General features: G+C 38.4%; 2 protein-coding genes, 1 long non-coding RNA gene and 1 pseudogene across 6 annotated transcripts; 1 reads left to right on the top strand and 3 right to left on the bottom strand.

The window, feature by feature from the left end:
* Positions 1-24986: 24986 nt before the first annotated feature.
* On the bottom strand, positions 24987-26415 carry LOC126626467 (uncharacterized). The gene is made up of 3 exons (XR_007624702.1): positions 26282-26415; positions 25264-25368; positions 24987-25172 (listed from the first exon to the last, which is right to left on the bottom strand). It is a non-coding gene; the product is annotated as an uncharacterized LOC126626467 (long non-coding RNA).
* Positions 26416-29409: 2994 nt separating this feature from the next.
* Positions 29410-31012, top strand: LOC126626462 (uncharacterized; annotated as a pseudogene).
* An 8941-nt stretch (positions 31013-39953) lies between these two features.
* LOC126626463 (probable WRKY transcription factor 15) lies at positions 39954-41972 on the bottom strand. 2 transcript variants are annotated; one of them, XM_050295787.1, is made up of 3 exons: positions 40983-41968; positions 40709-40834; positions 39954-40382 (listed from the first exon to the last, which is right to left on the bottom strand). In XM_050295787.1, the coding sequence occupies exons 1-3, from the start codon at positions 41660-41662 to the stop codon at positions 40232-40234; spliced, it is 957 nt and encodes a 318-aa protein (XP_050151744.1). In that variant the 5' UTR covers positions 41663-41968; the 3' UTR covers positions 39954-40231. The 2 variants fall into 2 exon arrangements, with proteins under 2 accessions (XP_050151744.1, XP_050151745.1); XM_050295788.1 differs by having other exon boundaries at positions 40288-40426; positions 40983-41972.
* Positions 41973-43151: 1179 nt separating this feature from the next.
* LOC126626461 (uncharacterized) lies at positions 43152-48660 on the bottom strand. Of its 3 annotated transcripts, none has more exons than XM_050295785.1 (6): positions 48197-48660; positions 46208-46323; positions 45717-45863; positions 45284-45377; positions 44858-45193; positions 43152-44751 (listed from the first exon to the last, which is right to left on the bottom strand). In XM_050295785.1, exons 2-6 carry the CDS (start codon positions 46316-46318, stop codon positions 43466-43468), a joined length of 1974 nt encoding a protein of 657 aa, XP_050151742.1. In that variant the 5' UTR covers positions 46319-46323; positions 48197-48660; the 3' UTR covers positions 43152-43465. The 3 variants fall into 3 exon arrangements, with proteins under 3 accessions (XP_050151742.1, XP_050151741.1, XP_050151743.1); XM_050295784.1 differs by having other exon boundaries at positions 46208-46329; XM_050295786.1 differs by lacking the exon at positions 46208-46323.
* Between the last annotated feature and the right edge of the window lie 23429 nt (positions 48661-72089).

Consider the following 72089-nt stretch of genomic DNA (forward strand, 5'->3'; position numbering starts at 1 on the left):
TAGCATTTGCTCTCCAGGAGGCTATCCCTAAGGGAGAAGAACACTGGCATCTTCTTCTCCCTTAGTCATTCATCTCTTCTTCAAAGCTCATCCTTGGTGTGGAAACATAGAGGTTCCCTTTCTTAAGAAATTGGAGATTCCATTCATCCATCCAACTCCAAGAAATCCATGGAGAAAAGAAGTAAGGAATGAAGTTCCTCTCTTTTGGGTGATTAACATTTGGTTATGCAAAGAGGAATCTTCAAAGGTATAAGAAATCTCATCTTTATTCTCTCTTATTTAATTTGAATCTTGGTTCACAACTACTAGGCTTTGATTTCATGAGCAAAGTTTAGATTTGAGTGCATACAAGCATGATTCCAACTTTTAATTGTTAATTGTATGTGTTAATGTTGCTCAAATAAACATGCTTAATCAAAATTTTCCTTCGCCGAGAGGCTGGCTAAGGCCTAGGGCTTAGACCGCTAAATGGGGTCTAGGCGGGATCCTAAGTGGACTAGGCAAATTTAAGTAAATATATATATATATATGTATAAGTGTCTTCTTATACTTAAAAAAATACATAATTGTATTGAGAGACATAAATTGAAAAATAAAATGACATATAGATTATAAAGTATTAGAACATAATTGAAAACATGGAGAACAAACATATAATGAGTGCTTATCCAAGTATTCAACAAACAAGTCTCTTACATTTTACTAGAAAAAAATAAAATGCAAGCTGAAATTTAGATTTTCTGTCTAAGGGAGAGTAGCGACTTGGCTAGGTTCGGTTTTTTGCCAAAACCGAAACCGAACCGAAATTTTGGTTCGATTCATTTTTTCTCGGTTTTTATTGGTTCAGTTTTTTTTTGGTTCGGTTTTTCCGATTTGGTTTCAGTCTGGTTTCAGATTTTTTTTTCTTTCCTCCAAAAAATGAAAAACAACAATCATAACATAAGATGGAAAATATGACTCAGGATTTTGTCATTTAGATACATATGTCAATGTGTATATGCATGCTTCGCTATCTGCAATGAAAAGATACATATGTCAATCATAACATAACATAAGATTAGATTACATGTTTCCATCTCTCCAGGGATGGGCTCACGATTTTTCAATATTCATAAGGGAAGTTACTAATTAATCTAAAAACATAAAGTCTTATAAAAGTCTCAAAAAATGAAAAATTTAGAGTCTTCAAAATGTCCAAATTTAAACATCACACAATGAAAATAAACATTTAAAGTCCAACTAGAATCATCAATCAAGTTTAAGTCTTCAAAAAGTCCAAATTTAAACATCAAAGTTTAAGTCTTCAAAAAGTCCAAATTTAAACATCACCCAAGTCAAATATACCTTCAAGATTTCATCACTTCATGTCTTGCACAAATAAAATCTTCCAAGTCTTCAAGCTCAAGCTCAACGCTTAGGCGGCTATTTGAACCCAAAATATTGGGTTGGGCCGAGTTTAGAAATTGTTCTCGACCCGGAAGCGTTGCTCATGGGCCGGCTGTGTTGGTTTGGGCCAAGTTTAGAATTGTTCTCGGCCCAGAAGCGTTGCTCAGGGGGCGGCCGTATCCTATAAGGATGGGGTAATTGAATCCTGATACAACAAGGAGTCTCAGTAAGATGAGGATGTTGAAATTTAAGAATAAATACAGCCTGATAAGGGGTTGAATTCAAAATCCTAATAGGAGTAGGACTGACCGAGATAAGATTGGATCGGGGTAAGGAGTCCTAATTTGAGTATAGGTTTGATTCGATCGGAAGCAGGTTTACTACTATAAATAGAGGGAGGGGTGCATCATTCAAGCTCCCTCCAATTCAACACACAAACCGCCCTGCGCAAACCCTCGCTCTATGCAAAACCTCTTAATAACCTTGAGATTTTTAGTTTCTTTTTTGCCAACACACATTCAGTTTGGAAAAATACCACTGTGAAGTCAACCGGCGAACATCTTCAGTTTGGATAGACAACACTATCGCCATAGAATCAACAGATCGCGAAGCGCCTTCAGTTTGGATAAACAGCACTGCGTCGAGGCCGAACGGTTATCTATCCAAGTCTCGGTCGAGAAGGATTTTCGAATCCTTATTGGCAGAGGTCATCTCATTAGCCTTCTCGGCAAAGTGAGGTATTACAATTTACTAGGGCTCAGCACGTCGAACGTCGAGTTGTTTTTTTTATTGGATATTCACAAATAGGCTTTAGATTTCGACATTCTGACGGCTGAATCACATTTACCATCAAGACATATATCTGTTTTCAATATCTACGTTCTTATACTCTGGTGTCGATTCAGCATGCTTGTACTCTTACGAATATAATCACTGTGACCGAATCCAGCGCCGACGATTTTTTAACTTCGCAGAACTAGTAGCCTTGTCTTTAAGCTCTAAAACTCGAAGGTCAAGACGAGTTCCTTCCTCGTCCGGAGTTGTGAGATTCAGAAGTCAACAGCGCACCCAATGCGACATTAACAATTTTTACTCACCGATCGAGCTCGGCCGTCAAGTTGGACGCCCCGCACATAACCGAAGGACGTAGTTAGCTTATTAATTACTCGACATGTGGGCCACATAGGCTTAGTAGTTTTTAGGGTCAAGATTTTGGCACGCCCAATGGGACCTAGTGCTAAAACTACGAAGTTCATGACCATCGAGATACGATTAGTCAAAAAGAAAACAACCATGGGAAAATCAACCACCGATCTGCCAGTTTAGAGTCTTGGACAAGAAGTGTCACATGCGCGATATCCTATCGTTGTTGTGACCCCTGAGGCTGCAAATGTGACACACCGAGAAAAGGAAGTTTGTCTCAGTACCCAGCCTCGAAACTCAGAAGTACCCAACCGAATCGCAGGCGTTTTCATCGAAAGAATAGTGGATGACTGGGACGAAAATGGTGGTGAAGGCTCTGACCTTCCAACTAGGTCGTTTTTTCAAATTTGACTTGACGAGCAATCTCGCTGAGTTGAACAAATAGTTATCCAAAAAATGAACAATTTGCTCGAGGTAATACGAAGTAATGGTGAGACCCACACCAAATTGCTTGAGTTATTGGTTAGTAGAGTCTTCAAAAGGGGACATGTTGATCAAGCTTGACAGTTTCCACTTAAAAGTAATTCACAATAGGCCGAAGTAGCGTCTACTCGGCTTAAAATGATTGACTTGGAAAACAAGGGACGATCGAGTAGAAGGTTAGATGGATCCGACCAGAGAGTGGAAACAGCATTCGTCGATATGACCGAGGTCCAATGGATGATTGATTTGGCCATGAAAAAGGGGCCGAAGTTCCCAAAATTCATCCATCCATATCCAGCTTATGTGGAAAAGTTCAAATATCCTAAAGGCTTCAAGATTCCAGATTTCAGCCTTTTTGCTGGACAGTCGTCCTTATTCTCGTTAGAACATGTGGCCCAGTTCACTGCGCAATGCGAAAATATCAATAGTGATTTCCATAAACTACGAGTGTTCAACTTTTCGTTGAGATGCTCAGCATTCGCATGGTATATCAACCTCCCACCTAATTCCATCCAAAGTTAGGAAGAGTTGGTCGAGAAGTTTCATGAACAGTTCTATCGGCCGGGGATGGAAATGTCAGTTTCTTCATTGGCTAGGATGGCTCAAGCATCTGATGAGTCACCAATGGACTATCTTACAAGGTTTAAATCGGCCAGGAATTGGTGCCGAGTACCTCTGCCCGAAGTCAAATTTGTTGGGCTTGCTCTAAATAGGCTAGACGTAGAGTACAAAAAGAAATTCTTGGGGGCAAACTTCCGAGATATGTACGAATTGGCCCAACATGTCGAGCAATATGATTATTTGCTCTGAGAGGAAAAGATCTCAATGTCCCCATCCCGAGGAATGATTTACAAAAATCCGACGGTCAGCTACGCATTGGCCGAAGGTGAAGATTCCCAATACGTCAGTGTGGACGCAGACGAGATAGTAATAGATAAACCATATGTTTGCAACGCTTTGTCTCAAATTAAGTCCAAGGATGCCAAAACCCACTCGGCCACTGAAGAGACGGTGAAAATGAAAGTTTACACTTTTGATATTACCAAGGCCGATACAATTTTGGACCAGTTGTTGCTAGCAAAGATTATCAAACTTCGGCCAGGACAAAACATTCCCAAGGTCGAAGAATATAAAGGCAAGTTATATTGCAAGTACCATAACTTGAATAAGCATACCACAAACAATTGTGTCGTGTTCCGTGATGATATTCAAAGCTGGATTGATAAAGGCAAGCTAAAGTTTCCTAAAAACCAAATGATGGTTGACATTGATCCATTCCCTTCGGTAACAGTCGGTATGGTAGACGCCCACTTGCCTAATAATAAAGAGAAAGGGAAGGCCGAGTTTGTCCTAATACAACACATCCCAAAGCAGAACTCTCGGCCACAAATCAAAATTGATGTATTTTCCAACGAACCACACACAGAGTTTTCGGGACCGGCCATAGTCGAACCTATGTCAAACTCTAGTACAGAAGAGACCAACGGGCCGACGGTTTTGTGCAGCAATTGCAAGGCACGTGTCGTATTAATCGAACCAAAGGAGAAACCGCCTCAGACTCCAACACCACAACAACCATCTAAGGTCGCGGCAACACCTCTAAAAGAACTTGGTGAAAGCTAACGCCAGAAAGTGTTCGATAGGCTCGGCCCCCAAAAATGGACAGACGGCCTTACCTCGGTCAGACGTCTTCTTGATTTCGACGTGCCTTTTTATACCGAGGATTATTACTCGCTTAATTCCAGCAGCTTAAGTTCATCGACGAATCAAAAAACCTTCAAGCTACCTGAACCACGCGACCAACGTTGGTACAATTACAATTCTCCCACTAACATGTATACTGCCATAAGAGCAAGTATCTGTTGAAGCACACGATGATCAGGCCGAGAATGCTCTAACGCATGATTCTACAATCCCCGATAACACGGAAGATGACAACCAAGATGCAAATGGCCCTTCAGTCCTCAATAATATGGAAATCAGCATGGTCCACGTTTTACCTGTTGAACTTCAGCCGATTGCACACCAACCAAATTTCTTGGATGGCGATGTGGTTGCCGAGGAAGCAACGCAGTCAACTTCGTTGCCACCACCGAAGATGGGCAAGCAAGTAATGACGATAAACTTAAAGTAGCTCTGGCCATATTGTTTCCCCGCTCATCCTCGGTTAATCTTCAACATCTAAAGCCGTTGTATGTCACGACCCACATTGAAGGTTATCCAATCTTTAAAATTTTCATGCCTATGTCTGTCATGAAAGCATTACAACGATCCAACGACGAACTCATCCCATCAGGAATAACCATGAGCAGCTTCGTCGGTGACAAATCCCAAACCAAAGGAGTACTCATTTTAGAGGTAAAGGTCGCAGGTCGCAATCACATGACCGCATTTTTTATCGTTGACTCCAAGACCGAGTATAATGCATTGCTTGGTCGGGATTGGCTTCATCAAACGAATTGCATTCCCTCCTCTTTGTATCAAGTTCTCATCTTTTGGGATGGAAAATCAGTTATGGTTCATCCGGCCGACACTCAACCATTCGAAGCCAATATGATTCAGGCATAATATTATGATGACCATGTTAGTTATATTACCGTACAGGGTTTAAATGAGGAAGGGCTACCGACTCGAATTTTGGTCCAAAAAGTGATCAAGGTAGGCGCTGAAACTGTCCATTAGGATTCGACGAGACTTAGGTTGGTCGATCTAATCGCTGACATTGATGCATGAAGAAGACAAGATAGACGTAGGGCTGTAGTTTCATCTACCATCGAACGACTGCTGACCCGCTAGTAAGCTATTTCCAAACACTCAAATTTGGGCGTCAACTTAGTCGAATTTTTGGCCGAATGAGACAACAGCCCTATACTATCACTAGACAAGGTTCAAGCTGCATCGGCCGAGCTCGAGGATAGTCAACCTCAAGTTAAAGATCCATTGGAAGAAATAAATGTTGGAACGGTCGAAGAGCCACAGCTTTTGTTCATTAGTGCTTTGTTACCCCCAACAGGTAAAAATTGATCTTTGTAATTTGCTTAAAGAATTCAAGGATTGTTTTGCTTGGAGTTACCATAAGATGCCTGGTCTAGATCGCACCCTAGTTGAACATGAATTGCGCATCAAATCTGGATGTAAACCATTCCACCAACCACCTCAACGATTCTCGACCGAAGTGCAGCTTGGCATAAAGAACAAACTCGTCCGACTTTTAAAAGCTGGGTTTATTCGAACAGCTCGATATGTCGAATGGCTAGCGAATATCGTCCCCGTTTTAAAGAAAAATGGTGCATTGCGCATCTCTATTGATTTTCAAAATTTAAACTTGGCAATGCCTAAAGACGAGTATCCAATGCCAATTTCAGATTTGTTAATCGACGTAGCGGCAAACCACAAGAACTTATCCTTTATGGATGGACATGCTGGTTATAACCAAATTTTCATCGTTAAAGCTGATGTCTATAAAACTGTTTTTCATTGCCTGGGGGCACTCGGCACATACGAATAGGTCGCCATGCCATTCGGCCTCAAGAACACCGATGCCACATCGATGATGTTGTAATCAAATCAAAACGTCGGCATACACATTTGGATGACCTTCGTCCGGCTTTTCTGCGTATGCACCGATACAATCTTAAGATGAATCTTGCCAAATGTGCTTTCAGCATATCAGCCGGTAATTTTTTAGGATTCCTTGTACATCATCGTGGTATTGAGGTAGACGAAAACAAGGCTCGCGCAATCATCAACGCTCTATCCCCGACGACTAAGAAACAACTACAGTTGTTACTCGGCAAGATTAACTTTCTTCGTCGATTTATTCGGCCAGGAAAATGAAAGATTTCTCCATTCTTTTGAAACTTAAAGATTCCGATAACTTCGAATAGCGTGACGAACACCAAGAGGCATTTACGCAGATTAAGGTCTCCCTAACAACTCCACTCATCTTGGTCCCAGCACGACATGGCAGACCTCTTAAGCTATATATCTCGGCGGCCGAAGAATCCATCAGATACCTTCTTGCACAGGATAATGACACCGGGTGCGAACATGCCATTTTTTATCTTAGCTGAAACCTCAACCCACTAGAGATTAAACTCTGCCGTCGAAAAGCTTTGTCTCGCCCTATTTTTTGTTGTATCAAAACTCTGACATTACATGCTCCCGTCAGTCACCCAGGTCATCACCCAAACCGATGTAATTTGTTACATGCTCACTCGGCCAATCGTAAAGGGCCGAATTGGCAAGTGGACGATGGCCCTATCTAAGTTCAGCTTGCAATATGTGCCCCATAAAGCTGTCAAAGGCCAAGCGTTGGCCGATTTCTTGGCCAACACCTTTCCCCGTACGAGTTTGGGGGCAGTGACGTTGAAATCGGCATGGTAGAAACACGAGATAATTACTGGATAATGTACTTTGATGGTTCTAGCACTTTGGTCTCGGCTGGCGTTGGGATTGTTATTCAATCCCCAACTCATAGCCGCTGGTATTTTTCTCTCAAGCTCAACTTTGATTGTACAAATAATCAGGCCGAATACGAAGCCTAAGCCATCGGCCTCGATGTCCTACACGATTTGTAGGCAACTCATGTCCTTGTTCTTGGTGACTCCGAACTTATAATTAATCAACTCAACAGGACTTTTCGTTGCATCAGTTGTACTCTGGCGCTCTACCACATGGTTACCAGTTATTTGGCCTAATCTTTCGACGGCGTTACTTTTAAACACATTTCACGAGTTCATAACACTGATGCCAACGAGTTAGCTCATATAGTCTCCGAAGTACAACTCCTGGGGGTAAATTAGACCAAGAAGTACCTGTATCACGACAAGCACATTCGGCCTTGATTAATCAGCAAGTTCTCCAACGTGATTGCATGATCCGTACACAGGTCATGTCCTTGCCTTCGTTGTTAGAATGGAAGGACAATATTAAGGTTTGTGCTGTCGAGGCATTACCAGACAATTGGAGAATGACGATTATGCGATATATTGATAACCCTAACAAAAAACACGACCGACGGACAAGGGTCCATCCTAGAAAATACATAATATACCAAAATGAGTTGTATCGAAAAGGTAAGGATGGGATACTGTTGTTGTGCCTCGACCTGCAGGAAGCTGCTCAAGTAATGCCAGAAGTACATGAAGGAATTTGAGGAGCTCACCAATTTGGATGAAAAATGTGTTGGCTGCTTCGGCGGCATGACTATTTCTAGCTGAGTATTCAAAAGGATTGCATTGAGTACGCAAATGGATGTGTACAATGTCAAATCCATGGGCTTATACAGAGAGTTACGGTCGAATCATTACATTTGGTCACTAAACCATGGCTGTTCTGAGGATGGGCCATGGATGTAATCGATAAAATCACACCGTTTTCTGGTGCGGCCAAACTTGTGTGGATACTCGTTGCAACAAACTACTTCACCAAATGGGTCGAAGCCAAGTCATATGTCGAGTTAACATCTAAAGAAGTTTGTAATTTCGTAGAAGAAAACACTATGACTAGATTCGGCATGCCAAAAACAATCATAACAGATAATGGTATGATCTTTACATCCGACAGGTTTAAGGAATATATGGCAAATCTAAAGATTCCACTCGAGAAATTTACGCCTTATTATTCGCAGGCGAATGGACAAGCCGAAGCAAGTAATAAGTTTTAATCAGTATTCTTGAAAAGATTATAAAAGAAAGGCCAGGTATGTGGCATTTAAAGATAAACGAAGCGTTATGGGCTTATCGAACTTCTCTAGGGGCGACTCCATACGCGTTGACTTATGGACACGACGCAATGTTGCTAGTCGAGCTAAGTATAAACTCATTACAAGTAATTGAACAAAGTAGTTTGTTTAGCGTTGAGTACAGTCGGGCCTTGAGACAAGAGTTAGAAGATTTAGAAGAAGCTCGGCTTGATGCTTATAACTTATTAGTGGCATAAAAGAAGATCGCCGAGCGAGCTTATAATCAACGGGTTAGAAAAAAAACGTTCGACGAAGGAGAGTTGGTTTGGCAAACCGTACTACCCGTAGGAATTAAAAACCCCAAGTTCGGCAAGTGATCACCAAATTGGGAAAGGCCATTCATTATTCATAAAGTTCTCGGTAAGGGAGCATACCATCTTAGGGATGGAATTGGTGAAGTTCATAAGTTGCCAATCAATGGGAGGTTTTTAAAGAAATACTTCCATTAACATAGGAGATGCGAGAATAAAAGTTCATTTCATTAAGTTCGTGAAAATGTGTACAAATAGAATTGGTCGACCAGTTACAATCAAATAATTCTAGGGTGATGAAGGTAGGAGAGATTCAAGAACGGCCTTCAACTCCAACCACCTCACCTCGCCCATCGTGACCTCAGCTTGCCGATTCCTCTTGTCCATCTTTAACTGCTCGACCCGTTTCACGCTAGCCGCATATTCGTTTAAGTAAGATTTGTTGCTCGACTCAAAATTCTTTGCAAGCTCGGAAGCAACTACTAACCTTCAATTTTGGAGATTGGCAATTTGACGGTCGACGTCGGCCAGCATTTCTTTCTTCGCCTTCAAAACTTTAACTTTTGGACGAAGAGCTTCTCGAATGGTGATCGCAGCTTTCAAGTCGTCTTCAGCCCGGAGAGCTTTCTTGAAAATACCAAAGTATTCTCGTGTCCGTTCCAGGGTAGAAAACACTCGAGTGATGGCTTTAATGCTCAAGTGACCGTCAACTGCAAGATTGTTCAAGCATGCACCCACAGAATCGAGACCTTGGCTTTCGAGAACCTGTGAAGCAGATAGAGACAAGAGCTTTTGCAGCTTTACAAGAACATTTGATTCGACCATCGGTACAGAGGACCCGGTTGCAGTTACCGAAGGGCCGGCCATTCCCGAAGTGTTCAAAAGAAGAGCATCGAACTCGACTTCCTATGAAGGCTGCATATGAAAAGAATTTAGGCAAAAGGAGAATGTAAAAGAATATAGTAGAGAGAATTTGTTTTTAGACCTGCTAAGAGGAGATTTCGGTCAGGTCTCCTAGTTCATTGATTAAACCTAGAGAGCTTAATGGCCGAACCCAATGTTTTAGACTGCTTCTTAATTCACGCAGCTGATAAAGGTTATCTACATTTGACGGCCACTGAGGTGGCTAAAAAATATAGATAACGCCCTTCGGCGCATAAAACTTTCAGTGAAATGAATAATTGGGCACCTGACATGTAATATTTTTTCAGTTTAGACTCATTATTTAAAATTAACAAGAGAAAGTGATCGAGTCTTACAAAAGCCGAAGTCGCTTCTTAAAGGGGAACACCGAGGCCTTGATCCTGTGGGTGACTTAGTGTTTCTGTCATCACTTCGGGCTCAACTTGAGGCCTTTTCCACGATCGGCTGCAGGAGGATCGACTTGGTCAGTCGCCTCAACCACAGGGGGAGGCTCAATAGGAGAAGGTGTGGTCAGTCGCCTCGTCATCCTGAAATAAAAGGTTGTTAGAATTTAACGAGAAAATGGATTTATCAACAACATAATCATACCTCTTCTAAGATGATCATTGATTGTTTTGGATTTTTAGGGAGATTTTTCCTGACTCAAAGAGTTACGTCCTCCAAGACGGGTGCAATGGTCAGCCCCGGAGCTATAGGCTTTTCGACCAGCGGTACAATAACTCTTTCAACCATGACCTCAGGGACATTAGGGACGAGTTGAATTTGGGGTGCTGAGCTAGTAAGAGTTGGCTGCTTCTCCGTTGAGACCTGAACAACAAGAGCAGGATGAGAGGTACTAGGAGTGGTCGCTCCAGTGGTCTGGCTGGAGATAACATGAATTTCCCATTCTCCCTTCTTCGCCAATTTCTTGATGCGTTTCTTGGGACAAGGAGCTTCAGCTGCGGTCTTGGTTTCCTGGCAAGGCCGTTTGCTCGGCGGGGTTTGCACAGCAATTTTAGTTGTCTTAGAGGAAGGGGTAATTTTTTCTTGGCCGCAGCAGCGGTGATCACGTCCACTCATTTCAGTACTTGATCGCCTAAAAGAGCGAAGTCAAGTTGGTAAAATAGAGTTAAGTGTTTGAAGACTAAAGGTAAAGATAGCCATATACCTTAGGTTGTCTCTTTGGATTGAGGGGTGGGAGTTTTATGGTGTCGGTTGCCAAGAATTATGTTGACCACATCTTCGACTGAAGCATCGAAGAAGTCATAAGTGTACCCTTCCCACCAGTCGCCGAAAGTGTCAGTGCTGAGAGATTCAGGAATAGCCAATCGGAGGTGAAATTTTCTGCACCGTTCCTGGAACTCTTTCTCGGTATCTCTACACTCTCTTTCTGAAGAACCAGAGAAACGTCATCGGCTTAGGAGAGAGTAGGAAGTGAGTAGAGGTATCGGGCATCCTTGGAGGTAACCGAGTTGTCCAGCAGTGAAGTGGGGGTGGTTCACCTTCCAGCTCGCTCGGCGAGCATCATAGCCAAGGGGAAGGTCGCATGTTATCACAAACGACCCCCAGTTTTGATGAAGAACAGCATCCACATTTTCATCCCATGTTGATGATGAAAGCCTGAGGGAAATATGGTATTCTTGACGGCGACATATCAAAAACTCGTCGTCTTAAAGGACATTTAAGCCGAAGAAGTATTTGAAGACTTCTTCGGCCTGGTGAAGAGGCGCTAGTCGAGAGGCCAACTGAAGGTCTAATGCTACAATAGACTGAAAGTTGGGGATCTTTGGCCGAAGTGTGGAAAAATAGACCTGCAGCCAAAGTTAGAATACCCAGAGAGGTCCGTTCTAGTGCCGATCGATCTTGCTGATGGTCGTCTTGGCCAGACAAAGCAGGAGGTTGGCAAGGATAGCTGGACTTAGCACTATGGAATGGCCACTAGCCAGGGCTTCAACCACCGGCATATTCTAGACCAAGCATTTATTTGACTTAGTACAACAAATAAACTTGTTGTACCAGTAAAATATAAAGGCTTCATGTTTTCCCTTTCGCAGACTCTTCTCCCCTCGACCAGCAAAATGAAGGATGAGGGTGTTGTAGTTGAAGAATTTCTTATGCAACTTCTGAACTTCTTCTTTTAAAGGCTCTTGACCTTCTTGGCTCAGTATCTCGACAGCCCGTTTGTCGAATAGTGCTTTAAAATCAAGATTCGACGAGCACCCAAAAAGAGCGACATCTACTGGGAGGCCCGAGGGAGAGGTCCCAAGGATGGCTAAAATGTCGAGGATGATGGGGGTAATAGGGCCGAAGGGAAGGATCATGGTGTTGGTGGCCGAGCACCAAAAGCTCAGAACTGCCATAAAGAGTTCTTTGTCTATGGCAATTTCCATGGTCGAAAGTTTAATGGCATCGTGGATGCCGAGAGCCTCCCATTCTTTGCCAAAGTACTTTTCCATCCGTTCGACCCAGGTCGCCCATGTCGCGTGGGTTAGAGGCTAAGCTCCTTGAGGCTTCGTAAGACACCACTTCGACTAATCAAACCATTGCAGCAAGGGTGTCAAACAGTGGTCTTTGAAGAGATTAATGATGGATGATGGCACTGCATCCTTGAAAAGTGGTCCTAGGATTTGATGAGTGGCGCTTAAATCACTCTCGAAACGCAGAGTTTTGACAGCGCTTCGGTCAATGAAGTCTTTGCACTTGTTACATTCGTCGGAGAGCTTAGAGATGAAGGAGGTCATTGATGAAGAATCGAAAACTTCTGGGTTGAGAGCTTGGGGTTTTCTGGGTTTCGAAAGCAAAATGGCAAGAAGGTTTTAAGGGTTTCAGAAAGCGTAACGTGCGAATGGAAATGATTCAGGTATTTATAGGCATTTTGGAAGGAAGTTTAAACGTTTGATTTTAAAAATTGGGGATAGAATCAAGTGAGAAAGTTGCTAATCATTGTAGATATTCAGTGAATCCAGACAAAAAGATCGAGGTTTTCGCGGTTTGAGGATGCACGATTGCGTGTTGCGGTAGGTTAGTGTCAAAGAGACATTTCGACTGTTGCACATTTTCGAGGGTCATGATTAAGAGCTGCTAGGTTAACCAAATGACCAACATGTGGCAGGACGGTTGGGAGAATCGAGATCGTGGGATCATGTCTCATAAATACGCATGGTGGTATTTCCTGAGAAGGGTTCAATGTTCATTTTAGGTTGGTTTCGCTTCTTCAAGGTCAAGGCTCGAACCAAGGAGTGTAGGTCGATGACCTCAGAAGCGAGGGGGCAATGTTTGAACCCAAATTATTGGGTTAGGCCGAGTTTAGAAATTGTTATCAGCCTGGAAGCATTGTTTATGGGCCAGCCGTGTTGGTTTAGGCCAAGTTGAGAATTGTTCTCGGCCCGGAAGCGTTGCTCAGGGGCCGGCCGTATCCTATCAGGATGGGGTAATTGAATCCTGATACAACAAAGAGTCTCAGCAGGATGAGGATGCTTAAATTTGGGAATAAATACGGCCTGATAAGGGGTTGAGTTCAAAATCCTAATAGGAGTAGGACTGACTGAGATAAGATTGGATCAGGGTAAGGAGTCCTAATTCAAGTATAGGTTTGATTCGATCGGAAGCAGGTTTGCTACTATAAATAGAGAAAGGGGTGCATAATTCAAGCTCTCTCCAATTCAACACACAAATTGCCTTGTGCAAACCCTCGCTCTACGCGAAACTTCTCAATAACCTTGAGATTTTTAGTTTCTTTTTCACCAACACACCTTCAGTTTGGATAAACAGCATTGTGAAGGCAACCGACAAACATCTTCAGTTTGGATAAGCAGCACTGTCCTCGTAGAATCAGCTGATCGCGAAGCACCTTCAATTTGGATAAACAACACTACGTCGAGGCAAACTGGTTATCTATCCAAGTCTCGGTCGAGAAGGATTTTCGAATCCTTATTGGTAGAGGTCATCTCATTAGCCTTCTCGGCAAAGTAAGGTGTTACAATTTACTAGGGCTCGACACGTCGAATGCCAAGTTGTTTTATGATTGGATATTCACAAGTAGGCTTTAGAGTTTGGCATTCTGACGGTCGAACCACGTTTACCATCAAGACATATATCTGTTTTGAGTATCTGTGTCCCTATACTCTGGTGTCAATTCGGCGTGCTTATACTTTTACGAATATAATCACTGTGACCGAATTTGGCGCCAACGATTTGTGAATTTCGCAGAACTAGTAGCCTTCTCTTCAAGCTCTAGAACTCGAAGGCCGAAATGTGTTCCTTCCTCGGCCGCAGTCGTGAGATTCAGAAGTCAGCAGCACGCCCAACGCGACATCAACAAATTTTACTCATTGACTGAGCTTGGCCGTCAAGTTGGCACGCCTCGCACACAACCAAAAGACGTAGTTAGCTTATTAATTACTTGGCCTGCGCGCCACGTAGGCTTGGTAGTTTTTAGGGTCAACAGCGGCCTAAGAGGCAACATAGCACCTTTCTTTGAGCTTCAACTTGCCATTTCTACATACAAATAAAAAAAAAAAACATGATGTAAAGTAAGCATGCAACATAGCATCTAATTAAAATAGTCTAACAAAACCAAATGCAATAAGTAAAATTACCTTTCTCAACTTCTTCACAAAACTCAATCTCCTCAATGGTTGGCTCATGATGTAACACTACATGAATTTACTTAAGCAAATTTTGTGTACATATCAAATTCTCCACCATTTTTGGACCCAAAGAACTACAATATGGATCAATTATTCATCCACTTGTGCTAAATGAGGATTCCGAAGCAATGGTTGATACAGGAATAGCTAAAATTCTTTTGCAACTCGTGCCAAAATAGGATACTTAGAAAGCCTATTCACCCTTCACCAATTCAAGATATTAAAGTTTGCCTCTTCTTCCCCTTCATTAGGATCCGAAAGATACCTATTCAAATCATTGTGCACAATACGGGCTCTCTATGCTTTTCTCATTTCACTTTTCTCTTTCAACTTTCTTTCAATCTCTGTCATGCTTGATAAAGGATCTCCACTTGTAGTTGCCGATTGAGAACCACCACCATTACTTGTGCTTTGTTGTGCATCAAAAGATAACTCTTCATGAATCTTGTAAAGATCAAACAACAAATCTTTCACCACATTGGTTGTAATTTCAACTTTTTCCTCGTCATCGCCATATAGTATCTCATAATAATCAACCACCTTCTCCAATTTATGGCGAGGATCCAGCACAAGTGCAGGAAAAACATATTGATTCATATCCTTAATTGAACCCCAATATTTGTCATATTTTTCTTGCATCAACATGGAGATCATAGACAAGAATTCATTATCTTTGTTTTCAAGGAGGAGACTTTTGATCTTAAACAAATCACCAAAAGTAGTATGAATTGTTGGAGTATTAGAACAACACACTTTTAAAGTGACTTCATAGAAAGGTCTCAAAAAGGATGCAAATATTCCCGCCTCACTCCAATCATAAGTTGAAGGTGGCCCTTCCCTTATATTATCATGATTTTCATTAGTAAAGTAAGGAAGGTAATGACCATCATCTACTTTCAACCTATCAAAAGCCATATTGAACTTCAAAGCTGATTCCAACATTAAAAATGTAGAATTCCACCTAGTAGGGACATCTAAAATCACAAGCCCTTTGCTTTCTATTCTCACTTTCTCAACACACGTTTTAAAGCTCTCCAACCTTTGAGGGGAAGATCTTACATATCTAACCGCATTACGAATGCTTTGTATGGCGGTATTCAACATCTTTATCCCATCATTCGCCACCAAATTAAGAATATGAGCAACACACCTCATGTGCAAATATTTTCCATCATGCAAAAGAGCATTAGGAATCCCTCACCCACTTATTCGGTGCACCAAATCCCTTAAACCGTAATCATTTGCCGAAGCATTGTCAACCGTAATAGTTAACACCTTCTATATGCCCCACTCCACCAAACACTCCTCCAAAAGTTGAGCAATGAATTCTCCTTTATGATTTGTGGGGAGCCAAAAATAATCAAGAGGCGACATGTGGATTTTTGGGTGAAAATGACAAAATTACCCTCAAGGCACATCGGGATTCCTACGCGCTAGCAGTGGACAATCATCCCTCAATCAAGTCAAAAATGCCCAAAATAGGTAACAAATTCAAAGTTATTTCATCTATCCTCATCCTATATTTTCCACAAGGTAATTATTTCATAACCTTCAAAACATTCCATATAAATTGAGTTAATTGGCTAATTAATGGATTTATTCCTAATTAATCCATTAATTACCAATTAAATCATCCATTTCACACAAAAATACCCCAAAGGGCCGGCCACCTTTTCTAAAAGGGGGACCGGCCATGCTCTATATATTGAACCCCATTTTCTCTAAAAACCTAGGTCCACACTAGCAAAACTACAAAATCTCTCTAAACACTTTTCTCTCTACATTCTAACTTTGGCATCGGAGGTTCTTCGGCCAAAGCCCCCCCCCTAATTCATCGTGGGTGCGTGAGGCTTTTGGCCTTCCCCAAAGGTGTTAATTGTTTTGTAGGTGCAATTTTGTTCAAGATCAAGGAGGAAGAAATTTGCATCCACAAATTGGTGCTTTCATTAAGAACTGAGTCACACACTCGTAGAAGACTCCATCAAAATGTTTTTCTACTTTTTTGTCCATTTGTAGATTTTTCATACGTTCTTATTATTAGAATTTTTTATTTGCAAAGATTATTTGATAAAACGTAAAAGAAAATTACAAGGGCTAGAAATTTAGAAAATTCCACAAGTGACAATTCCCATTTGTAGATTTTTCATACGTTCTTATTTTTAGAATTTTTTTATTTGCAAAGATTCTTTGATAAAACGTAAAAGAGAATTACAATGGCTAGAAATTTAGAAAATTCCACAAGTGAAAATTCCAATATTCAAGAAATTGGACCACGGTGATCCACGAGGCTAAATGTGATCATAGGAGTGGCACTATCGCTACGGGGCTCCACTGCGGTGGCCACCATAGTCACCACTACCCGCAGCGAGGTCTGTGGCTCTGCTACCATGTCCCGAGCCGTGTCATCCAAGCTTGCACTGGCCAAAGCCTAAGCCGTGCCATCCAAGGCCCACGACACCAAAGCCACAGCCCAAGCCATGTCACTCCAAGCCTAACACGAGCCCAACGCGTTGCCAAGTCAAGCCCTAGCCTCGCACCCACGTATGCCATACGCCGAGCAGCCCATTCCTGTGCCCCAGCCTACCCCCGTCAAGCAGCCTATTCCCGTGGCCCAACCTACTCTTGCCGAGCAGCCCACTCTCGTGGCCCAACCTGCTCCTGCGGCCCAGTCTGCTCTCGTGGCCTTCCAAGTAGCCCAAATCAATCCAAGATTAGTTTAACCATCTCGGCTCCAAATTTTCAGACCAACGATCGAACCAAAAGCATTTTCACCATATTTTTCTTCAAATTTGACTTTTCCCAACTCAAATCTCTCTCCCGAAGTCTACCCCACTTCTACTGCTAAAGGAGACGTATTCCTTCCAAGCTATTCCAACCCAAATGGAGAACAACAGTTGTCTCGACAAGTTATAGAGTTGACGAGCACCCTTGCATAACAGACGACCTTGGTGAACCAGCTCTTGCAGCACACTAAGATGCAACGTGCCCCAAATGAGGTGTCCCGAAGTAAGACAAGGGCAGACAAAGAACCTTTTCAGCAGCGTCCTGACAAGCAGCCACTCGACCAACCATGAACCAAGCATTCGGGCAGTATACACACTCGATTGGGCCCCGAGATAACGTATACTCTCGTTTTAACGCGAGGATGAGCGTGCATTCTCGACTAGTCAACATGAGCAATCTTCCAGGCAACATGAGCAATCTTCCAGGCAAAGTGTTCATTTGCAGTTAAGCCCGCAAGAAGCATCATCTATCCCACATCGGAGTAGGCAGCATGACGGACGAAGAGAAGCAGTCACTCAATCCAGCTTAAGTTCAATTGGCAGCCTACGAAGAACTCGCTTGCCTACTAGGGATGCCCACACACACCGCATCCGAGACATAGACGAGCCAAACACATGGAAGAGCAGCCTAAACCAGCAAGTCGAGGCTGGAGGCAGCCGAGAGATCCGCTACCTTAACAAAAAAAAATTCAAGAAGAAGTAGAGAGATTATTGGCCAAACGATTATGTAATTTCTAACGTAACGAGGTCGTCGATGAGGCACTATGACGGAACATGACCAACATAAACAAGTCACCCTTCAAGGACAAGATCGAGCAGGTAGAGCCTCTACGCGAGTTCAACATGCCACATTTCACATCTTTCAAAGGGGATGAAGACCCGGAGAGACACTTAAAGCATTACTGAAGTGCAATGATCCTCTATCAAAACAATGACAATCTCATGTGCAAGATATTCACCACCACTCTACCAGGCGAGGTGCAAGATTGATTCTACACCCTGCCGCCACAATCCATCCGGAGTTTCAACGAACTTTCTTTGGTTTTCACCAAAGAATATTCATCCCATCGCTAGATCAAAAAGAAGTCTGACCATTTGTTTAATGTCAAGAAGAACCGAAATGAGTCGTTTCGCAACTATGTGAAGAGGTTCAAAGCAGAGAAGGCAATGATAGTCGGATGCAATGACTCGATAGCTAAAGCAGCCTTTCAAAAAGGACTTCCAACAGACCACCTGCTATTCGAAAAATTGATCATGAAAGAAGATCTAACTCTGGCAAACTCTTTCGCTCTGGCAGAGAAGTATGCACTTTAAGACGAGGCTTGCCGATACACATTTATGGACTTGAAGAAGTACCTGACATCACCTCTATACTATCCAAACCGGAAGCAATGGATGACTTATTCGCATGTTTGACGGTATCTAAAGCAGCAATAAGCTTTACCATCATGCGATAAGAGCTGGGGGCCCGACTACATGTATTCTACAGTTTAAAAGCTCTCATCGATGCTATTAGAAATTCAAAAGCTAACTTTGGCAATAGTTGTTGTAACCCAGAAACTCAAGTTTTACCTTCAAACGCATGCAGCCATCCTCATGACGCACTATTCTGCCCAATCTAGACACACGACAATAAAGGCGTAAGACCCTGGTGAATGCAAAGTTTTCTGACGAACGAAACAACTCGGCCCAAAAGACACGCCAATGGCAAACGAACATTGGAAGTACACACTCGGAAGCAAGTTTTGTCTTCGTCACCCCAAAAGATTCTACATAGGAGCAACATATACTGGCAGTTGAGCATCTCTTGATGCGTGTAACATGGCCATAGCTCCACGGCTCCCTGCCCCATATTCACGACATAACAGAGCAACCCAATGATGCCCCAGAGGTAGCCGAACACGCCCTAACAGCGCATGCCCCACCCGATGGAGACTTCTGGCATTTGTATGTCTACGGCATATCCAACTACAAAGGTTCGAGAGCAGGCGTAGTCCTTGTCACCCAGACTACCTGGTCAATGGCACATTCCCCAGGAAAATATTGAAGTCTAGGAAGCTTCAAATCAAGGCAACACGCTACTACATGTGAAACTGCATTCTCATCCGAAAATCTTACACCAAACCACATCTCCGCTGCCTAGCGCTTCCCGATAACTTGAAGGTTCTAAGCTCAATCCACAAAAGCATTTGTGGAAATCACTCCAGAGGTCATCCTTAGCACCGAAGGCTCTTAACACAGGCTATTGCTGGCCTACCATGCACCAAGATGCTAAAGAGTTAGTACAAAAGTGCGACCGTTGTCAACGCTACCAAGTTGGTACCATCACTGCCTACCAGCGAGCTACATCTGCAGATGAATCCTTGGCCGTTCATGCAGTGGGCAATCAACCTGGTATGACCTATGCCGCCTATTACTAGGGACAGAGGCATGATGATCGTGGCAAACGACTACTTCACCAAATAGGTAGAAGCAGAGCTCATGGCGACCACGACTCACACGGACATAGAACTCTTTATTTAGAGGAACATCATTTGTCGATTTGGCATCTCTTAACCCATTGTCACCGACAACAGCTAAGATATCCTCAAGGTAATAGGCAGGCCGAAGCATCCAACAAAATGATCCTCGATTGCCTCAAGAAATCCCTCACCAACAAGAAGAGAAAATGGCCAGATTAACTCCCCGGATGCCTATAGGCATATCGCACCACCAAAAGACGAGCAACCAGTAAGACTTCTTCCTCTTTGGCATTTAGCTCAGAAGCAATCATCCATCCCAATGTTATCAAGCCAAGTATCACCGCTCTACTACCAAGTATTGAGCAGAACATTAAGGAGATAGCCACAAGCTTAGATCTGGTAGAGGAGAAGCGCGAGCAGATAATCACCTACATCGCAGCCTACCAGTAACAGCTCATTTCCATCTACAACAAAAGGGTCAAGATCTAACAGTTCCAGCTCGAAGATCTAGTCATAAGAAAAGCCTTCAAGGCTCCAAAAAGTTGGATCACATCTGGGAAGGTCCGTACAAGATAAACAGAGTAGGCGGTAAGAGTAATTACACCCTCACCACCATGAAACGATAAAAAGATCGAAAAATAGTGGAGCACCTACAATCTGATGAAGTACCATGTGTGACCTCCCGCTACATCAAAGCCCGAAGACTCAAGCAGGTCGACGGACACCACCTCATAAGCCGAGGCCTATCCAATTGTTATGCAATTCCTACCTTACAGCTAAGTTCTTGTTCGTTTCACTCTTTTTTCAATGAGGAATTCAGAAGTAATTACAACTTGGCTCGGTTGCATGTTTACAACAACTGATCACTCTTGCACTTCAAAAGAAGACCGCACCCTTCTTAGGGACTTATCGTAGGAAGTGCACCCCCCGAGGGACCAACCATGCTCTCCAGTACGAGAAGGTAAACCAATTTCCCGACACCCATATGGGTCAGCTCTCCAAGACGGGAGGATACACTCTACACTCTGAATATCCAGACGTGGATGAGCCTAGCTGCCCTACTATAACTAGATGCACGATGGCTTGCGCCAGGATTCCTAGAAGTAGCCACAATGGTCTTTTTCAAGGCTTAGCTAATTGAAGGATTTTGGGTCTCTTGGCTAATCCGCTAGGAACCTGGCCCTAGAGACGAAAAGGGCACATTATGCAGTATGCCCTACAGATGGCTACCCTGGAACCCTAAAGTTGTTACAAAGTGCACTAAGGTAGACTACGATTTCTGAAAGACTGCCTACAGCTTGCCTTTCGAGCAGTAAAACCACGCTAGACTTATACAACCACACATTCTTGTGAAAGGTTAAACAAGCTAGCGTGCATATACGAGGCTTTATCCACTAACGACATGCTACGTAGTCGATAAGCTTCACCTTTGCCAAGCACAAAACAACCTACACCAAGTCCTAAAGTGTTGTGATACTTGCTATGCAACCTACGAAATTGGAGATAACCAAGGTTAACAGCCTAGTTATTTCACGGACTTGTCTACTTCTATAAGTAAGGCATCTGACTGCCAACCCTATGGCTAACAACTTTGCAAAGTTCTACCCCAACACATATTGCTGCATAGGCTACACAGGCCTGTCTGCTTATAAAAAAGTAGCATGCATGCCACTGGTCTATAAAGTCTAAAGGTTACAGCATGAACAAAAGAAGTGAAGATGAAGAAAAGCGAATAATACATGTTTATAAACAACTAGCAAAGGTCGAAGGAGTTCAAGCAAAATAAGAGCTACAAGAAACAATAAAGAAAATCCTAAAGGCTACCTAGAAGGCTACACCTCAACAGCTTGGACATCCCACGACTACTCAGTCGCCACACCTTCAGTAGCCACGACGCTCTTAGCAGTGGCATCATTCAGCGCTTTACCCCTGGCTGCCCCAGCCTGGGCACCAACTTCTCCAACTACTTCACCAATGGAAGCCTCAAAAGTAAAAGAAAGCAAGTCTTTTGGAGAAAAAGAGAATATATTGAAACCTCAAGCCCATCCTTCTCACCCTTCAGCTATTCATCCTCCTTGAGTAGACCAACACGGACACGCTACAACTCATCCACTTCTTTCTTCAGACTTTTGTTAATTTTCAGTACACCTTGAAGTTCCAACAATTGGGCTTCAAGCCTATCGATAATTCTCTTGAAGTGGATCGCTTGATTATAAGAAGCAATCAACTCTTCATCCTTTGCATAAAAAGCGAAACGAAGCTCAGAAATTGCAAACTCAAGATCTTGAATCTGAGGTATGTAACATCCAATCTCCTTCTCTGCACTTTCAAAGTTAACTTGGATCGCGTTAAGCTTAGTCTTCAAGTCAACAATATCTTGGCAAGCAGTCTCAAGATATAGAGAAGTGGGGGCAAAAATATTTAACCCCTTCAAAGTAACGAGCTCAGAATCCAACCTCTTGATCTCCTCAGTCGAGGAACAAGCTTTAGTTGCCATAGTCTTCGCCACCTCCTTGGCAACCTTACTATATCTGCATCATAGCAAGCAGAGCAGTCATTCTATATTGGGTCGTATGCTTCACAAAAGAACTTGGGCAAACGAACCTTTCTAAACGCCATCAAAAAACTTGGCACAAGCATCTATTTCTTCATGCAAATCTGGTTTCACGAGCACACAGATCTCCACAGCCTCCCTAGAAGCAGGTTTAGTGGATTTCTCACAGCTGCCCACACGAGCAGTCTCTTCTTCCCCAGCATGTGAATTAATCTCAGCAGCAGAGGGAGTAGGCCTTAGCGCCACTTTAGCAGCAGAGTCCACCTTATCACGCTTCATAATAGCAAGCATTTTTTAAGGAGAACCAGACTTTGCTCCCAATGGACATTTTAGCACAGACTTCAGCACTGGGGGCATGACAAGACCTCTACATTGAGCAATACTATCAACAATCGTACAAGCCATTCTTAACATGGAAGGCGCCACATGCTCAGATCTAGAAGCCTCATTTTTTCTTCCCATTTGAATAAGTCATGTCAATCACATGATTCTCTGCAACAGGCGAACCCTCACAAGCAGCGGAGGAAGTCTTCAGTTTTCTCAACCAGCATCTCTTGAGCAGGCAGAGAAAATCTCTTATTTCCACCTTTATTCATAATAAGCTCCACGACAGCATTCAGATGAGCCAATGCATCCACCTTGATCCTCTTTACCTTCTCTCTCAAGAGCAGCCCACATTTCTCCCCACGAAGAGAACTAAGCAGTCAACGCCATTCACGGTACTCAATAGGGGAGCTCAACCCATATTGGCTTTTCCCTCATTTTTTTCTCTCGGACCAATAGGCATTAGGCCTACATCCCTAACATTCTAGCAGCCCATGAGGCCTGTGACCTTTTCATTTCTCTCAATCGCCAGCTTAGCCTGCTTTAGGACCAAGAACCCAAAAGACAAGAACCATGCGACTCGCCTAGCACTGCACCCCATCGCCTCAATTCGCGGCCCCAACCGCGCAATCTGCCCTTGGCATTAGCCAAGCCAAGTGGCCCAAGCAGTGGTCCCTGCCACAACACCTCTTTGGCCCATGCCGAGCCGACTTCTGGCCCCTACCAGCCGACGTGCCACACCATCTGGACGGCTACCCCGCGACAGCACTATCCAAGAAGAAGACAAGGAAAATTAATTTTTTCTTACTTTGGTGCGGCGCAGAGAAGACGAAGAAAGTAACAAAAGACGGTCCTTTGCACGGGCAAGATGTAGAAGATTGCTAGATGAGGGGGAACAAATATCCTCTAAGTTCTCTCTTTCTTCTTGGGTATAATAAATTGCTCTCCAGAGTTGATTTAATAACCCACTTAAGGTGGACTTAAATAGGCTTTAAGAGAAATTTATTTCCCTTTCCTAGAAGGATCTTATTTCCAATTAAAGAGGGAATTAACATCAAAATAGGAAACAATCTTATGTTTCCTTAAGCAAGACGATCTCTACACCTGCTACCTTTTCCTGCAAGCAACCCAACAGGTGTAGGGGCATTTGTGGAGCCAAAAATAATCAAGAGGCGACACGTGGATTTTTGGGTGAAAAGGACAAAATTACCCTCGAGGCACATCGGGATTCCTACACGTGAGCAATGGACATTCATCCCTCAATCAAGTCAAAAATGCCCAAAATAGGTAACAAATTCAAAGTTATGTCATCCATCCTCATCCTATATTTTCCACAAGGTAATTATTTCATAACCTTCAAAACATTCCATATAAATTGAGTTAATTGGCTAATTAATGGATTTATTCCTAATTAATCCATTAATTACCAATTAAATCACCAATTTCACACAAAAATACCCCAAAGGGCAGGCCACCTTTTCTCAAAAGGGGGACCGGCCATGCTCTATATATTCAACCCCATTTTCTCTAAAAACCTAGGTCCACACTCTTGCAAAACTCCAAAAACACTCTAAACATTTTTCTCTCTAAATTTTAACTTTGGCATTAGAGGTTCTTCAGCCAAAGCCTCCCCCCCATTCATCGTGGGCGTGTGAGGCTTTTGGCCTTAACCAAAGGTGTTATAAATTGTTTTGTAGGTGCAATTTTGTCCAAGATCAAGGAGGAAGAAATTTGCATCCATAATTTGGAATGACACTAAAGTTCAAAATCTTTTTATGTAACATCCAATCATCATCAATAAAATGAGCAGTGATAACCATGTAATTTGTTTGTTGAATAGAAGTCCATGTCGCTGTTGTTAAACACACCCTAAATGTCTTCAACTGACTTTTCAATTTCTCATTTTTAGAGTAAAACAAGCCAAGTACATCTTTAGCTATTGTCTTACGATTAGGTACTCTCCACAAAGGACACGTATGCATGCAAAAATGATGAAAACCCTCTCCCTCGACGAAAGAAAAAGGTAACTCGTCTATAATTATCATCTCAACGCAAGCCTTAGTAACTTCCACTTGAGAAAAACCTATAGCTTCCAACTTATCTTTTATGCCGACAAAGGTTAAGATCTTTTGCCTATTTGCAGCAAATATTTCCTTATTAGGACCGTAACTCCTACATCTAGCTAACTGTTTTCTAATACTAGTTGTACCATTTTTATCCGTGTCAGCCATATACGATTTACTACAATACTTGCACACTCCTTTAACTCTACCTCCCTCAAATGTCCTATCAAAGTGCTCCCAAATTGTAGACCTTTCATGACTTTTTAGTGAATCCAATAGAGTGTCTTCTTTACTTACTTGATCACTTGAGCAACCTTCTTTTGGAGTTGCATCGGAGGATTTTTTTTTGATCCACCATGAGTAAAAGGAGTTTGTTGAGTTGCTACCATGGGGAGTTGAGGTGGAGTTGATTCACCAACAATGTCCTTCAAAAATAATAGAAAGAATCATTACAATTAATTATTAAATAAACTGAGACATAAGAGCCATAGAGAAAGTATAGAGATGACAACTTACTTGTGATGGAGTAGACGTAGATGAATTTATTTTTTCACGGGAGCTATTTGATGATCTCATTGAGTTTGAGCTTGAGCTCGAGGCCTTTGATGCACTTGACTTCATCTAATTAAGATACAAAACATATAATAAGCAAAGGTAGGATGCACATGGAAAAGCTACGGATGCACATAATAAGCAAGGTCTATGACTATAATCCTTCCATATAAAAGCAAGGTCTATGACTGTAATTATCAAAAGATACAAAACATATAAGATGGATTAAACTAGTTATTTACACTCTCAAACACAACAAACTTTAGTCTTTCTGCTGTTGAGTGACAAATAATTAAAAATCAAAATCAAACATATTTTGGTTCTCTTTGAAATTTAGCCGTTGAGCTAGTATTCCTCATCATATTACTCAAAAGTATTGACACCTAAATACTAATTAATTTGACATTTGGAAAGTAATCTGCAACTCATAAGTCATAAAGATGCAATCAGCAATCCTCCTCCGGTAAAACTTGATTATTTATAATATGTTTTTTTTTTTACTTTTGAACAGACAGATACTAATGAAGACTGAAGTGAAGGCCACGAGCAAGAACATACAAATTCCATAACTTATTATTTACTGGTTAATTACATGTTGCTTAACTGAGAATGAGGAGAACCCTAATATAATTGAGGAAGCTACCCCTTAAGCTACTCCAATAACCTACATCGACACTCCCCACTCTCTCCATGGACTCGAAAAGGCTCACATTATCCTAAGAAAACCCTAGAGTGAAAGCTGCTTAACCAAATCCAGCAGCATACCTAAAACAAATTAATCAAACCCTATGTACTCTCACAAATTAATCAAACCTCAACTAATAGTCTAATAGTGTTCAAAAATGAAGTTACCTAATCAAATCCAGCATACCCAAAACAAATTGCAAAACCATGAAATTGAAAAGCTACAGATTAGATTCATCAGAACCAACGAAATTGAAAAAAAAAATCTACAAAACGCATCAGGGGGTGAGAGACTAACCTTGCAAAGGAGGGAATTTGTGGGTCGAGACTCGAGACTCGAAACGGCGAGAGGAAGTCGTGCCTCATGGGTCGCAGGTCACTGGTCATGGGGGTGAGAGACTAAGAATGAGACGGCGACGGTGAGATGTGAGACAGGTCATAGGTCGCTGGAAAGGAAGAAGACGAAGTGGAAGACAGCGGAGCTGGGAATGAGATGGTTCAAAATGAGAGTATGTACAGAGGAGAGGGATAAAAGAAAGGGAATGGGTTTGGTTCTGTTTAGGGTTTCAGACTAAAGAAGGGGCCTCTACAAATTGGACTGAATGACGCCGTTCAAGGGAAAAAATAATATTTATTTATAATTAAATATGAAAAGACGTCGTTTTGCCTATACTTCGGTTCAGTTCAGTTTTTTTGGGTTTTCAGTTTTTCGAACCCATACCTATGCCTAGGTAGGCTAGAAGTCTAGGCTAGGCTGGATTTTCATAACAATGTCAACGAAACTCAAGCGGCCATTGCTGAATCAATAGCTGGCTCTAATACATCTGCTGCATTGGGCTGTCCGATTACTAAGATCTATGTGGTGTGCTCACAGCTAAAGATAGAACGACATTGTCTCAACCTCTATAGATAAGGCAAAGACTAATGTCAATTCGCCGACCGTGCCCTCGAGGGGAGACGGAGAACTCCCAACTGGGAAGAAGGTCAAAGTGCAGGGGATTTGTATAGGCTTGGCCTCCGACCAGATTACCCCGCTTGTCGCAAAATTGAATTGTGGTTGATTACAGACCACTCCATCTACGAGCGAGCCTAAAAGTCACCAACTTATTGACTCAAACATGGGTGTCATGATCCATACCAATTGCCACCTGCTCACCCCTTCATGGAAGAAGCTCTCCCCCAAGATGCAAGAGGAGATGAGGAAAGAGATTTTGATAAGTATGGAATTTTTTTTTTTTTTTTGCTTTTACTTATTTTGTGTAGTCCATATGTCACCATTTCATTGAATCAATATCAGGGACCATTTGCGATAAAAATCGTTATTTTGTGTAATCATGCGTCACCATTTCATTGAATTTATAGGGTAGTAAGTGTCAAGGACGACATTGATTGTCTTATGCCCCCCCCCCCCGAAACAGCAGTTAAAAGACTTGAGTCGAAAAACTATATGGAAGAAGCAAGCCTCAAGACTTATTAAAATGAATGCCCAAAAGGTAAGATCAAGGTGAAATAGTTCACAAGTTGCTAGGGTGCAGTACCATTCAAAACATTACATCCAGGGATTCAAAGGCTGAGATCGCATATCACATTAGTAGAAAAGATGAAAAGGTGGACCTGTTTTGTCTAGGTAGCTTGGTAATGTAGGATAGATATTTGAATGTCGCTAGGGTTAGCGGGGGGTCTGCTAGATAGACATTATCGAATAGCACATTTTGATGAGAGATATGAACAAGTGGCTTTGACAAAACTAGTGTTTTCTGAATTATATGAAGCCAGTAAGCAAACAGTGAATCCATAGGTATTTGAACCTGAGTATCCAGGAAAATGTAGAATATTTGATAGAAGAATAGAATATCCTTTTGAACAACCTGATTTAATAGGAAAGCTTTATATCTTGAAATTAATTCATCAAGTTGATAATAAAATATGTGGACGTTCCAGTGGACATTATGCACTTGTTACACAACAACCCCTTATAGGAAGGGCCAAGCAAGGGGCACAACGGGGTAAAGTTTGAAATTTATTAATTCTATGATTTATGATTCAATTTTTTTTTTTTTTAAGATACTAAAGAATAAAAATCTGAAAGCTTTTCTTTGTGGTTATAATGCCAAAAAATCAAGTCGGCTCATTCGTCTATATATTGATTGTTACAGGCCTCTTGAATTTGAAAGTGAATGACCAAAATGATGAGTTTGATCAATTTCAGGGACCATGAGTAATAAAAACCCTTAAATGTATTTTTTTAAACTAATACACTTGTTTTGTGGTCTATTTCAAACCAACTTCTCTATCGACATGCAGCACCTAGGTACGAAGGAGTATACAATTTAGGTGTGGACTAAGCTCCTACCGATCCACCCCTAAAGTTTGCAAAGATGATTGACTAGTGAGAATGGTTATGCAGTTATTTTTAGAAATTGGAATTTTTTATAAGCTTTTTTTTTAATTTAATTCTATTGTTTTGTTTTTCTATTTAAGTTTTTTTTTTTAAATTAATTTATTTTTATAATTTACGGTAGAAATCGATAGCAAATAAGGTTAACGGGGAAGATAAGTCGTACCTTCATCGCTCTGGTTCTTGGCCCTTCACTTCCCGAGTTGAAGAACAGCGTGATGAGGGTTCGCTTTTCCCAAAAGTCGAGGCATAGGAGCATACGTATGTCAATTATGGCAACCAAGTGGCAGTCAACATTTATGTATGTATTTTGTTCAAAATTTTAATTTTTACACAAAATTTAGAATTATGATCGACAATCTTAATTGGTTTTTTTTAGGCTTCTATGTTGCAGAAAAAGGATGAGTACCTCACCAACCTCTCCTAGCAGCAACCGGACACGCCAATGGAGGAGCTGGCACCTGATCCAGGGTTTTTTTTTTATAGGCTTCTATAGTTGTTGATGGACAAGGTTGGATGACGAAAAGGCAAATAACTCTGCGACCTAGAAGCGGGGGGGGGGGGAGGGGGGGATCTTCTTCATCTAGTATCAACCTTGACGCAGAAAGTTTTTCAGACTCCAACAGTTAGAGATTGAGCTAGCAGACCTATGACAACGAGAAAAAGAAGCTTGGAAAGAAGTGTGCTAGTGAGAAAAGGGCCTTCTGCAGTACATTGTTAGGATGAAGAAATGGAAACCCCAGGCATTGCCTTCCTAGTCCTCTGAGCAACCTTTAGCCACCATCCCACTAGCCAGCTCACCAACGACCCAATAGTCGTAGTTGGTTTAGGATTTTTTGTATATGAATATTTTATTTTTAATATAATTAACTATTTTATCATATTGTGATTATTTAGGTTAACATAATTTAAGTTACAATTAAAAATAATAAAATTAAAAGGTCTGCCTGACAACTACTTTCATGTGGCAAAATATTTTAATTTTTTTATTTTATGGAAACCCAATGAAATAATTGCGTAGGCCAAGATTCATTTGTCGGGCGAACTTGGTTATGTTAGGATGCCAGATGGTATCATGTTATGGTGTTTAGTTACTAGTTTTAGAGTTAGTGATTACTACAAACAATATCTTGTATAAGAAGATAGGCAATTAATGAAATATAGTATAAGCCAGTTTTCGTTCCTCTCAATCCTTCTCCATTGTATGACGAGCAAAACATCGCGCAAAACCATGGAATCGCGAGTTTCCAATCTAGAAACTGTGTTCGACGAATTTAAGAACAAAATCAAGATTACCCAAGGCTTCATTCTTCTTCAATTGCAGTCCCTAGTGGCGAAGTGTAATGAAGGTTCTCTTAGGGAATCTTCGGAAGCTACTCTTGGTGATCCACATCTCCAAGAGGCGATAAACCCTAATTTCGGCCCCGATTCTCAGCGTTACGATTTAGTACCAAATTTGTGGCGACCATTCATCAAAATGGTGTTCTCTGTTCTGAAATCGAATAAAAATGTTCTCATGCTTCAATCCTTCCACGAAAGATTCAAGCCCGAGAGAAAGCATATGAGCTCTTTCTAAATTTCGTCCAAGATACAAGCCCAAGACTTATCCTTGTTTAAGACTCGTATTAAAGAAATTCAAGAAGGTTCGAAACTACGTCAAACAACACAACGATGGTTCTGCAACGTTTCGTTCCAATCCCAAATTTCAAGAAAGTTTTGGGTATTTTCTTAATGATTTGGATAGGCAAAATGAAAGGTTTTTTTTTATTTAATTGACAAGAAAGCTGAAGATTTTGTGATAGTTTCTCCAGTTCTTCATTTTGATGGCATGGAATACAAGGTTCAAGCTATCGTTTTTGGGTTCTGCATTTCCTAACAGCTTGGCTACTGCTTTTGGAGATAAATTCAATCTGTTTTGGACAACGCCTTTGTTTATTTGTGAATCTAATTGTAAGAATGAATTGGCCCAGGATTTCGTTTTCAAAATTTCTGTTTTTGATGTTGGGTTCATGAAAAAGGATTCATCTACACTCCAAGTGTTTGATGAAAGGTCGTACTCAACAAATGATTATGATCTTCAATTAGGCTATCATATGCCAATTTCCGACACTGGGGGTACAAATATTTGTGGGCGTGGTTTGTTTCGAAATTTTAGAAAAGTGACGAATTTGAGATAATCACATGGGGTTTTGTGGGTTTCTATCAGTTTATGCAAGCACAACCCTCAATTGTTGAGAATGAATGCCAGAAAGACCTGGATGGAATGTATGCCCACAATGTGTTTGTTAGAATGCAGCAAACAACAGACATTGTTTCTTTGAAGCTTGGGTTCCATGTGTCCATTTGTGATAAAGGCGGAAGAACAACTATTCAAGGGCTCTTTAATTCGAAATCTACAAGGGAAGTTGAAACCATTTCGATGTTACAAATGCTTCTGCTTAACTAGTTGATGAAATGTGGTTTTTTAGTGGGTTTTATAATGATGTAATTGTTGCTGTTGGTTTTGAGTTCAACTACCTTATGGAAATTCAGCACAAGGGTGGAGGGTCTCAATTAGATCTGAGTATAAGATGTTATAAAGAACTTATCCAAGGAAAATGAAATATTTCAACTTAATGAACATGATTTTAAGTCTGCATGTGTAGAAAATAAAGGATATAAAGATGTTAGTGAGTCTGCAGTTGCAAAATAACAGCTGATATTAAAGAACATTATCGGGAAAGGCATCTAAAGTACAACTTCCATGTCTTGGTTATTAACAGATGGAAGAATGATGACAATGAGAGACCCTCATATTCTTTACCATCTTAGTAGAGAATATATTGGCCAGAGAAAATGGGATCCTGACTTCAATGGTGCAAAAATGATGCTTGAGTTAGTAGATGGGTATAATGTTTCAACTGCAAAACATTGTCAGCATCTGTTTTTACTTCATATTGATGTTTGCTTAAAGTGATGGGGACGAAGGCAACAAATATTTAGAAAGGGAGTTTGAATTATTTTGAAAGGACGTCAGAATGTGAGGAAGCAAGCAACGAAATTTTAAGATTACTCTACAGTAAATATCATTGCTCATTTTTTTGGAGGGTGTAATGTGGAGTTATTTTTCAACAGTAAGCGACTCTAGATAGGAGAATGATCAAGAAGGACAATGATGTTGCTACTCAAAGTGTGAGTCCAATGGCAGAACCATTCCAAGGATGATGTTACTTGGGAGTTGTATCATGATTTGAAGCTCAAGTTTCCAGAAATTGTTAATCATTGAGCTGTTATGTTTTCATTGTGTAGTTTCGTACTTGGCTTTTATTTCCTTAAGTTCTGTTTTAAGAGGGGGTATTATTAGGATGTCAAATGACATCATCTTGTGGTGACAAATGTACAATGGATATTAATAGTTAGTTACTAGTTGTGTCATGATGAAGATGTCTATCCTTTAGGTAAATAAGCAATTTAGTTTTAGGTAGTACAAAAGAGGCTCAGAAGACAATACAGACTCATGCCATTGTTCACTTACCAGACTTAAGAGTACCTCCTCAAGATCATGAACAGTTTTCTCATAGTATTCAAGAGGTCAATACATTTTCAGTTACAGATAACAGTGCAAATTTAGTTTCAAGTATCAGTAGTCTAGAATCTCCTACTAATGGTGTTCTCAGTTCTTCATCAACAATGTTGACTTCAAGGCCTTCACATCATCACTCTCTCATACATCATCACTCTGGTACATCTCCAATGTAGCTTGTCCATCCACACAACCAGATTCAAATTCATGCAATAATTCATCATCTCATCATTTAGAAAGGCAGCTACTATGTCACATTGAAAAATGGCAATGCAAGAGGAATATAATTCACTCAGGGCTCAAGGAACATGGATTTTAGTGCCACCTCCAGACGATAGAGCCATTGTTGGAAGTAAGTGGGTATACAAGGTTAAAAAAAAACTCAAATGAAGTGTATTAAGATAAAAAGCCAAACTAGTGGCTTAAGGTTTTTCTCATGAGCATGGTATTGATTATCTGGATACTTTTAGTCTTGTGGTAAGACGTACAATAGTTAGGATGGTATAAGCCTTGATTGTTGTTAATCATTGGGATCTTAGGTAATTAGACCTTAAAAATGCCTCATGCATGGTGATTTACAGGAAGAGATGTATATGAAACAACCTCAGGGCTTTGTTGATGCTACTTATCCCACATATGTATGCAAATTGATCAAGTCATTATATGGTTTAAAGTAGGCCCTAAGAGCATGGATCTCAAAGTTTACAAAGTTACCTAGCAACTTTGAATTTCATTGTTTCTTCTTCTTCTTATACAAGTCTATTTGTGAAGAATGATGGTTCATATATGGTTATTCTGTTACTATATGTGGATGATATCACCATTACTGGTTCTATCCCATCAAAAGTACAATTGGTTATTCAAGAACTCTCTGAAGTGTTTAAACTCAAGAATATGGGTAAGCTGACCTATTTCCTAGGATTACAGATCAATTATAAGTCAAATGGTGATATGTCAGTAAATCAATCTAAATACATTTAAGGCTTGATTCACGAAGCAGGAATGGATTCATGTGAGTCTGTAGCTATACCTTATTAACCTTATATTAGTTATTTGATGCAGAAGGTACCTTATTGACAGATTCAATAGTATACAAAAGTTTGGTTAGTTCATTGCAGTATTTGACTTCACTAGGCCCTACAATGCTTTTGCAGTAAATTCAGTATGCCAATTCATGACTGCACCCACTGAATTGCATTATGGAGCTGTCAAAAGAATTCTTAGATATCTCCAAGGTACAATTACCATGGGATTACATATTCTGCAGACACATTAGTTTAGTTTACTGCATTTTCAAACTTAGATTGGGCTGCTAATCTTAATACCAAAAGATCAATGACTGGTTATGTGGTGTTTTTGGGATCCAATCTCATGGCAATCAAAGAAGCAAAGCTCAGTGTCTAGAAGTTCAACTGAAGCTAAATACAAAGCTCTATGACATACTGCATCTGACATTACTTGGGTGAGAAATATTTTGAAAGATTTAGTTGTTGCTTTGTCTAATCCTCCAGTGATTCAAATATGTTGCAATTGCATTAAGTGTAAATCCTGTATTTCATTCAAGAATAAAGCACTTAGACACAAACTACCATTATGTAAGGGAGAGAGTTTAGAAGAGAGATTTGGAAGTGGTGTATATTCCAACAGATGAACAAAGAAGTGGTGTATATACTAACAGATGAACAAATTGCAGATGTATTGACTAAAGGACTTCACAATCCAGCTTTTGTTAGACACTATTACAATCTTCAACTTGGAAGCCCCAGTTGAGATTGAGGGGGGATGTTGAAGATAAAACCATATCAGCTAAATGCCACATCAGCAGAAGAGTGCCACCGCAGCTAAAGTTTGTCAGAGAAACTTTAGACTGTTAGTAGTTGTTAGAGTCTGTTAAGACTGTTAGCTATAGCTTAAGACATAAGAAGGCTCATGAGAGTGGACCTGAGGATTAGAAATGCAGAGCTCTTATCAAGAATCCAATGAGTCTGCGAAATCCAAATTGCACCAGATATGTGGATCAAATTAATATTAATTGGAATTAGGGTTCCAATATGCTTTAGCCTTGAGCTCCAAAATGAGGTTATTTCAGCAAAACTTAAAGATTAACATGCACCAAAAAGATCAACGAGAACAGACATGTCATAATGCGACGTAGAAATTTCCGATAAAAACTTTCGACAGACTTTCGACAACCAAGTTGCACATATAAGACGTATCTCCCACAGATTTTTTTTTCTCTTCGTAATTCAATGGTTCTGGTGGAAGTCCGTCAGTTTCATAGGACTTGTGACCTAGCTATATTATATATCTTATATTATGTATATGTCCTCTTGTCTATGATGGCGAGGAGAAAGGAAGCGGATTGGCTAAAAGGAGATAAGTATGGTGACAAATGTGCTTCCTTTTTGGCCAAAAAGATTTGAGGGAAATACTATTGACTTTTTATGAGGACAAATTTTTCTACCAAATGATGGAAGATTGAACACAAGGATCCCTTTCACGTCTATTGAAAAATGATTGTTTTTAGAAAGTTGCTAACTTGTACAGTTTTACTAGATGGTTGGTCGATTTTCTCATACAACAATTTATCATATTCACAAAACAAATTAATATAGGACTACTTGTAAGTTGTATACACGAGTTACCTCGCAAGGGCAATTTTATAACAACAAAGTTGATCCTTAAGCCACTTTTAGCTTGTTAAATGTGTACGTTCACAAGTGTTTGCGTGTTTAATATAAAGGAGGAAATTTTCCTTTTAGACATAGATTTTACCAAATTAATCCTCTCATGGATGAGATATATATATATAATGTTTATGAAATATTCTTCAAGTTTATATACATTATTCACCTATCTTTTAATGGTTCAAGTTTTAGTAACATTTAGTAAGAGTATTTTCTCCCGGTGAATTTGGTTAAGTGTTGGATATGATAATCAAATTGTCAGTAACCTCTCGACAGTGTTTAAACATCTTCCATTTTGCTCTCATTAGAGCGTCGTCGAATCGGTAACATTCTAGAGAAGACCTAAATTGAGGACTTGCTTGTTGAATCACATGAAAAATATAAAATCCTCAACTTATGTCGACATCAATCAATCTTTCCAAGTTACTCACTTTTTCCCAAGGTGGAATCATTCCTTGTGATGTGAGTTTCAACTATCTATACATTTATCCAAGACTCAGTAATCATAAATTCTGCTTTTGATGATAATATTCGAGAAGAAAAGGAAGCATGCAGATGCAGGTTCAAAGGGACAAATCATGCAAAACGATTGACTGCAATAACCTTCAAACTTGATTTCTACATCAACCATAATTCGATGGATTTTCATGCGGCTTATGCTTATTATTATGATATTGGACCTCCCACTTCAGCAGATTAAGCATAACTAATGGTTGAGAATGGATAACATAGGATGGTGCCCAACTTTATATAACACCTTCTGCTGCTGGCACTCATCAGCCATCACTCGTTCATGCATATGCATCAATCTACACCCATCATTCAATAAGCGTTCGAGCTAGCACACTTTTGATGAAAATAAATAAATAAAACATCATATTTCTTAAAGGACCTTAATGATTCAATATCAATGATATATATTTCGAGTAATGCTAGGGAGATCAAATTTTTTTAAACTAAATTTACAAACCAAATGATGTGGTTATAGATGATTAGATTGTTAATGAAATGTCGATTAACATGCTTGTTTATTATTTGGGACACGTAATTTGATTTTAAAATTTGGTCTTTCTAGCATTTATCCATTTCTAAAAGAATGTATACTATTGAAATGAAACATCAAAATCATACATCCTTCAGAAAGGAGAATCCAATGTCGAGAAAGTGTAATCAAATGCAACTTGTAGGGAAAAAAAACCATAATTAGAAATATGAAAAGTCAAAATGAGTGAGGGAAATTTACTTATGTAGAACTTCTTATAAATGTTCAATGAAAAATAATTTTTTTTCCTCTAAAACAGGCAATAAAGATGAACTTAATGGACACTAAAGAGACACTAAAATGACTTATAACTTAGGTGGTTAAACATATTCAATCTTTACCTAAGGTCTCGAGAATAAGCTGAAGTGATGCGATACATAATGAAACAAAATGAAATACTTTAACGATACAAGAGGAGAATTTTGATTCCCACATCCTCCGATATCTCTTCTAGAGAAAAATGGGACACTATTATTGACTATGTAGTGTCTTTTAGTGAAAGTTCTAATATACGTTGAAGATTTGTTAAGAGATGAACCAATCCATTTATATTTCCAAATAAGTAGTAAAGGGAACTAAAAGCTTGTGTGTATTGGAATTAGAATTTGTTAAGGCGAATTTGAACCACATCATTATGAGCTTATTGTGAAGCCAAATTCATCCCTCCCTCTTAATGTAGATAATATCGTTTGTTCAAAAAAAAAAAGGGTCAATACACGGTGTTTGGTGTGCTTGAATTAATGATGGTTTGTCTTATGCCTAAGACAGAATGTTATTTACATATCTCTGTCAAGCCTGTGAGATCTTCTGGCTAGAAACTACTTCAGACAAATTGGTGGGCCTTTAGGATTTGTTTGCAAAGGATATGTGGGGGAAATTAGCCGTATCGAATTGAGCCGAAGCTTGAGAGCCAGGCACATAATTATAATATAATGTAAAATATTGGTTAATCTAATTACTTGGTAGGGCATGCTAGGGAATCGCTAGTCTCAATTTTTTTTTTTAGAAACCAGTCTCAAAAAGCTTAAACGCCCATATTGTAGAAGAGCGAGACAAACATGTAAGTGAAGCCTCACCAAGAGCTTTGTAAATCAATAAAGATGTGGGGAATGAAGATCAAACTCAGGAACACTTGTAAACAAGATTCTGATACGATATCAAACATCTTTTAAGAGGATTCACGGCATGTTAAATCATGTTAAGGTTCTTTGCTATGCATCGGAGTAAACCACATGCTCCACCGCTGCTACAGTCCTCCTCAGTTCTTTGAGTTTCATTCTTCCACATTGTACTCCAGAAATAAATATAGAAACAAATATATAGAAGAAGAAAATAGTTTTATGAAAACTATTTTGATCAAAATTAAAAGGGAACTTTCATGAAAAGGGCTTGGGCTAAATTTATTTTAACAAAAAACCATGCTATAACTTTATTAAATAAAGATTCGACGTAAACTAGGAGTGCTGGCTGTCAACTACCTGACGCCCTCCCCCTCCTCCTTTATCCGGGCTTGGGATCGGCAATGTAAGATAAACTTACACAGACGGAGTTTATAACTTTATTAAATGAAAAAAAAAATTAAATTTTAATGAAAAACCCTTAAATTTTAATAAAAATGACAAAAAATATAAATTTTAATGAAAATGACACAATTATAAAAAAATAAAATAATAATAATAATAATAAAAACTGACACACGGGACATGTACACTGTTTATGAAACTGAACACTATTTATGAAACTGAACGGTACTATACTATTTATTGGTCAAATTTCATAAATAATGCCTAGTTTTTTGTCCACTTTCATAAATAGTGTCTAGTTCTTGGTCATATTTCGTAAATAATGCCTAGTTATTGGGCCCAGTTTCATTAATAGTGTCTCTTTCTTGGTTCAATTTCATAAATAGTGTCTAGTTATTGGTCTACTTTCATAAATAGTGCCTAACTCTTGGTCAGGTTTTTATAACTATTGTCTAATTCTTACTCCAGTTTCATAAATAGTTTCCACCTATCGGTTTAGTTTTGGAAATAATGCATAATTCTTGTTTTCGTTTTTGTTTGGGCCCAAAATAATTGTTTGGGCCGAGTATAGAATCATTCTCGGCCCGGAAGGCCTTGCGATAAGAATGCCATGGATCGTTCAGCACGTGGGCCTCTAAACCTAGGTCGGCTAGGTCACAACACAAGACAAGTCGAGTCCTAGTGCAATAGGGAGTCTCGGTAGGATTAATAACCCGGAAGCGAATCCGGCTTGATTAAGGACTAGGTTCACAATCCTAGTGAAAATAGGACTGGCCGAGTTGGTGCTGATCAGGAGAAGAAGACCTAGTCCGAGTAGGGTTTTAACTCGACCTTGGGTGGAACCGTTGCTATAAATAGAAGAGGCTGTGCATCATTCAAGCCCCCTGCAAATCAATACAAAACTGCCCTGCGCAAACTCTCAACAACTTGAGATTTTTTCTTTCTTTTTCGCTGACACATCTTCCGTTGGCATCAACAGCACTGTGGAAGCAACCGATGATATCTTAAGTCGGCATAGATAGCTCTATCACCGTAGAATCAGTCGATCTCGCAGCATCTTCCGTTGGCATCAACAGCACTGCGGCGAGAACGGTTGGTTACCTATCCAAGTCTCGGTCGAGGAGGATTTCCGGGTCCTTATTGATTGAGGTCATCTCATTAGCCTTCTCGGCGAAGTGAGGTGTTACGGTATATCGAGCTCGGCGCATTGCACGCCGAGTTGTTTTATGATTGGATACTCCCAAGTAGGATTTAGAGTTCGGCATTCGGACGGCCGAACCACGTTCACCATCAAGACTTATATCTGTTTTGAGTATTTATGCCCTTACACTTTGGTGTCGATTCGGAGAGAGTTTACTCTGACGAATAACATCACTGTGACCGAGTCCGACGACGACGATTCGTGAACTTCGTAAAGAATAGTAACCTTGTCTTCAGGTTCGAGAACCCAAGAGGCCGAGACGTGTTCCTTCCTCGGTCGCAATCACAAGATGTAGAAGTCAACCGCGCACCCAACGCAACACCAACAAATTTACTCCTTGGCCAAGCTCGGTCGACGAGTTGGCACGCCCCGCATTCATCGAAGAACGTAGTTAGCCTGTAGATTACTCGGCCTGCGCGCCACGTAGGCTTGGTAGTTTCTAGGGTCAACAGTTTTATAAATAGTGTCAACTTATTGGTCCAGTTTCATAAATAGTCTCTACTTATTGGTCTAGTTTCATGAATAGTGTCTACTTATTGGTCAAGTTTTATAAATAGTGTTTAATTCTTGGTTCAATTTCATAAGGTTTGAAACTTAGACCATTTTTGGTTCTGTAAAAGCACCCATTGCGCAGAAAACGATGAACACAAAAGTGATCTTTTAGATCAAAACCTTGCAAAGATTATGTTCTTAGTAATTATATTTAAAAAGCTATTTTCAATTACCAAATTAAAATTTCCTCACATTTTTTACATACCTACAATAATAAATATAGCTCTCCATACAATTTCTTGAGCTTGGGTATCATCTTGGAGAAATTTTTCCTTGTGCCCATAATACAAAATGGTATACCATGTATTAATATGTAAGTGGTGGAAAATTTTATTTTTTATGTTATTAATCTTTTAACACAAGAATCTCATAACTTGTATAAAGACAAGTGGTGTACTATCCCGTGTTCCGAGCATATTGAAAAAAATTTCATCATCATGAAGACTACTATTGAAAAACAACACCACAAAAATAAAGCTAGAGAATGTAATTCAATTTGAAGTATTTTAAGCAAAAAAAAAAAAAATATATATATATATATATATATATATTAATTAGCTGACAATGAGAGAAAAAAGTGGAATGTGGAGGGGGGGGGGAGGGAGGTGACGCGCCCAACACAAGTTAGGTTATATATATATATATATATTGTTCTTATTATTAAATAAATAAATAAAGTTGATGAATGATTTTTAAGTAAAATGTAAAGATTTAAAAAAAAAATTATTAGTTTTCCTAAATTATAAAAGCATTCTACTTGTCCTCACAATTGGTCACGACCAGCCACACATCGTGGTCTTTCAAATTTGAGCCCATCTAATTAAATAAAAGTTGGGAGCCCACTTGGGTCATTTAGGGTTTGCAATAAGGAAAGGCCATTGCATATCCTGCACCTGCACTACATCGTCATTCATTCTTTCTCTCAACAACGTTAGCCTGCTTGTTTTTGCTTTATTTTCAGCTTGCCATCTCACACATGGCAATTTTCACTGACCAAATTGTGGCGTCAACAAAGCTGAGAATCTGGTGCATTTTTAACTTGGTTTCTTCACAACCATAAGACCATAAGGGATGTAATTCAAATACAACTTTTCACATGTAAATATGTACAATGATCTGATCTGAGTAAAAACATTATTAAAGACAAAAATTGGGACGGAGGAGTAGATCACACTTCAAAGTTACACTTTTAACAGTTTCAGGATTTGAGCAGAAGAGAAGCTTACAATGTAAAACCAGGTCAAGCTGTGAAATGTCGGCCTATTTTGATTCATTTGGTGAACTTAAATCGCAACAGAGGGTGCCTGAAATGTAAACCTCGGGTGTTGATGATTGCCTTCATATGTAACAACCAACATGTTAGGATCCTCCAAGCATCGTTCGACATGCTTTCGTGCAGGACATCCTCGCACACAGCTGCATTTGTAATAACTCCTTTGAAACCAAAAGCATGATTGGACAGACATATCAGCTAAACCCTTGGCAATGGTTAAGCATAACATTCAGATTTTGTACTTAATTGACCATTAGTTGGTGATTAAACATCGAATCTATGCTTTACTAGCAGGACAATGACAAGATATGCACGCATACATGATAGAAGCGTATGCATGATAGAATTAAACATATATATACACATCAAATAATCTTAACGCTGAGATTGGAAACCGGTGCAGCTTAATGGTTAGTGGTTAACTTGTATGCAGTTTAGGAGACTTTTCGAAATCTATATGGAAATGAAAATAATAACATAGAAATACCTAGGATATGGAGACCCTTTGATAGGCTTCTGCCCATACTTCCTCCAAGAATAGTCATCAGGAGGTATATCAGCTAGCTTATTGCTCACAGCCGGAACTCGTATTCTTCTCTTTATTCTCAGTTTCCTGTGAGGAGATGAACAAACATAAGAGATTAGTAACCTTTAGCAAGCAACAAGAAAACAGCAAACAAAAAAAACCAATTATAAAATTGTATAAAAAACAACAAAAAGCAGTCATGTATAGGATTGTATTTTAATTAGGACTGAAATACCTTCTCTTTGAGCAATGACATCCACCGGTAGAGGCTAAACATCTTGTACTGGCTTCTTCACACTTCTTTTTAGAAGAAAACATAGAGTCGCTATCTCGAGAAGCGAAGAGTTCAGACGAAGAATAGTGAATCATCCACGTCTGCGTGTTAATGCTACTTCCGTCCATACTGATCAAAGAAGTACTAGGCTTCTGTGAGAATTGGTTCAAACCCATGATCAAATTATTAGGAAGAACCACACTGGTTTCACAGTGGCCTTGTTGCAATGCCAGGCTCGGTTTTCGCTCTCTACCCATGCTAAAGCCATTACTGCGGATCACATTTGCAGCTACATGATCACTCTGATGAGTATTACTAAACAACTGTCTAAACCCTAAGCAAGGGTGATGGGATTCCAACAGTTCAACCTGGTTTATGCCATGGGATTCGGGCAGTGGACCCCTTCTGATCCTCTTCTGATTTGATAAGATTGATCCATCAAGGAGAGTAAGCAGTTTGCGGAATTCGTTTACTGCATCTTGAGCAAACAGGCTTACTTCTTGAGCACTTCTCTTATGCTTTTTCTCAGAGATGCAACCAAAGAGGCGATGGGCATGCTTCAAACTGCTTTGAGCAACCTCATGAATTGTGAAATCCATTCCTGGGTTCCTTGAAAGACAGACACCTGATTCCCTTTCCATGATTCAATTGCAGATTAATATTCATGCAAATTATGCAATCGCAACCTCAATATTCGGGCATATCAATGTGACTCTGTGATAAGGGTAAAAGCAACGTGGCAGAAACCACCCAATGTAGTGTGATGCTTTAGTGGATAAAATATTCATCATCCACTTCATCAGATCTTTGGTTATATTTTGAAATAAACAAGAGCTTGCTGCCCAGATAGTCAATGGTGCCTTAAGTTTCACAACCCACTAAGTCACTAACCAATACAATATCTGACAAATCTTACATTGATTGAGAGAGAGAGAGTGGAGTACAGGGAAGAATGATAAATTGCATGCTTCATCTGTTTAAAAATCATAAATTTTAATAATAAATTGCATGCTTCATCTATTTAAAAATCATAAATCTCAATAGGATGTTGAAAAAAGTATATACTAATACTTCGTCTTTACAGTGATGACGTGCTAATCATAAATGGGGGAACAAGTAAGTTCACACATGAAAGAATGCAATCATTTTTCATCTATAAGATCATAACTTAGTGTCGCTTAAAGTATCGCCTTTTAAAAATCTAAAATTGACTAACAAAATAAAATGTTGTTTAATCCATTTTCAATATCTGGCTGCTAGAAAAAATAGGAAAATGATTTTCTCACTTTTTTTTCTTCCATATGTAATCTGCACACTCCTATTTATTTCTTTCGCTTGATTCTTCTTTGATTAATTCAACTCAAACGCAAAAATAACCATAAGTATGCAAGGAAACAAAATAAGTGATAAAAAAATCAAGAAACAAATTAAGTAATCAAAATTCATTTGTACATGGAGGAAACCGAAGTTTGAACTTATTCTAAAATCTTAACTCATTACGCTACTCTCTCCGTCCCTTATAACCACAAAGGCTTCAATTCTTTCCACACTCTCTCCCCTCTTTTATCAGTCCTTAATTCCAAACAAAATTAATCAACAAAAAGTATCTGGAGGAAAACTATTACAAAGTTTGTTTTCAAAATTTGCATATGAATTCAATGTTATTATCTCATAATTTGCATTTGTGAATTGTGGGGCATGTAGCAAAGAAGACGACGAATAAGGATTCGATGACTTGAGTGAAGAGTTTGGTTTTATGTAGCATTATTCGACTTACCCATCAATCTATTCCCACTAATTAACTAGCTTGAAGCATGCTTGCTCCCAAAGGGTGGCAACTAGTCGCTTTGCCTCCACTCATCACTTTACTGCATCGTTTATTAATTTCACAGGATTCTGTATACTCAAATTTTGGGGATTTTTTTGTATACATATTCGTTGGATTGACTGTACATTCAATCATTCATCACTTTGACGCATCTCCTACACTCGAGCATAGTAAAATTTTCGAATTATTGTATCCATAGAACTCATTTGGTTGGGCTAAATCTTCGGCCGAGTATGCAACTACGAATTCTACCAACTTGAATGCTCAAACAAAACAATCGCAAAATCAAAGCGAACAAAAGCTGCAGAAACATGTTTCATAAGTCTACATCTAAGTTCTTTTCTTCCAAAATCTGTTCATTACATCGTCAATTGTGTGGCCTAAAGTGCTCCTGAAGAATCAGAAAATTCTGTCTCTTCATAGGGAAAGCAATCGTTCTAGAAACCTTCTTTGGCTCTTGTAAGCTCATCAAGCACGAGAAAAAACTATAAATGATAACAAATTCTGAATCATTATTTTTGAATTTCTGCGTGAGCACTTATCCGGTTACCAATACTAATACTAAGATCAGTACATGAATCAGACCACAGTCTCTGTCCTTCCCAACTTAAGCTTCTCATAAATTTCTTTTCCTCCGCGGAACATAGTTGAGTCGCGAACGTTTGTTTTTGACAGGAGTACACCAGCTCTGATAATCAGCCACCTTGCCTCTTAGCTTTTTGTACTCTCTTGATCTTAAAACTGTCTCCATAATGTTAATATCTTCACGAATTTCGTGTCTGGAAAGAGATGCCAGACCTGGAAGAATGTCCCTCTGAAAATCTTTCATTCTCCTCCCTCTTCTCAACTTAACCCCAAATTCCTTACTGTCATTGTAATTCACCTCAGAAGGCTTTAATGACACGCAATAGTCATCTTCAGTGCTCTCTATTAGATTTAGTGTGAGTAACTCATAAGAATCAGAAGAACACTGCGGTTGTTCACTCCCCTTCGTTTCCATCTTATTTGCACCTCCTACTTCGTAAGTGCAATCATGACAACATGATGAACTCTCCAATGAGATTCTGACAAGTGCTTCAGCTGCTCTGATCAAAACATTCAGTTCAGCTGAATCCCCTCCCTTGTCAAGGTCTTTGTGTTTTAATTCACTGTTGTCAGAAGATCTTCGGTCCTGCTCACCCATTAAGGTTTCTGAAACTTGAGACCCTACATGTGTTCCTGAAAACTGATCAACGGAAAAGGGATTTGAGGTTCCATATTCAATTTCAGACTGCATAGTCTTTACGCTTCTGGAATCATCTTCCCCAATGCAGCATGGTTTACATGAAGCAGAAGAAATATTGCCATGTCCATCTGGATCAACTTTTCGACAATGATCAGTATATGAAAATACAGGGTCTTCTACTTTGTTGTTCTCACAATTTACTTGTCTAGCAGAAGTGCACGAACTACTTCGACTGTTTAGGAGCTTTATGACAAACCCGTTGTTTCCATTACTGGAGTCATTACTGTGGAAACCAACTGCTTCCTGGAGGTCTATCTTCGATCTAGGCGCAGCCTCCAAGCTTACATTGCCCATTCCACTTATGCTTGATCCATCAACTTTGACGTTTCCAGCATTGTATTTTTGAAACCTTTCCAAAGTTTCAATTGAGCCATTATTATTTAGTTTTTTCCCAGTTTCGTAACAATGAGTGCCCTCCTCTACCTTGCTAACTAATCCGCGTAAATGTGAAGAGCTAGCTGTTGAAAAATGGGCTACTGTATGATCATTTGAGAGACAAGATGAATCATCATTCTGAATTTTGTTAAGGTCCAGTAGCCCTGTTTCATATGAACCGAAATGCTGCCTTGTGGTGGATGAATTGTTAATTGCAATGCCACCAGAACGCTTTTCTAATCCTGAAAAAAGAGACCAACACAAATTCTAAAGTGTGCACAAGACTGAACCTTCAGAAACAACTCAATGCCACGTAAATAGTTGTGCACAGAATAACTGAACCCATACCTTGATTGAAAGGATTCCACTCACTGCCATCTAAATGAGGGTTACTCTCAGCAGCATGAAAGAATATATTTTTCTTCACACTACTCGAGATGATCGGATCAAAGAGGACAGAAACTTCTGAATTGTTTGTGCCCCTGGCGCTTGTTATTGGAGCAGTACTGCTGAAGGAAGGTGACTGTTCCAAGCCCTCATTTGATGTCCTTTCAATCGGTTCTTCTAAATCAATCATGTGTTGCGAGCAGGAATGAGTTTCTAAATCAAACCAAATCCTCTTAGTACCTCCCTCTTTCCTATTGTCCTCTTGAATGCTCAGGGAAAGCTTCAGCTCCGCTGGATCTGCGACATTATCACAACAAAGAGATCACCTAAGTTCCAGAGTTACTTTCAAGTGATACCTTGTATTATTATCCTTGGGGAGATTCTTACCGATATAGCTAATGCATTGATCTGTGTGAAGTTTAAGCTCAGGATTCCTCGGCTGAATCTTATCATCTACACCCTTGCACCGTTCTAACAAGTCCTGAAATATAGATTGTGTAAAGCGAACTTCAAAGACAAGCACCAAATCACCACACTAACACCATAAATAACAAGTAATATACAATGAAACTAGGTTACTTATCGACCCATCTCTAAAGACTAGATACTTCATTTATCTCTGCCTCAGGATAGATCTTGACCAAATTAGTTGATAAGTTTGTTACAAAGGCGAGACCAAATTTCGGTCCATATATTCTGCCTTAGACCTACTGCTATCAGTCTGAAAATACCACATACACTGCAACGAAACAAACAAGGGCCGAGTGGGAGCACAAACTGTGGCTGCTTCCACTCCCCTTCATCATAAAACCACACTTACCATATGTTCGTCTCTTCCATAATTTCTCCGAGGTAAAAGATTGAAGTCAGCACCAGCTATGCTATGATTGTATCTACCAAACTCCATCCTGCCAAGGTTCTGCATCAGTGTCTTCTGTATCCTATATAGATGATGGAGTTCATGAACCTGAAGGAAAATCAGTAGTAAAAATTAAATAGAGTGGAATCCATTTTTTTCGCATTTTCCCCCATTTGTATCTTAAACACGTGTAAGGCAACTTCAGTGCAGCCTACTTTGAGTAAACCCAAAATTTCCAATCTGCCAAAATTAAGCAGTAAAAGTCTCACATGTGCAATTGATACAAATGTTGTTTTTTTTTCAAGCCTTACATGACGTCAATCAACGACAAGGTTTTCCCAATGCAAATTATTTTATACGATAGCCAATCATACACAAACACAAGATCTGTGGTCCTAAATTATTTCAGTCCATGTCTAACTTTTATCCTGGGATTTAGAGTATCCTAATACCTGTTTTTTAAACATAATCTCCTGGCTGAGCATAGTCTTCCTCACAACATCGTCTAGAGAACCAGTGTATGCTCGCATTGAATTCAGATCAAGATCTCCCCGCATCAACATTTTTTCTGTTTCTGAAATTGCATCAAATCAGATTTTACATCTTTGAACATAACAGTATTTATAACCAATTTCCACAACGTACTTCATGCCTAGTCCCTACAAAACTCTGTTTAACTAATTGCAAGTAATAAGAAGTGGTTTCTACACTGGCAACCAAAACTTTGTTCTTTGCCGTTTCAAGGAAGAGTTTGCAAAATATCTGCTGTAGTCTCTCTCACTTGCTATTTTGCTATGATCTCACCCCCACCAACTGAATTTTTCTAGCGATAATCTGTTCTCCGCCAACTATCCTTCCCTGTCCTCTCCTCTCCAGTACTCTCCTCTCCTCCATAGTTTGACCAACACTAATTATTGCAATTAAAAATTATGTCACCGTAACCAATCCAAACGCAACTAATTATGATTGCACTAATTATAATTAATGCCTAAATTGCCAGCTGCACAGTGATTGACAAGTAAGTTTAAAAATGTAAAACAAAAGGAAGGGTGTATAAACATCCATTGAACCCGAGTAAACAATTAATGAGACCTCTGTCATCCTAATTGCAACTGTCGTAACCTGTCTAATTCTCTTCTACGCTTGTGTGGAATTCGTTCCCCACAAAGACACAAGGTTTACGAAAGTATCACTCTTACGGATGGACAAGTATCCATTGGTTATAGGTAACCGCGGTTACCCACCTATTTAAATTAAACGGTTACGGTTATGGGTGACCATTTAGATAAATAAACGATTATGGGTATAACCGTTTACCCGCGAAATTTAAATGAACGGTTATGGGTATTAACCACGGTTATAAACGGGTAACCGTTTACCCATTTATTTTATATATGTAAAATTAACACAAACCATGTTCTCGATCCAATAATACTTAGCACCCAATAAATTAGCAAGGAATTCATCTGTCATTCTCTCAATAACACTACTACAAGAATGATGATTTTCATCGTCAAGGAATTGGCCAAATTAATTTAAATTCCTTGCGGGTAACCGTGAAATTGACAGAAATGCTTTGACAGAAATGTCTTCTAAATGATTTTTGTAACCCAATAATATTTAGCAAATATTATATTTACCTTCATTTGTAACAATTAAAAATATCATCTGTAAACTATTATTTCAATTATTGAAATGGTATAAGGACTTAAAAAATTAAAATTTGGAAATGTATGATGAATGTACCTATAACGGTGTTTAATTGTCAAAAAAAAAATTATGATAATTTTTTTTTAATTTTCAAGTTGTTAAAAAACATATAGACGGATGAAAAAATGGTAATGGTAAAAAAAAGAAGATAAACGGGTTAAAAATGATAAATGGGTAAATGGGTATTAAACGGTTACGATTAAATGGGTATGCAATTATGAGTATGAGTATAACCGTTTAGGCAATTACCCAACGTTTAGTAAACGGTTATGCGGGTATGAGTATAAACGGTTATGGGTAAATTAACCGCGATTACCCGTCCACATAACCATTGCCCATCCCTAATCACTCTTGATGAGACAATACCCTAAGTTGTGAGACAAGTTAATATGATGTTCTTTTTTTCATTTCTGGTATTTGGGGAAATCTAGGAAATAGTTTTGTGAATAATTACTAACATGGGCCATGGAAGTTGTTTTACAACCAAACTACTTCAAAGTAAAGGAAGTATTACTATTAATGCATCAAACTGTTAGTTTCCTGTAATTAAAAAGAAAACCCAAAAGGTCATTACTTTTACTCAACACATTCATTCAACACCCAACCACTACAAAATAATTCAAGCAACAGAAATCCCATATTGCAAATTGTCTATATATGACAACCGAAATTCCAAAAAACACATCTTCCTGCAAATTTTGGAAATGTAGAGAAAGAAAGAGAGAGAGTACCAAGGTGAAGAAATATCTGCTTCTGCTTCTTCTTCTCCTTCTCCTTCTCCTTCACTAAATTCTCATTTTCTCCAACATATCTAAGGGACTGTAATCCAGAAACAATGCTGCCTGCCAATGATTCAACATGTGAAGGGGGGGAGAGAGAGAGAGAGGAGAGAGAATCGGATCACACTGGGGTCATCAAAGGACTGAAGGAGGGAAAGATACTTCTGTCCACAGAGATAGGAGAGAGAGAGAGTAGCGAGTAGCAAGCGCAGGAAGGGCGTGTACGGGATCACGTATCCGTTATTCCCACAACCCAAATCATCCTCTCCTTTCTCCTCTCTCTCTCGGTCGTTGGGATTCCTTTCTTCTTTCTCTTATTTTTCTCTCTCTCTACGTCTCTCTCTGGAGTCTGGACTTAGATTTCTCTTTTAAGGAGGAGCTGTCACTTGTCAGACGAGCTTCTGCTGGGACAGTTTCAACGACAAAAGTTCTGATGACACTTGTGCATCTTCCTCATTACTTGTTTTACCTTCTTATCCCTCATACTATGTCCCAGATTACACTTTTGTCCTTGCTTCATAATGGATTTTTTTATTTTATACGTTGTATTTAGGGTGGGAGATCTGAAACCAATTGACGGAGTATAGCTTAATGTTTCTCACATGCAACTATAAAAGCATTATTAGACTGTAGCATTGAGGAGGTGTTTGATAATGGAAATGATGTATACCTTACATGCCAATTTGTGATAAGTGAGCATGTCATAAGACTATGATTGGGTTTTCTACTATTCTGAATACACTTTGGGGGATTTGAGTAGCCAATCAATCAACACAATGTAACCAATTAACCAACTATTCACATCTCGTAAATTTTTTATAATATTTGTTGTGCAATAAAGAATTTTGGGTAAATTACATAAAACTACTTTAACTTTTAGGTCAGTCACAGTTTCATACCTCGTCTTTAAAAATTTCAATGTCATACCTTATCTTTGAATTTGTTGCACTGTCATACCTTCCGTCAGTTGTTTGTCAATTCCTCTGTTAAATGCTAACGTGGCTTGAGGCAGGGCCCACTTTGTCACATCTCGACTCTGCCGTAGCACGATATTGTTCGCTTTGGGCCAAGCCCTCACGGATTTGTTCCTAGGCAAGAGAACCTCACTACCCAAAATGCGTCATGCTAGGAAAAGAGGGTCATGTACATATAAGGCCAGGGACCAACCCCCACCCCGCTTATGTGGGATACTATAATACACCCCTTTAAGGAGACCAAAGTCCTCGTCAACACATCTGAACGGACGGTGAGTCTAGCTCTGATACCAAATTGTCACATTCCGACTCCGCCGTAGCACGATATTGTCTACTTTGAGCCAAGCCCTCACGAATTTGTTCCTGGGCAAGAGAACCTCACTACCCAAAACACGTCATGCTAGGAAGAGAGGGGCATGTACATATAAAGCCAGGGACCAACCCCCACCCTGCCGATGTGGGATACTACATACTTTCTATTAAAAAATTAATAAAATATTAAAAAAATAATAATTTACCCTTAAAAAAATAAAAAAATAAACACCCAAATATCCATCTTCCCCGACCCCTTGCCATTCCCTGCAACCCAAATCCAAAACCACTCCCACCCATGCCAAACCCTAAAACCTAAACCCCAAACCCTAAACCCTAAATAATTACCCTTAAAAAAATAAAAAATAAAAACCCAAACACCCATTTTCCCCGACCTTTTCCCCTTCCCTGCAACCCAAATCCAAAACCACCCCAAACCCAGATCCCACCCACGCCAACATCTCCCCCCAGACCCACATCCTCATTCTTTGCCGCTGCCACGTCATCCTCCTCCTCCTTCTCCTATCCAACCCCCAAACCCAAATCCTCAAACCCTAATTGCACCGTCTGCTGCAAGCACACGCTGTCGCCCACCCTTGACCTCCTCATCCTCATTCTCCTCATTTTCTCAGGGACCTTCCTCATCACCTCCTACTTTTCCTACATCTTCAACTCCCCTTCGACCTCCTCATCCTCATTCTTGTCCTCTTCATGCCGTCTTGCTGTTTTGGAAGCAATGCGGATGCTCGGTGGCCAAGCTTGAAAGCTTGGGGGTTGGATAGGAGGAGGATGACGATGATGTGGCAACAACAGAGAATGAGGAGGTGGGTCAAGGGAGGGGGGGATATGTTGGCGTGGGTGGGAGTGGTTTTGGATTTGGGTTGCAGGGAAGGGGAAAGGGTTGGGGAAGATGGGTGTTTGGGTGTTTTTTTTTTAAGGGTAAATTATTATATTTTAGTAGTTTATTAATTTTTTAATAGAAAGTGAGCCCCGACTCAAGCCATATCAGCATTAAACAGAAGAATTGACAGACAACTGACGGAAGATAAGGTATGACATTGCAACAAACTCGAAGATAAGGTATGACATTGAAAATTTTTAAAGATGGGGAATGAAGCTGTGACTGACCCAATAGTTGAGGTAGTTTTATGTAATTTACCCAAAATTTGTTTACATCATAATTAGGTAATATTTTGTTTGAAGATTTTTTTTATAATCAGTCGATCAAATGTGTGTGAGTGATTTCCTTAACTTTAATTAATAAATAAGACATTTTAACTCACCAAAATATTTTTGGGTAAATTATGGTTGGGCAAGTAAGATTAGAAATTTAGCACCTTCTTTAACAAAAAATTATAAAAAAAAGTTACCTGTTTCTTAACAAAAATTAGCCATTGCAGATAAGAGTACCAGTAAGTTGAAGTTTGAGAATAGTGGTAGTATAGTAATTAAGTTGAAGTTTAGTGACATCAACAACTATTTTTTCACAAAACCAACAAAATTGTCACTGTACTTGCATCTTGCCACATGCACAATATGGTTAGTGTGGTGTAATTAAAGTAACAGCACGCAATGTAAGTCATAATGAATTATTGAAGAGGAAAGTCATAATGAATTGTGTTATCTTTCCGATATGGATATTCATGTATTCTTCAACATAAATTAAATGCAAAGGAAAAACGTTATTCCATCCAATTCACTACGCTTAACCGCTTAGGTTGTTTCAAAAGTGGAATTGACAAGAATAACTGTCATAACCCATCCGAATTATTATTATCGGTGATGTAAAATGACGGTTTTATCCTTGGATATTGAAATTTTAGTGTGTGTGAGACTTATTTTGGAGACTTAGATGTTTATTTTCTTGGTTAGGTGGTGACCACATGGAGCTCACACACAACACACACACCCTCTCTCTTCTCTCCTGTGCTCTCTCGTCTCTCGGACTCTCTCTCTTTCCCTCACGTACGGACAAGCAACAAAGCTTACACTCATGCACGGATCGACGTTCTAAAGGTGAGATTCTCGTTCCTTGCAAGCCCCTAAGTACATCTATACTATTCTTAGGACTTGAAACCGTGAAAAATCCGAGAAACCCTAACCCCGATTTTGTGCACTGTTCATGCACACGTAAAACCTTGTGTTTCAGGGAATTTTAAGGACATAGGAAGCTTTAGGACGTCCTTGTGAGGCTCGGAGAAGAAAAATGGAATGAATTGGACGTCGGAGGACTGAGATCGAAGCACTACAAGTTTGGTCGGAATTATTGAGCTTACTCAAGCGTGATTCAGTGGGTTTCGAGGCTTCAAACAGGTATAATGTCGTTCCTCTCATCTCCAGCTTTCCAATGGTTCAAGTTTCATGAAAAATGGTGAAGAAACGAAGGAGAATAAGCGTTTTAAAGTTTTACCCAATTTCCGGCGCTGGCGACGGTAGCTAGATGTTCAAGATTAGGGATGACGGAATATTCCGTCAAGTTTGACGGAATATTCCACGGCATCAGTTAAATTTAACAGATTCCGTTAGTATTTGATGGAATATTCCTGACGGCGTTGACTGATGCTGTCAGTATGCCTGTCACGTGGCCGCGCATGGGGGCGCGTATTGCCGGGCCTTGGCCGGCGCATGACGGGGCGTGGGTGGTCAAAAAATTATTCTAAAAATATGGGGATGTTCGTGGAGTTGTGTAGGTCACTGTGGAATATTCAAATACCAAAAGTGAGCATTGTATGAGAAGTTATTAGCTAGTTTTGCCTATGTGCTTTAAATAACGTTTTTATAGTTAATTCGCATATAGGTGAGACTTATCCCGAGGACGAGCGTGTTCAAGGACGACTCGGGGGCTACGACACTTCGACATACCAGTGAGTGGGCTTTTGGTTTTCAGTATATATTTATATACTTGATATTTTCCCAGAAATATGTGTTGAAATGAAAATATGCCGTAAATGCCATGCATATAAGTATAATTCGTATATGAATTGGTATATGATGCTTTATATATATATATATATATATATATGTGGTGCTGTGGACGCTCAGGGTTGTTTTGTCGCTCAATAAGCACAACAATTTGAATAAAAAAGTCAAAGACAAAGATTTATACCTTTGTTTTCTGAGATTTGTGCTAAGATCCTTGCCAATATTAGATGCATGCACATAAATATCGAAGTCTATAAGAACATGAAACAAAGAAATGAGATGCACAAGGAGAAATAAAATACAAAGTAACAACTTCAATCTGAACAATCGAGATGGTGAATTTTCGGTCGCATCTGTTGTCCTTGCTCAGAAGATCTGCAACAAAAGCCAAAATGCATCATTTTAGATGCTAATTCCGCTCAATCGAGAGAAGAAAAAAGAGTAGAAAGATCGCAGAGACAGAGAGAGATTGAAAACAATTGCTTAACTTTGGCTTTTTTTTTGCCAATGGTGAAAACTCCAGGTCCCTTTCTCATCTTTGCAGAAGAGAGACATAGTGACAAATTTTGGGAGAGGGAGTGACAAAATCATACCATTTTGCATGTCGGAGATCCCTTGCAATTTTGATAGAGATGGAGACGGCTCAAAATTAAGTTTGGGGCTCAGATATGTGGTTTTTTCATAGTGGCAAAGACAGAGATGAAGCTGCGATTAGGGATGGGCAATGGTTATGGCGGGCGGGTAACCACGGTTATTTATCCATAACCGTTTATTCTCATACCGTATAACCGTTTACCTATTGGGTAATTGCCTAAACGGTTATACCCATACCCATAACCATTTATAAATGGTTAACCATACCCATAACCGTGTACCCATTTAACCGTAACCGTTTAGTACCCGTTTACCCATTTATCATTTTTAACTCGTTTATCTTTTCTTTTTGACAATTTACTCATTTTTCATCTGTCTATGTGTTTTTTTTAACAACTTGAAAATTAAAAAAGAAAAATTTGTCATAATTTTCTTTTTCTAACAATTAAACATCGTTATAGGTACATTCATCATACATTTCCGCATTTTAATTTTTTAAGTCCTTATACCATTCCAATCATTGAAATAATAGTTTACAGATGATATTTTTAATTGTTAACAATTAAGGTAATATAAAATTTGCTAAGTATTCTTGAGTTTCGAAAATTGTTAAAAAACAGTATTCTTGGGTTATTTAACTCGGAATGTAAAGTATTAACATAATATATATATATATATATATATATAATGGACCATGGAATTCAAAGTGGTTAAGGAAAACTATATTACATTAGCTATAGAAATCATGCATTATAGTCAATAGCATTGATCAAACCTTCCATTTTTCTTTCTAAACGAAAGGTTTTGAATGGGCGGTTACCCGTTTATAACCGCGGTTAATACTCATAACCGCCCATTTAAATTTCCCATAACCATTTATTTATCTAAACGGTTACCCATAATCGTAACCGTGAAATTTAAATGGACGGGTAACCGCGGTTACCCATAACCGATGGGTATTTTCCCATCCCTAGCTGCGATGTGAGATTAGAAAGAAAAATGGAAGGTTTTGAATGCCAGGGAGAAGGGTTTAGGAGCTGCGATGCGCGATAGAAAGAAAAATGGAATGTCTTGAATGCCAGGAAGAAATGGGGGAGAAAGAGAATAGCAGAGAGATCCATAAATGAAGGGAGATATTAGACGGACGTAGGCTTTGCCGTCAGGGACAAAATCGGAAAGTCAATATTTGGGCCATTTTAATTGGATTGATTTAACGTTGGGCCTTATCCTAACCATTAAATAAAGTAACTACATGGTTTTTTTTGTTAACATTCAAAGTTTTCAAATCTTTTTCATTATTTAAAAAAAAAAAATAGTTTATTAAAAAAATCTGGAACATCAAATGTGTTTGATAAAAAAATAAAAAATAAAAAGAAGTGTTTTTTAAGAATAATTTTTTTTTTCTATCAATGATAGTAGAAAAACATTGAAAGTAGAAGCAGGGTCTACCATGCTTCTAAAAAAATGTTTTTTTTTCAAAGCATAGTAATCCTTTCTCATTTAATGAAATTTTCAAATGATACAAAATTACTCATTACACCTACATTATTCTTTTTAACAATTATTATATCACATTAAATATCATATTATTTTTAGTCATTTAACATATTTACATTAATTTATATAAAAGTTTACCAAACACTCAGACATTTTTACAAAAAAAAATGTTTACCAAACACTTAACAACTTTATTTTACTGTTGTTTATTTTCACAATACAACATAAGCAATTTTTCAAAAAAGTGCAGCAATACCAAACTAGCTTTATGTAAGTTGTTTTACCTTCAAATGCATGAATTATTTATTTCTTATATTATTTACAAGGCGTCGTTATATGAAACAAAAGCCCCTTTTGGATGTCCATGGTTCTGAAATTATTTTCGTATATATAGCTGGAGGATGGACTTTGCTCTTGGAATCATGCTAGAAGAGGACACGTATCGTGGTCAACAGTCTCAAGCTAAAAGCAAGTAATCAAATGTCGTACCCAGTGCACAAGGCTCCCGCTTTAAGCAGGGTCTGGAAGAGGTGAATGTCGGCTAGCCTTACCCCCATTTATGGAGAGGCTGCTCCCAAGTCTCGAACCCGAGACTTACCGCTCATGGGCGAAGGCACTTGCCATTGCACCAAGTGCGACCTCTTTGCAAAGTTAGAGGATAAAATTTGTTTTATCAACTAATTGCGTAATTGCCTCAAACTTTCTCTATTCTTTTAGTCTAGCTAAAAGTAATAATATATATAATTATAATTAAAAAAGAAACCTCAACCATTCAACAAATTTGAATAATTAACTTATAACTAAATATTTTGTTTTTAACTTGCCACTTAGTACTATGGTTTAATGGTATTCATTTTTACTTATAAATAAGAGGTATTAGGTCCGATTCTTGTCAAAGACAATTTTGAACCACATTATTGTTACCTCATTGTAAAGCTTAACCCACATCATTTTTTTTAGCATAAATAATATCGTTTGTTAAAAAAAATTATTTTTAATTTGAAAATAGTGGTTCATCAGATGTGAATGGATGACTTTTTCCAGCAAAACAAAGGCAGAGAATGCTGATTGTTACTGTGACCAACCTAGACTAACCCACAATAACCCTATATTTTCTGTCACACTGTACATTCATCTACTTCTTTTAGAAGAAAAAAAGTGCATTTATATTCTTTTTTTCTTCCTCTTTAAAAAGATACAAAGGTTGGCAAGCTATAAATCCACCCTTTTTAGGCCTTAAGAGGCTATGGGAAATTTTACTATGCCCGTCGTCATAGTCAAACAGACTCACCAACTTGGAATATCGAACCTGGAAGCTCCCACATTTTCTATGTCTTTTTGAGGAATTGTAGTCTGCGTTTTTATTATTGGGCCACTTACTGTGGTCAAAAATACATTTATATTCACAAAAATAAAATTAAAAAAATTCAGCACGTGCCACACATTTAGTATAGGCAATTATTGTGACGCAATTTTATTTTTCTTTGTTATAAAAAGGCAGCTAACTTTGTTCAAAAAACAAAAGGCCGCTAACTGATTCTTTAACCCAATAGATGTGAATAACCAAGTGAGGTCAATGATTACGATTCATATAGCCTAACAACTTGGACAACAATCTGATTTTTTTTTTTTAAATTTTACTATTATTAAGAGGGAGAAAGAGTTCAAAAATATTAGTTACAATAATTTAGGGAAGTGAGAAATTTTGAACCTGCGATACATGGATAGAAACTCAATACCTTTTTTTAAATGTGTGGTCTTACATCCCCTACCTTCTTAAACTAGGAAGATCCTAAGTTTAGATATGCTTGGTCATTTTTTTGACCACACCAATCCAAGACATTACGGATTTGAAAATGTTATTCTTGTAAATGTCGTTTTGCAAACATTCAAATGGCTGAGTGTAACAAAATTGGTTAGAATAGTATAACTCTTTTAATATTTAAATTATGCTGAAGAATACAAGAATTTCAATATTAAAAAGTTAACAAAATTAATTATGATTTATATTAAGTGCTTGCAATATTTCTTTTAAAATGTTATTGACACACCCCGACCGAGATCAAGGCATGTTGGCCGTCACGTGAGGGTGACGTAGCCATGTGCACAGTGCGGAAGCAATGAAGATAAGAATTATATGAATAGTTAAAAACCGAAACTACTAGAGTGCACTACTAAACAGAAAGTGTTAGGAGTAAGATACAAAAGTAAATACTCATAATCAGAGCATATAAAGTCTAGGTGCAGTCCAGTAGGACAAGTACTAATTATACAATACCATAAGATGTCCTACAATTATTTAGATAGGTCAGAACTGCTGAAGTCCTCGCACCCAGCAACTGCAAACTTACCTAAAACCTGGAGGGGCGCAAAACAGAAAATGTGAGTGGGCAAAAACAAATGTTTTACAAAACCATTTCATTATCAACATATCTAACCCCTCGCTGTAAAACATGTATAATTTTTCCCATAATCAAGATATATGCATATACATAAATATATATGAAATTATATCAATTCAAATCATGCTTCACATAATCATAATCATATGTATGCCATGCCAAGATATAACAGAGTAAGCAATTCATGTAATAATAATTTCATATAAATATAACATGTTAGCTGGAACCCCTGTAGTAGTCTGTACGGCTGAATTCATAACTCAAAGTCAATCTAGTCAGAGTCACTACAATGACCTATACGACAACATACTGCACAAGAGTCGGAACCAAAGGAAAATGTATGTACGACAATAATGGGTGTGATATAATTATGCTCAATACTACTCTCACATAATAGTTAGGCGATAAATCGCTAGTCACCTACGAGTCGGAACCATAAATAAGGTCTGTATGACAAGACTGTGCACCTAAATGGATCAAATATGAGCATATGGTGCGGGAGGTGACATAATAAACAGGCATGTGTCATAACTCTAGCTAAATCACAATCACCCTAGGTGTAGTCTTATGAGCTCAACATTATTCAATCACATATCACATAATTGACAATTCACATAACCAAACATAACTCACCTGAGCTTATTGAGTGACAAAACAACCAATTTTTGATATATTTGTATGTATAGTTTATGAATTGGGCATGAAAATTTATTTGGGTGAATTTGAATTCTGCATATAAATTGTTTGTTTAGATTAATTTGTTGTCCGGAGCTGAAACTTACCTTGCCGCGATTTATCTATTTCTATTGACCTTTCGCTTTTGCGAAAATATAAATGATAGTATTCATTTAATTACCTTGCCGTGATTTAGTTGTACCTCTAAAGACCTATCTGCCTGATGGAGATATTGATTTGATTGCTTTGGGTGGTATGAATGTTGAGGAGGCACTGGGCAATGACATCTGCACTGTCCTTGAAATGGAATATCAAAATATGGTTGCTGAGTTTATGGTGAAAGATATCCAATGGATTCGGGCAGAGGTTTTTAGCTTTTGCCTCTTAATTTTATTAGATTGATGATAGTTATTAGTCACAATTTAGTGTTAATGCTACCATCTATGTCTAGTAAAGTTTTTGTGTTGAGTTTATGTTGTGTAACTTGCATTTCCCTTGAATTAAATTATTACGTGCGTGTCTATGTCATTAGTCATTATTTTGATTCTATCTCAAAAAACTTTTGATTTTCCTCTGTAAAGACTATTTGTTTTTGTTGTGGCAAGTCAAGCTTGTAAAGTTGCCTTGTGCAAAATATTTGGGTCGATATTTCCTTCAATCAGTTAGGAGAGCTATGTACGCTGTGCTTCCATGCGCAGGTAGTCATTCACACAGGGCTAAATTGAAAATGAAGTTCAATTTGTCACATATGAATTGAATGATTTACCAGATTTCATTCATATAATCGGATTCTTTTATGGAAGCTCTGAGTTGTCCAATGAAACTTGTTTTTCAAGTCTTTTGTTGAAAGTATATGCTGACTTATGCCTTTTCAATTAGTAGTACTTTGTGGAGTGGTGACTCCACCCACTTTTGTCCTTTTTAAGTCATAGTTTTACTTTGATCTTATGGTATGCTTTTGGTGATCTGAGTGGTTTGTGATTTTTTGGAATTTATGTCCCTTGTTATTTGGCTTCCCTAAACATATCCATGGTGCTTCTTATTGCATGGGTTGATCACCTCATTGGCAAAGATCATCTTTTCAAACGCAGTAGCATACTAATTAAGGCAAAGTGCTATTATGGGAGTCGAATTCTTGGTGCCATCATGTTTTGATTTCAACATATGCTTTGGAGACTTTGATTTTGTATATTTTCCATCTCTTCCATTCATCTTAGAATGGTCCTCTAGCGGTCAGTGCTTTAATGCTTTATCACTAGTAAACTAAACCGAATCAAATTTGTTTGTTTTTTATTTTTCTGCTTGGTTGATGAGAGATGATGAAAAAGTTGGTACTGAAATTTGTGTGAATTAGTGTATTTTGATTGGCACTTTGATGGAATTTGATCTGACAATACATGTTGCAGTGGAGCGGGCCCAGGATGTGGTGGACCTGGTTGTAACATCCCACATCGCCCAGGGGAGTGATCCTTAAATGTATATTCTCATCCACCTAGCACAAGGCTTTTTGGGAGCTCATTAGCTTCGGTTCCGTAGGAACTCCAAAGTTAAGCGAGAAGGTGGCCAGAACACTTCCATGATGGGTGACCCACTGGGAAGTTGCTCGTGAGTTCCCAGAAACAAAACAGTGAGGGAATGGTAAACCCAAAGCGGACAATATCGTGCTACGGTGGTGGACCCGGGTCGAGATGTGACAAATGGTATCAGAGCCTATCCTTGGCCGGAAGTGTGCCGACGAGGACATCGGGCTCCTAAAGGGGGTGGATTGTAACATCCCACATCGCCCAAGGGAATGATCTTTAAATGTATATTTTCATCCCTACCTAGCACGAGGCTTTTTGGGAGCTCACTGGCTTCGGGTTCCTTAGGAACTCCAAAGTTAAGCGAGAAGGTCGCCAGAGCACTTCCATGATGGGTGACCCATTGAGAAGTTGCTCGTGAGTTCTCAGAAACAAAACCGTGAGGGAATCGTAAGCCCAAAGCGGACAATATCGTGCTACGGTGGTGGAACATGCCAGGGGTGTGGTGGACCCAGGCCGGGATGTGACACACACTATTTCTGAAAACTAAACCAAAATAACTCATATTATTTCTGGAAGGGAACAAAATAAATATTATTTCTGGAACTATAACAAGATAACCACTTTTTATGAAACTGAACCAAAATAATTGATATTATTTATGGAAGGGAACAAAATAAACATTAGTTCTGGAACTACAGCAAAATAACCACAGTATTTATGAAACTGAATCAAAATAACCCACATTATTTCTTGAACTACTGTAAAATAACCCACACTATTTATGGAACTTTAGCAAAATAATCCACACTATTTCTGAAACTGAACAAAAATAACACACATTATTTCTGGAACTACTGTAAAATAACCCACACTATTTCTGAATCTACAGCAAAATAACACATTATTTCTAAAACTGAATCAAAATAACTCACACTGTTTATGGAAGTGAACAAAATAAACATTATTCAAGAACTACATAAATATACCCAACACTATTTCTGAAATTGAACCAAAATAACTCAAGTTGTTTCTGGAAGGGAACAAAATAAACATTATTTTTAAAATTACAGCAAAATATCCAACACAATTTTTTGAAACTACAATACTAATACTACTAGTATTCAGTTTGAGAAATAGTCATTGTTCAGTTATAAGAATAGTCAGTGTTTATTTCTAGAAATAGTGATAGTGTCAGTGCTCAATTTTAAAAATAATGTTAATGTTCAGTTCTAGAAATAATGTTCAGTTTGAAGATTTTACATTTTGGAGATTTTTCATGTGTTTATAATGGTATCAAAGATCTCTGCTTGTAGGAATCTAGAAATATATAATGTAATAATGATCCTTATAATTAACAATGTTTGACCTTAATTAATCATACCTATACAATGATCACACAAGGGTTTCATAAGTTGATAATGAGGAGCCTAAAATAATTCCAAAAATCTTAGAGGCGACACGTGAACTTTTGCTCAAGAATGACAAGATTGCCCTCAATAAATAGGCAAGTGTCTCGGATGCTCCCTTGCCCAGCTCACACCCCTGAAGGTCCCAACAGCTGAATACGACTGCCCACAACACACCTACCCTTGGCAACGAAAAGTCAAGGCATTAAATATCATGATTAATTACCCAAATCCTATCTTTAATAGATTCCCAATTGAAGATTGACTCCAATCAAATAAGTAATCCCAATTTAAATCAATTAAGGATAATTACTCCATTATCTCAAGATATTATTTCCTATTTAATATCTTGAGAATATTTATCCATAAACCTTGGCCAATAGGATGTTGCCACGTGTAGGGTAAAACCCTAACATCATGCCAGACCCTATCCCTATAAATACATTATATTCTGCCAATTTGCAGAAGCTTTTGATACCCCCTAAATAGCCCTAAACATTTTACTCTCTTAGAGAAACTGACTTAGGCATCAGAGTTCCATTGGCCTAAACCCCCCCCCCCCCACCTCAACCACCTTGTGGGCGCATGAGGCTTAGGTCTTTGATCAAAAGTGTTGATTGTTTTGTAGGTACATTTTGTTGGAAATGTGCCCTAAAACCAATCATGTGATGATACTTTACGGACATTTCACATGTTAAACTAATCTAGTTTAATATAAAGGGCAAAGATTATTGTTTGAGCCGTCTCATATAAATGTTATATGCTTAAACGATAAAGTCCAAGGAATATGTGATTGGGAGAATGCAATCTAATGAAGTTAGATTCATGAGACCATTCTTTCGTAGACACATCCTAAATGTTCCTGATCATAGGATTGTCAACTGGGCATTGACAGTCCGTCAAGATCGGTACGTGCTATGTCTTCTCTCAGGGAGAGTGACTAGTCTCGAGTCATTGGTGTGTGTGACATCAAGACAAGTACGTAGGTGCTCAGTAGAGAATGAGTTCACTGAACGTGATCAAACGAAGAGTTCTCATACTCATGTCACATGAGAACTCATGTCACATGAGAACTCATGTCACATGAGAACTCATGTTTGGGATAATGCAAATTAGTCATTTGACCTGAGGCATCACAGTTGTCTTGTGGTTAAGTCCTTGATCTTTGATTATGTCAAAGTCACCCCATCGGGGTGTCCACGACATCGTTGGGGTTAAGCCACTTAGCCATGGAGGCAAGTGAATGCGCAACAAGGGATCTCTAACCTTCAAACTGTTTGAGGGAGAATACTCTATGATATGATTTAGAATCTCTGGCCAGAGTATGAATGAGATTTGGGAATGCGTTCCGAATCACATTCAAGGAAATCATATAAGCACACGAATCACATTGGATAGTAGACATGAATAAATAAACTATCAAACCAAACAATGTGGTCAAGAGTATTGTATTAGAGAAAGACCGTACTGCATTTGTAATCCCAAACTGAATAGGTTTTCTCTACCTCTTCTGATTAGCTTGGGTAACCATGATATGCTGCAAGGTGTCACTCATGGTTTGTGGAAGCCCTAAATGTGTATAATCACTAAAGGGAGAATTGAAAGTAAGTTTCAATTCACAATCGATTTGAAATGGTTTTAATCGCCCACTGCCTTGCTAAAAGGAACCTAATGGATCGCACACCATAAGAGGTGGAGATTGGAGATTAAATGGAGATGAATAAGAATGATTAAATGGTTTAATCATTTATTTATGGCAAGGATTAATTAATATGTTAATTAATCAAACGAATAAGTTCGTTAAAGACCTCGGGATAGTTTTGGACGTTTAGGCCCAATGGGCTTCGAACGTCAAGCCCATTGACTTAGGTTGTATGACAACTTAATGAATAAAGATTCACAAGGGCATAATAGCCCAATAATATCCCAATGGCCGGCCATGGTGTTTAGGGTAGTGAACTTGGACTTATTTACAAGTTTGCCACTCAAATGAATAAAGGTATAAATATGACTTTATAGCCAAAATTCATTTAAGGGTTTCTTTTAGAGAAAATTGGTGAGAACTTGTCTCTCCATTTTTCTCTCTAGGAGGCCGGCCACCTTGGGGGGTGCTTCTTGCAATCCCACTACTCAAAGGTCACTCATTTCTTCTCCAATCTAACCTTGGTGAAGAGACTTAGAGGTTCCCTATTTTGGGAACTTGGAGAAACCTATTCATCCATCCAAATCCATAGATTTATTATGCAAGGAATGAAGGCCCTCTCTTTGGGTGATTAACCTTTGCTTATGCAAAGAGGAATCTACAAAGGTACAATTTCAACTCACTTTGTTTTGAGTTGAGTTTTGGTTCACCAATCTACTAGGCTTTGAATTTCTTGGTTAATGTTTTGTTTTTAAGTGCAGGCAAGCATGATTCCGCCTTTAATTGTTAATTGCATGCTTATAGATGTTGCTTAAATGAACATGTTTTCACAAAATAATCCTTCAATTGGTATCAGAGCCTAGGTCTAGTAGTTGGTGAATCCTTTTGGGTTTTGTAGTTCATAGTTTGTGATTTAAAAGTTGTAATATGTTACAAGCTTTATTCTTGTTTCTTTGAATGTAAATTTTGTTAGAAAATTTGCCATCTCAAATGTTGTAGATGTAGTTCATATGAGAATGAATATTGGAGCTAAAATTTGGTGCCATGACTTTGGGGATTTTCGGCCAAATCCAAAGGGTGGAATTTTGGGTTCTTGTTTGACTTGTTAAAAGTGTTTTAAGGTGACTTTTGGAACCCCTATGTACCCTAGTTTGGTTGGATGTTATTTCCCTAAAGTTTGAATGGTTTTGGAATGTTTTTGGGTGAAAAATGTTCATGGAAAAATTTTGGGGTTTTCATGAGTGTTCTTCATTGTTCTTGACATTTTTGCCAAGAACAAAAAGGTTTGTGTTTTGATTCAAAGTTTTGAATTATTTCATAAAGTTTATGTTTTATGCATTTTCAAATGTTTAAATGTTTTAGATATTTGTTGAAATGGTGATAGAAATAATGGTGGGTGTGAAAGGATTAATTCCCTTTCACACACACCACTTGTGCACTTGCATGCTTTATGTCAAAACTCACAAATCAACACACACATCACTCATATCCTCTTCCAAAACCGGCCACCCCCTAGTGGGGGTACTTTTGGGTCTTTTATGCAATTACATAAAGTTTTGATACTTTTGTGTATTTGCACTTTGGCCCAAAAGTTTACGTTTTTACGTTTAGGTCCAAAAACGCTAAAGGACAAATTGTTTTGCTCCTTTAATGAAGTTTTTGCATTGATTAAATTTTGGGTTCTAATGTAATTACATGAAGTAGTCGACTTTTGTGTCTTTACAAAGTGACCCCAAAAGTTTTGCAATATAGCCCAAAAGTTGAGGTTAATTGCTTTATGGCCCAAAAGTTGTGGTTATTGCATATTGGCCCAAATTAAGTAGAGAACAAAATTGTTTTGTCTCTTTAAATGAGAATTGGATTTTCATTTTGTTTAGCTCCATTTAAATCAATTTTATGGATACAAAAACCAAATGAAAATGTTGCATTCAATTTAATTAGTTAAAATGTTAATTAATTAAAGGGTGATTATGAACCTAAGCCTAATATAATTGAGCTATGTGAAAGGCCGTTTCAAATTTGTTTGAACCATGGGAATGTGTAGATTAGATTTTGGTTGTAATTTGATTTGATCAAATGTTGTAAAAGGGCTTAAGCTCTTCTTTACTTTAAAGTAATTTGTTATATGCAAATGTTGTAATGAGCATAAGCTCACCTTTACTTTGAAGTACTTCTTTCTTGCTTTATTTGATATGCATGAAAATGAAGTAGTTGGGTCCAACGCCCCTAAGACAACACGCCATAATGTGATTAAACGTGTAACTAAAATCAATCTCCATCCCTAGACCGAGATTCAACACAAGGCTCGTGTTGAATCTAAACAAAGGTTCATAGTCATCCTAAGGCCCTAAGGCAACTATATAGTCCATTAAATGAATGCAAAGTTTATGTTAGTAGTATCATATACTCTTGCTTTAAAAACCGTTTTAAAAGCATAGTGGGAGTATTATATACAACTAAAACAATGAGATGGACCAATAGTTGTAATAGGACCAAAATTGTTTTAATAGAGATTAAAATGTATATTTATATGTGATGAGACCTAAAACCCTCAACCAAACCATTATTAAGTTGATAAGCGTGAGAGTGCTTAGAACACTCTTTCGTGGCCTTCCACCGTGGTAGGCTCCGATCGTATGTGACTCGTACACCGGCTTCGCCCTATAATGGGGGAGTACAAAGTGCGTGCTTACACTCAGGAGGAGTACTATATACATACATGATGAAGTGAGGTAGGCAACGAGTTTAGCCAACATGATATAATTCTGAGGCTATGCTTGAACCCCTACACGAACTAGGCATGGTGGGAATGACTTAACTAAGTGCAATGACGCCAACATGATATAATTCTGAGGCATCATTCTCTAGAGGCCAAATTAGATGGGTACTTGCATTAGTTGCAAATGAGTAAGCGTACTCTCACATTATTATTAACGCTAGCCAACATGATATAATTCTGAGGTGGGCTTGGTAATAGTGAGCCTCCCATAACCTACTAGGAGTTTCATCCAAAACTCTCGAATTCCTTTGAGGGATATGGAATTTGCCAAAAATAGTGGGTGGTGCTATTTGATTTAAAGACCCGGATCAAATGGCTTAAAATCAATCAATTTATATTCATTATGTATTTGTTTACCAATATATTTGCAAACGCTATCCAACACTTGACAAATAAAACCGAATGTTTTAGTTTCCGGACTTGGTACCACAGTCCCAAAGAATGTCTTAAATGGATTGTATATGTACCTAAGTAGTCTCATCCTCACAATCTTCCTAATGATAATGTATCATTGGAAGAACATGTTAGAAAGATCTATCATGAAGAGGACAACACAAACAACCAATGCTTAATCCTTTGTTAAATGAACAAAGGAACTTACGAAGATTAGCATAATGACAAGGACACTTTTAGTGTTATTAGTTCTTCACTTACAAATCGTTGTATGAAGAAATAATAGTTGCTTTGAACAACCCTTAGTCAATGCAAACACTAGTGCTTGTTTCTTTGTTAAATGAACAAAGAACTTGAGAAGAAAGCACAAAGGCATGGACACTTTATGTGCCATGTTTCTTCACTTACAAATTGTTGTATGAAGAAATGAGAGTTGCCTTGTACAACTCTTGAAGGTTTGTAATTATGTTTAGAACATAATGGTTGGTTGACAAAAATAGTCCATTAACATGGACTTATAATGATTTTGAATCATTAAGTGTTGAAGTGATAAACCACTTAATGAGACGGAAACTAGGCAAGGACTTCACCTTTGTTTCCCTACACTAATGGTTCACTAAGTTTATTGTAAACTATGTAGTGAACAATAACCACATGCTCTCCAAAATGTTTGATGTGTACAACACAATTGAAATAAGTTTCAAGAGAGATAGTGGGAGTTTAGGGACCATGACTAATGTAGTCAAAGGTAAAGTCAAATGAAGAAGATAAGAATTAACTCCAAGGGAACAAACTTTCTTTATGAAAGGATGGACATTGGAAGGGGTATTTGCAAGAAATGTCTTGCAAGTGTCAAGAACACACCTTTCGAAGGTGTTGTAAATTGTTCTTGAAAAGTTCAAAACAGTTGGTTCTTCTACTTGAATGCTTGATTCCGTATTAGTAACTGTGTTTTACAATCGTTGTAAAAGTGTGGCTAATAAGAAGTAAAAGATTAATGAGAGAAGAGAAAGTACTTCACATTCGAAACGTGAATCAAATGTAGATCTCTGCGAAAGCAGATGGTACTTACTTCCTCATATGAACTACCAAAGAAATTGGAAAAACATAGATTGTCTTTATATTCCAATTTTAAGGAACTAAATTCCGTCACTATGTGAAATGGATAAATGTTTTGTTTGACAAAACAATGTTCTTTATTAATCAATGATTGGATTATGGTAATCTAATTAATTATCTCTATAGTAGAGATAATATGGTAGTGTTAACTGTTTAGAAAATAATGATGCTTAAAACCCAAAAGGTTGCAAGGTAGTGACTAATCCCAACTAAAGTTGTGATACCTCTAAAACATAAATTACGAGTTGGTCATAGATGGACGCTTTGGATTGTTAGATCCGGATCCAATACCTTCTTGTTAAAATTGTATAGAGGCAAAATGTTTGAATCTTCATTCTTTTGGAAAGAATAAAGAATCACAAAGTTGTTGAGGTTAATTCACTTAGATGTTAGTGGCACTTGTCCACAAACATAATACTACTCATGTTGGATAACATTCACCGAAGATCACTCTCGGTTGGACTATAGTTTATTTTGAATAAACACAAGCCCGAATACTTTGCAAAATGTTTCAAAGAATTCAAGAAATGTAAGTTGATGAGTAAGACATCTAAAGTATTTACATCCTTAGATTTGATCCAAGGAATGGTAACACTTTAGAATAGTTTTCTTGAAAGATATCAAGGAAAATAGCATCATAAGATAATGAATTTCTCCTTTAGGAGAAGAACGAACTCGAATAAGATTTAGTTCGTTAGATGTTATCTATTACCCATATATAGGATATATACTTCTAAAACAATATGATTGTAAATTAGAAGATCTTCCAATATTTTCATGACTCCATAAGATGTAGTTGGAAAGAAAGACAAAATCTTAAAACATGTTAAGATTTGGGGTTGTGTGCTTATAAGCAATATTTGTTTGATAACAATCTTGTGGGATATCCTTAAATTAACTTTTGGATATCACTTCTATAAACCAACTAACAAATGTTGTTTTGTTGGGTAGTTCATTGTAATCATACAATGTGATTTGCCTAAAAGCAAATAAACGAGAGATAGAACTCAAAGAATGGGTTCTTTGAGAGACAAGAAAGTAATCAACAAATATAAACAACCTAGTTCCTATACCAAAAGCTCCAAGGTAGTCGATAAGGATTTATAAACCGTCTCAGTTGAATGGTTTGAACTTTATGACTATGTCATAGAGTTGCACCTCTTAATTCGAAAGAAATAAGAATGTAAATCCTTATAGAAGTTTGCAACAATGTTGTTTGGATGGGAAAGTTCATTTATGAACTCTCTATTCGGTTCCAACCAGAAAGTGTATGACACTAATGGGGCGATAGATCAAGCCAAGGAATCAAGGTCTCATCAAGGTCCGAACTCAAATGAGAGACTGAACCACATGATTGAGAATCATGTATAATGGTGACGTCGATATTCTCAAGGTTGCTTCTATGGATAACATATAGATATCCATTGTCTAGGCCTACTATTCAGCCATTTATGAAATGACTACAGAAGAGGTATCATCACTGATGACCAAGCTGATTGGCTCTAGTGCAAGTGGGAGATTGTTGGAAATGTGCCCTAAAACCAATCATGTGATGATACTTTACGGACATTTCACATGTGAAACTAATCTAGTTTAATATAAAGGGCAAATATTATTGTTTGAGCCATCTCATATAAATGTTATATGCTTAAACGATAAAGTCCAAGGAATATGTGATTGGGAGAATGCAATCTAATGAAGTTAGATTCATGAGACCATTCTTTCGTAGACACATCCTAAATGTTACTGATCATAGGATTGTCAACTGGGCATTGACAGTCTGTCAAGATCGGTACGTGCTATGTCTTCTCTCAGGGAGAGTGACTAGTCTCGAGTCATTGGTGTGTGTGACATCAAGACAAGTACGTAGGTGCTCAGTAGAGAATGAGTTCACTGAACGTGATCAAACGAAGAGTTCTCATACTCATGTCACATGAGAACTCATGTTTGGGATAATGCAAATTAGTCCTTTGACCTGAGGCATCACAGTTGTCTTGTGGTTAAGTCCTTGATCTTTGATTATGTCAAAGTCACCCCATCGGGGTGTCCACGACATCGTTGGGGTTAAGCCACTTAGCCATGGAGGCAAGTGAATGCGCAACAAGGGATCTCTAACCTTCAAACTGTTTGAGGGAGAATACTCTATGATATGATTTAGAATCTCTGACCAGAGTATGAATGAGATTTGGGAATGCGTTCCGAATCACATTCAAGGAAATCATATAAGCACACGAATCACATTGGATAGTAGACATGAATAAATAAACTATCAAACCAAACAATGTGGTCAAGAGTATCGTATTAGAGAAATACCGTACTGCATTTGTAATCCCAAACTGAATAGGTTTTCTCTACCTCTTCTGATTAGCTTGGGTAACCATGATATGCTGCAAGGTGTCACTCATGGTTTGTGGAAGCCCTAAACGTGTATAATCACTAAAGGGAGAATTGAAAGTAAGTTTCAATTCACAATCGATTTGAAATGGTTTTAATCGCCCACTGCCTCGCTAAAAGGAACCTAATGGATCGCACACCATAAGAGGTGGAGATTGGAGATTAAATGGAGATGAGTAAGAATGATTAAATGGTTTAATCATTTATTTATGGCAAGGATTAATTAATATGTTAATTAATCAAACGAATAAGTTCGTTAAAGACCTCGGGATAGTTTTGGACGTTTAGGCCCAATGGGCTTCGAACGTCAAGCCCATTGACTTAGGTTGTATGACAACTTAATGAATAAAGATTCACAAGGGCATAATAGCCCAATAATATCCCAATGGCCGGCCATGATGTTTAGGGTAGTGAACTTGGACTTATTTACAAGTTTGCCACTCAAATGAATAAAGGTATAAATATGACTTTATAGCCAAAATTCATTTAAGGGTTTCTTTTAGAGAAAATTGGTGAGAACTTGTCTCTCCATTTTTCTCTCTAGGAGGCCGGCCACCTTGGGGGGTGCTTCTTGCAATCCCACTACTCAAAGGTCACTCATTTCTTCTCCAATCTAACCTTGGTGAAGAGACTTAGAGGTTCCCTATTTTGGGAACTTGGAGAAACCTATTCATCCATCCAAATCCATAGATTTATTATACAAGGAATGAAGGCCCTCTCTGATTAGCCTTTGCTTATGCAAAGAGGAATCTACAAAGGTACAATTTCAACTCACTTTGTTTTGAGTTGAGTTTTGGTTCACCAATCTACTAGGCTTTGAATTTCTTGGTTAATGTTTTGTTTTTAAGTGCAGGCAAGCATGATTCCGCCTTTAATTGTTAATTGTATGCTTATAGATGTTGCTTAAATGAACATGTTTTCACAAAATAATCCTTCACATTTTCGTCAAGATTGAAGACAACAAAAATTTGCATCGGCAGATAACACCATGGATCACACAAAGTATGATTAATAATTGATCTTATTTCTTGATTATTCTATTGGATTTGCAATGACGAAGAAGGTTTAAATGCATTATAAAAGAGATAATTGCAGCATGATTGAAAACATGCTCATCACGTGATTGGGGTCCTAATTTTTCTAGGTTGTTGTAGGCTTCCTCTTCCTTATAGAATATTTTGTTCAACAATCCCAAACAAAAACAATTATTTGATTTGTTTCAGTTAACATATGAGTGGCTTAATTAAGAACTTGCTTTTGTTGTAGAAGTTTGGACTATACAAGTGAATGTGCAATGTGATACATTCGGTGAAATTATATGTCATTTTCCAATCTAAAGTTCATTATTTTGTAGTGATTTTAGGAATTTAATTTTTGCAATTTATTTGATTGGGAGGCGAGGTGAGGAATTGGAGATATTTAATTATGTTGGGGGTTAATTGGTATCCTCCAGCAAAAGGTTTTTTTTTTAACAAATCCTCTAGAAAATTTTAAAATTATTTTAAATTTTTTATGTGGTTTTTGTGCTTTAATGAGGCAATGTCATATTTGTAAATAAATGAAAGTTTAATTCTAACAAAAGTGGGTTGACGGATGTTAGGGGCATGGATGGAAAAGGAATTTCTTATTTTGCACGTGAGGCTTCATCGTTTTGGTTGTTCTTTCTAGTTTTTGTCCTTTTCATTAAAGATTAAGTTATTTTTATTAAATAAAGTTAATAAATAGTTTTTTGTTAATAAAAAGTTTGGAAAATCCTTTTTCATTCCCTTTTTTAAAAGCATCACAATCCCAAAAATATATTATCATATTACATTTCGTGCTAATTAAACAAAGACACGTGAATAAATTTACACATATATTTATTTTATAAGCACAGAACTCTATGACAATGTACCAGTATTGTATAAGACATTTCCAAAGTACAAAGGAGAATATATATATATATATAAAGAAATCTTATGTTGGCCTTTTCCTCTTTCGGTATAGGTTGATAGACATTTCGCTTTTTAATGTAGGTCAACTGAAAAAATTTGTCTTTAATTATGGTAAAAAAAATAATTTTTTTTTGTCCAATTAAAGTTAATATTACTTGATAAAATTGATCTTTATTGACCTCCTTTCAGTTGTAAGTCAAATGTTCAAATAGTGTGAATAGAGTGCGGTATCTATTTCTATTCCTCACATGGTGTAAATATAACATTATATAAAAATAAAAATTCAATTTTACCCTTCTAACATTTAAACTAAAAGAAACAAAAAACCTAGTGATTGCCCTTCTAACATTGTATGGGTGCGTTTGTTGCATCGATTGTCTCATATTGGACTAGTTTTAGAGACTAAGCTGGATTGGCTTCAACTACACTAAGTTGAACTGACTTAGTGTAGTGTTTGGTGCAGTGTCGGACTAAAAAAATGATAATTAACAACTATAATATTATATTTGTTATCACCTATATTTAAATGACAATGAGGGGGGTTGGCGGCACAGAGAAAATATAGAGAGAGATGTGTTTGTAGGGTTGTGTAGAGGATGTGTTATTCCCCACTACACAATGCCTTTATTTATAGTAATAAGGGAGGGAAGAAATCCTTCTCCTCCCATGAATACAAGTCCTAATAGGGAAGAATTACTAGTATCAAATCTAATATAGGATTTACACAATCAAACTTAAATAAGAAGTTTATAACACTCCCCCTTAAATTTGTAAATACTCAAGTAAATTCGGCAACATGTAGAGTTGAGGAAGTTGACTCGTCGACACTGATTCTGGGAACATGCTAGTCTCAAAGTAAAGTAGGAACTTCCATAAGGAACTAAGTCTCACAAAAACCCGACAACAATGGTAAAACCCGAGTAGGGACAAAATTCATGTACCAAGGAAAAATGCATGAGAAATGCAAAGTCAAATGAAACGTCTACGGTACGTCATCAGGGATATGATCAGCTCAAGGTGGGTGCCTCGTCAAAACCTTGTTGGGTAGAAAAAACCCAATGGGAAAATGCTCTTAATCGTAGGGAAAAGAGTATATTAAGATCAAGCAAGTATACTTAAGGATACTCCCCTGAGTTTGACTTAATTCCAACGAGAACTAACAATGTTTCAACTCAGAAAGTTTAAGCATACCTATTCCTTAAACAAGCTTCTGAAACGTTGCCTTCAGTAGTGATTTGGTGAAGAGGTCAGCCAAATTGTCTTGTGAATGGATTTGCAT

The sequence above is a fragment of the Malus sylvestris genome, chromosome 6 (genome assembly GCF_916048215.2).
Source record: "Malus sylvestris chromosome 6, drMalSylv7.2, whole genome shotgun sequence".
Lineage (NCBI taxonomy): Eukaryota > Viridiplantae > Streptophyta > Magnoliopsida > Rosales > Rosaceae > Malus > Malus sylvestris.

Coding starts and splice junctions, on each gene's coding strand:
- LOC126626463 (XM_050295787.1), bottom strand. CDS start 41,662: ATGGAAAGGGAATCAGGTGTCTGTCTTTCAAGGAACCCAGGAATGGAT. Junction 40,835..40,982: donor TGTCATTGCTCAAAGAGAAG/GTATTTCAGTCC, acceptor ATCTCCTCACAG/GAAACTGAGAATAAAGAGAA. Junction 40,383..40,708: donor AAAGGGTCTCCATATCCTAG/GTATTTCTATGT, acceptor TTGGTTTCAAAG/GAGTTATTACAAATGCAGCT.
- LOC126626461 (XM_050295785.1), bottom strand. CDS start 46,318: ATGTTGATGCGGGGAGATCTTGATCTGAATTCAATGCGAGCATACACT. Junction 45,864..46,207: donor AGATTATGTTTAAAAAACAG/GTATTAGGATAC, acceptor ATTTTCCTTCAG/GTTCATGAACTCCATCATCT. Junction 44,752..44,857: donor GTGGAATCCTTTCAATCAAG/GTATGGGTTCAG, acceptor CTCTTTTTTCAG/GATTAGAAAAGCGTTCTGGT.